Source organism: Euphorbia lathyris, chromosome 5, assembly GCF_963576675.1.
Source record: "Euphorbia lathyris chromosome 5, ddEupLath1.1, whole genome shotgun sequence".
In the NCBI taxonomy this organism is placed as follows: domain Eukaryota; kingdom Viridiplantae; phylum Streptophyta; class Magnoliopsida; order Malpighiales; family Euphorbiaceae; genus Euphorbia; species Euphorbia lathyris.
Genome location: NC_088914.1, coordinates 63,750,696 through 63,822,784, shown reverse-complemented (window position 1 = coordinate 63,822,784; position 72,089 = coordinate 63,750,696). Strand labels below are relative to the sequence as shown.

At 37.0% G+C, this 72,089-nt stretch overlaps 5 protein-coding genes across 5 annotated transcripts; 2 read left to right on the top strand and 3 right to left on the bottom strand.

Annotated features, from left to right (window-relative positions):
• Positions 1-11,661: 11,661 nt before the first annotated feature.
• On the bottom strand, positions 11,662-11,949 carry LOC136229846 (protein SKIP34). The gene has a single exon (XM_066018727.1). It carries the CDS (start codon positions 11,947-11,949, stop codon positions 11,662-11,664), a length of 288 nt encoding a protein of 95 aa, XP_065874799.1.
• A 22,048-nt stretch (positions 11,950-33,997) lies between these two features.
• Positions 33,998-38,663, top strand: LOC136230064 (protein ecdysoneless homolog). Its single transcript, XM_066019000.1, has 5 exons — positions 33,998-35,202; positions 35,622-35,960; positions 37,222-37,352; positions 37,859-38,025; positions 38,212-38,663. The coding sequence occupies exons 1-5, from the start codon at positions 34,037-34,039 to the stop codon at positions 38,407-38,409; spliced, it is 2,001 nt and encodes a 666-aa protein (XP_065875072.1). The 5' UTR covers positions 33,998-34,036; the 3' UTR covers positions 38,410-38,663.
• A 1,594-nt stretch (positions 38,664-40,257) lies between these two features.
• LOC136230065 (nicotinamidase 1) lies at positions 40,258-43,355 on the top strand. Its single transcript, XM_066019001.1, has 5 exons — positions 40,258-40,592; positions 40,674-40,857; positions 40,940-41,073; positions 41,156-41,341; positions 42,794-43,355. Exons 1-5 carry the CDS (start codon positions 40,452-40,454, stop codon positions 42,878-42,880), a joined length of 732 nt encoding a protein of 243 aa, XP_065875073.1. The 5' UTR covers positions 40,258-40,451; the 3' UTR covers positions 42,881-43,355.
• A 354-nt stretch (positions 43,356-43,709) lies between these two features.
• LOC136230063 (protein NETWORKED 2A) lies at positions 43,710-47,242 on the bottom strand. Its single transcript, XM_066018999.1, has 2 exons — positions 46,822-47,242; positions 43,710-46,475 (listed from the first exon to the last, which is right to left on the bottom strand). Exons 1-2 carry the CDS (start codon positions 46,913-46,915, stop codon positions 43,873-43,875), a joined length of 2,697 nt encoding a protein of 898 aa, XP_065875071.1. The 5' UTR covers positions 46,916-47,242; the 3' UTR covers positions 43,710-43,872.
• Positions 47,243-63,875: 16,633 nt separating this feature from the next.
• LOC136229972 (uncharacterized) lies at positions 63,876-66,517 on the bottom strand. The gene is made up of 2 exons (XM_066018859.1): positions 65,242-66,517; positions 63,876-64,216 (listed from the first exon to the last, which is right to left on the bottom strand). Exons 1-2 carry the CDS (start codon positions 65,651-65,653, stop codon positions 64,164-64,166), a joined length of 465 nt encoding a protein of 154 aa, XP_065874931.1. The 5' UTR covers positions 65,654-66,517; the 3' UTR covers positions 63,876-64,163.
• Positions 66,518-72,089: the final 5,572 nt, after the last annotated feature.

Genomic DNA, 72,089 nt, shown 5'->3' with positions numbered 1-72,089 from the left:
ATAAGCAACGGTGGTAGCAGTGAGGGCGGTTGAGGTGTCATTTTGGCGATGACTAGGGTTACATGTGAAGCTCTGATACCATATAGATTGTGAGGCAACTTAACGTTGTATTGATATAATCACAATATTTATACACAAGTCATAACATTAACCCTAGGTATGTAATTACATGAATAACCATGTACATATACAACAACAACAACAACAAAGCTTTAGTCCCGAAATGATTCAGGGTCGGCTAACATGAACCATTATATAAAACCATGAAATCAAGTCGTGTCAGTGAAACAAATTCGCTCCCTCCACTCCGTCCTATCCACTACCATATTTTCCTCAAGTCCCAGTAAACTCATATCACTCTCGATCACTCTCCTCCAAGTTTGCTTAGGTCTTCCCCTACCCCTCACCACTACATCCCTTTGCCACTCTTCGGTCCTCCTAACCGGCGCATCACACGCTCTACGTCTCACATGGCCAAACCACCTTAGTCGGTTTTCTCTCATTTTATTCTCAATAGATGTAACCCCTACTTTTACCCTAATTATTTCATTACTTACCCGGTCCTTTCTCGTATGACCACACATCCATCTCAACATACGCATCTCCGCCACCGACATCTTATGGATATTCAAACCTCTACTATTAAAAGATGAATTCAAACCTCTACTCTAAAATGTAACACTATTATTGCATGTCAAACTGATATTCCCAAAGCTAAAGAAAGGTAAAATAGTAAGACCTGAATTCCAGAAACTTACCAGTTGTGAAATTCTGAAGAGCAACAATGGTGTCAAGTTCCCATTTTCTTGGAGAGAAGCTGAGGTAACTCTGATATTATCTATGTTGGTGGACCAAACAGTGTTGCCAGAGCCATTGACAAGGCGGAGGGAATCAGATGAGAGGAACCAAGGAGAAGCAGCAGGATCAACATGGGTAGACGACCCTGCAGTTAGGACTGTTAATAACATACATTAACTTTGAAGGCTGCATTTATTGTTTTTTTTAATAGGTGAGCATTGCTCTTAGTTTGTGTAAGAAATTAGATGGTTCTACTCCAAAAATTCTCACTTGATAGCAACCATATTATTCAATTAAAAAATGATATTCCAATCAGAAAATCGGAAGACATATGTGAAAGAAGAAACCTCATATTTTCTTTAGTAGTTCTGAATGCAGAGTATATAAGTTCATCCCAAATTGTGAAGCTTAAACTTAGTGACAGTATAAAATTTCATCATTTTGCAAGTTGCTATACAAATTGCTTGATAGTTTTAGCGTTCTTTATGCATCTTCCTCTAATGGTGTACTCTTCATAGTGTTGATATCCCTTCTGATGTGGAAGCCAAATACTATAATTCACTGACAGACCCAATCGGGGCTGTATACAAGAATGTTTATGGCATAGAGATGCCCACGGATGAAGATGATTTTGCTATCGAGCATAGTTATTAAAGGCGCAAGGCGCACTAAAGCGCAAGGGGGGTCCTGGAGCCTTGGCGCAAGGCGCAATTTAAGGCGCGCGCCCGAGCGACTCCAAACGCACCAAAAAAATATTCAAAAATTCATAATACTAGTCACAAATAGTCAAATACCAATAATAAAACCATAAGCCTTTGCAAGATCTGTCTGTTCCAAAGGACTTAGCTGCCCTTAAATCTTCTACTGCTCAAGACGTTTCCCCTTTAGCTGATGTATCTCAATCCCCTTTGCTCGATAAATAGGAAATATTTGTAATTTCTTTGCACTATGACAATTCTCCTTCACTACGAATATAGTTCTAATGTATGTCTTGTTTTTTTTTTTACATTATGTTACATTTTAATAGATATGTGTTAATATACATGTGGTCAGCCTTGCATTAACATCCATATAATGCTTTCATAATTTTATGGAAAAGACGTTCCATTATATTCGACATCATAGGCGTTTTTCGATGCGCCAATGAAGGCTTTATGTTGAATTGGAACGATGTCCAGTTGATGCGCCACTAAAGGCTTTCTGTATAGATCACCTCCTCGATTGCATCTGCTTTAATCAGCCTCGCTATCTCTTCCTCAATCACCTTTTGTCTCCCAGGGCCATGGTTTTTTTTTTTCCATACAGGGGTTGCATCTTTGTCCATATTTAACTTATATGTTATAACATACGGACTTAGCACGTTTAAGATATCGTTTTCCCATGCGAAGACACTTTGACATTCGACCAACAATTTGAGGATAACTTATTTTATTTCCGGTTGTAACCCTTTGGCGACTTTTACCTTTTTATCAGTTGCTATAAACAGTAACTCTGTCTCACTTAAGGCCATTGTCATGGGTTCTTCTTCCTCCTTTTTCATCTCTTGTGGGTGAATCAACAAAGAATCCGAGTATGTCCCTTGTGCTACTTTTTTTATTTCCTTTAACCATGACTCTTCCTTTATTAGTGGTAATATATATTAACAAATGCCTAATGGAGATTAAGGCTTCAGTTTTTGAAAGGAACGGTCGGCCTAGAATGACATTGTACGCCAACTGTCCATCTATAAAAGAAAATTCTAGACCCCCCCTTCCAAGTTCAATCTTCATCTCCTAGTTCACATTCCAATACCACTTGTCCTTTGGTTTGCACCATATGCCCTGTCATGACATTGCATGAACTTTCGATATCTATCATCACTCGCTTCATATCCCATCCTTCAAGATACATAGTAATCACCAAAGCATCTGTATGAGGTGTAGCATCCCTTCCAGATGCAGGAAATGAACGATCAAGCATATCTTATAATTTGGTGTTGATTGATATTTTGGATTTTTACAAGGGGGTTCATACCCTTAGACTTTTGTCTCTTCTGATCTCCCTTCTGTTTGCCTTTTTCGCCTTCGTTGGGATTCTGAACGAATCTATCGAGCTTAGCTCTTTCAATTAGTTTTTCTATCTCTTTAGTCAATTCATAACATGCTTTTATGTCGTGGACATCAAGTCTATGAAAGCGACAATATGATATATTGTGCCTAACAAAGTTTTCTCCTGCCTTCACAGTGGAGTATTATATATCCCGTTTGTAAGGACTCTTTTGAATCCACATCAAAATTTCCCTTTTGGGAGCATTGAGGGGTGTGTACATTGGGCGTTCTCGAGTATTTCTTTTGTGCTTCTGAGATACGTCTCGAGAGACTTCTTTGCCCCTATGCTCACTTTTTCGAGTCTTTAACATCGCCTTCTATTCTCCCTTGACATCGTCCAAATCTATGAATTTTTTTGACATGTCGACCAGTTCCACTAAAGTTTCTGAACGATTCGTGGCCAAGTCTTCCCTCAGCCTTTCACAAGTTGTGTTACTAATTATCGACTCAATTGTCAGATTCATGTCAAATCGCGTAATTTGTGTACACAATTGATTGAATTTATCAATATATTCTCGTAAAGGTTGATCCTCTCTTTGTATAAGGTCGTACAATTTTCTACAGGCGATTGTTGGCAGTATGCATCCGGCAAACTTCGCCACAAAATTCTCTACTAAGTTGTTCCCATCCATCAATTGATCATGGGGCCAAGGATTGAAACTAGTTGAATGCTCGTCCTAGTAAAGTCGTTGAAAAAACCCGACAGATAATCTCTTTGTTTGTGTCACAAACATCCACAAGCTCTTTATACTGATAAATATGTTCCTATGAATTTCCCTCACTTTTGTAATAGGCTAACTGTGAAGGTTGAACCGCCGATCTTTTTCGTAGCTCAAGATTCATGAGGAGAATGGCGAATCTTTCATGGAGCTGGCTTGCTAGCCTGATAACCATGTCTCTGTAAGGTGTTTAGTACTCATATTTCCACGTCTTCATTTGTCCTCTCAATGCCAACAAGCCAGGAAATAGACTGATCCGCTCCACTTCCAGCTCTCTCTACAATCGGTTGTGATATTGTTAAGACCTCTAGCTTCGGAATCTCAACAGTTGGTGGTAGTCGTTGCCCCGTAAATGAATCAAACAGCCACAGCTCCTTTCGAATCTCGGGTCCTTCTACATGTCTTATCAGGCCATAACAGGCATCGTTTCTGTATGTCTTACCGGGGCTAAGACAAGCACCGTTGTTTCATGATGCTAGAGGATTCATCATTCATAGAGGCATATACGAGGAAAATTCCAGGAGAGAGCCTATAGTACCATATCCATCATGAAGAGAAGGTTGTGAGGTATAAGTAATAGGTTCACTTACCGTTGAGATGGGATGCAAGCTGTTAGACCATGTAGCCCACTCCTTGGTGGAAGACTCATGTACATCGAGATTCCACTAGTTTATGGTAGAGAATGAATCGAGCGAGTGCTTTCATCTTAGCTGCAAAACTTGTTAAAAGTTCAATTAATCAATCTCCTGAATGTTGACTCATGTGGGCAGTAAGAACTGCTCCTGCCTCATTTAAGAAGCTGGCTGGGGATGCATTATCCAAATTTTCCACCAGCACTTCTTCTGAAGTAGCACTTCTTCTGAAGTTGGAACCGAGGTAGTAACTGGTATTGGTATAGTCCTGTTAGGTTCCATCGTTATGAAACTCTATTTATGCAGAGTTCCACGCTCACCGCACCAATTTGATAACTACACTTCCTTTATCGATCATCCCTAGGAGGCGCCATTGGATTCAACCGGGGGCGCTCCAATGGTAAAGTTAGTATTGCATAGAAAAGTATAAGCATGTGAAAAGTACTTATGGAAGTGATAGTTAGCTTACTTGAAAAGACGTTCCCTGGAGGGTATATATATAGCTTCCTGCAACATTCTTGCCTTAATGGGACTTTAATTGAGTCGTTGCACCATTACTCATATTAATGGATCTTTATTCACCGTTTAAGTGCCATTTATTCTTTGCTAGAAGGAATAATGTACGGTTCCTTGTAACCGCACAGATGACACATGATAATGGGGATCAATTTCTCATGGCGGATCCTTCCTATGAGTCAGGATATGCATAGCCTTTGGCGTGTCTTCAAGATGGCATGTCTAACATGATAAGGTAATTAGAGGCGGATTGTACGTTTAAATCCGTCAGCCTTGTAAGCTCTTCTCGTTTCTCCTCTTCCACCTATTTGTTCCTTCACTAGCGGATGATGACATCATGTATAATTTCGAATGTTATCAATAATGTCGAGACATTTTTATTTATCATAAGAATATTATTTTGTATTTAATTGACGAATTAATATTAAGAATGGAAGAACCGGCGACGTAAGATGGTGCCGGACTGAGGGTGTACAATTGGTGATTTGTATCCTACGATTCGGTTCAATTAAGAGGAGTTTCGATGCAACTCCATTAAACTAACGCATGTGTGAATTAATCAGAGTTGAATCACAAGAATAGATACAGAATCAATTGATTCCACGATTCAGAAAATAATGAAAAAAAAATCTACAATTACGTAATAATATTTACAACTGCACTAGTTGAGGAAAACTAGGATTTGTAAGTATATACATACAAAATTGAAGATATCGACAATTACAGAGTCGATATTGATAATACAACAGATGTGAATTTCTAGCAATATCAATATTGATTTCTGTGTGTCGCTTTCTTTTACGGAAGCATCGAATATCAACTAGTTGAAATTAAACATCGATTTCTAGCAAAACAAAATTACACATTGATAAAAGAAAAACCCTAAAAATCAAGGGAAGGTGAAGTTCAGATTTTACCTTGATTTGCCTCTACAGATTCAGCATCACTGACCTCCAACCGTCTAGGTCTTCTTACGTTTCTATGTTCACATAGACACACAATTCCCAATAAAATTGGGCATAACAGAAAACCTGAATCTTAAAACTCCAATAAACAATCTTTCTTTTAACTTTTTCTTACAAAAAGTAAAGTTCCAAACCTTGTTTACCGTCTTTTGGCTGCACGTCGGACATTTGTACTGCGAGATATGCTTGGCCTTTGCTTCAGTAATCTTCACACAATTGTAGTGGAACCATTCATCATATGTGTCACAACCAATCCATGAATCAATGTCACCCTTTTCACCGCACACTCCACAAGGCGTGTTATCTTCTTCACCATCCCTCTATTCATGCAATACGTACATATGAACTGCTCCATCGAATTGGCCTCTGCACGAGTAATATTCACACATTTGCAGTGGAGCCATCTACCACATATGTCACAACGAACCCAGTTTCTACAGGGGCCTTGTGATTTACCGCACATTTCACAACTATCTCTTTTTCTGCTTACACGATCAATAAATATTGTCAATATTTCATATAAGATCAATAGAGAAAATTACAGAATAAAGAAAAGGAGAACTGCAAGAACGTCATTGTCATCAGAAAATCAGAACATGGCAATCTAATGAAGACTACTAATCAAGCAGATCATATGAATGAGATGTAATTAGTATCACGAAGATATTATTCTCCTGGTGTCAGAATTAAATTTTGAGTGAGAGAATCTTTGGGGTTGAATAATGTTACTCCGGCTTTTGAGTCTTCCGTATTTAACTGAGCGTCATTCTCGCAACCCCCACTCCCATCCCCTAAGGCAATTTCTTCCTGCCAAATATTTTCAACAAAATGATAAGCATCTTGGTATACATTTTCATTGACAAAAAAATCTAAGGCAAAACCTCAACTACGTCATTTGTTTCTACTTGATTGTCAACACCTGTATCAGCCTTATGTGTGTCATTCTTAAATCCCTCACTTAAATTCTTCCCATCTGATCATTCCCCATTCTGATCATCCTCTGATGTATTTTCTTTCTACCAAATATTTTCAACAAAATGGTAAGCATCTTGGTACTAGGAGTGAATTTTAAAGCAAAAAGACCAATAGTTTCCTCCTCTTAGTCATTCCTTAAGGTATCTGATCGTCCACCAATCCGATTATCCCCTGAAGAATTTTCTTCCTGCCAAATATTTTCAACAAAATGATAAGCATCTTGGTACTAGGATGAAAAATATTTTCATTGACAAAAAAAATCCGAGGCAAACGTCATTTGTTTCAACTGGACTCTGATTCCCATTGTTAGCAGTGAATGCTGAAACAAAAAGACCAATAGTTTAGCGGGCCAAATAAGCATTATGCCTTTTAAAAATGAAATAAATGGAAGAAAATTTGCATAAAATAAAAGAAACAAATGAAAGAAAGTTTAAACAAATCAAGTGAAAGAAAAAAAAACGAAATTACTTGGATGGCCATTCACAGGTTTGTATCTATTGTTGAGGCGACGGTTGGGGCCATTGGAGGTATATGATCCTCCCCCATTCTGATTATCCCTTGAGGCATTTTCTTCCTACCAAATATTTTCAACAAAATAATAAGCATCTTGGTACTATAAAAAAAGGGCAGCTCGGTGCACATTGGCATCCCCGTAAGGTGAGGGTTCGAGGAATATGATTTAAAATATTTTCATTGACAAAAAAAGTCTAACACAAAACCTCATGTGTGTTCGCTCCACTCAGATTCCCATTTTCAAAACCATTATCATGAGTGCCTTCTGAAACAAAAAGACTAACAGTTTAGGGGGCCAAATAAGCTTTATGCCTTTTTGTTTATTTGGCCCCCTAAATTGTTAATCTTTTTGTTTCAGAAGGCACTCATGATACTGGTTTTGAAAGTGGGAATCAGAGTGGAGCGAACACAAATGAGGTTTTGCGTTAGACTTTTTGTCAATGAAAATATTTTAAATCATATTCCCCGGACCCTCGCCTTGCGGGGATGTCAATGTGCACCAGACTACCCTTTTTTTATAGTACCAAGATGCTTATTATTTTGGTGAAAATATTTGGCAGGAAGAAAATGCTTTAGGGGATAATTAGAATGGGGGAGGATCATATACCTCCAATGGCCCCAACCGTAGCCTCAACAACGAAGACAACCCTATGAATGGCCATCCAACTAATTTGGTTTTTTTTTGCATTCACTTGATTTGTTTAAACTTTCTTCCATTTTATGTAAATTTTCTTCCATTTATTTCATTTTTAAAAGGCATAAAGCTTATTTGGACCGCTAAACTAGTGGCTTTTTTTTTGTTTCAACATTCACTGCTAACAATAGGAATCAGAGTCCAGTTGAAACAAATGACACAGTTCCAGTTTTGCCTCAGATTTTTTTTATCAATGAAAATATTTTCATCCTAGTACCAAAATACTTATTATTTTGTTGAAAATATTTGGCAGGAAGAAAATTCCTCAAGGGATAATCGGATTGGGGGACAATCAGATACCTTAAGGAATGACGAAGAGAAGGAAACTATTGGTCTTTTTGCTTTAAAATTCACTCCTAATACTAGTTTTGAAAATAAGAATCAGAGTGGAGCACTTTTTTTTCAATGAAAATATATTTCATCCTAATACCAAGATGCTTACCATTTTCTTGAAAATATTTGGTAGAAAAAAAATACCTCAGAGGATGATCAAAATGGGGAATGATCAGATGGGAAGAATCTAAATGAGGGATTTAAGAATAACACACATGAGGCTGATACTAGTGTTGACAATCAAGTAGAAACAAATGACGTAGTTGAGGTTTTGCCAAGATGCTTATCATTTTGTGGAAAATATTTGGCAGGAAGAAATTGCCTTAGGGGATGGGAGTGGGGATTGCGAGAATGACGCTCAGTTAAATAGAAAAGGCGGAAGACTCAGAAGCCTGAGTAACATTGTTCAACCCCAAAGATTCTCTCACTCAAAATTTAATTCTGACACCAGAACAAGATAATATCTCTGTGATACTAATTACATCTCATTCATATGATCTGCTTGATTAGTAGTCTTCATTAGATTGCCATGTTCTGATTTTCTGATGACAACAACTTTCTTGCAGTTCTCCTTTTCTTTATTCTGTAATTTTCTCTATTGATCTTATATGAAATATTGACAATATTTATTGATCGTGCAAGCAGGAAAAGCGATAGTTGTGAAATGTGCGGTAAATCACAAAGGCCCTGTAGAAACTGGGTTCGTTGTGACATATGTGGTAGAGGGCTCCACTGCAAATGTGTGAATATTACTCGTGCAGAGGCCAATTCGATGAAGCAGTTCGTATGTACGTATTGCAGGAAAGAGAGGGATGGAGAAGAAGATAACATGCCTTGTGGAGTGTGCGGTGAAAAGGGTGACATTGATTCATTGGTTGTGATACATATGATGAATGGTTCCACTACAATTATGTGAAGATTACTGAAACAAAAGCCAAGCATATCTCGCAGTACAAATGTCCGACGTGCAGCCAAAAGACGGTAAACAAGGTTTGGAACTTTACTTTTTGCAAGAAAAAGAAAAAGTTAAAAATAAAGCAGAACCAGTTATGCATTCTAGTTGATGAATTTGAAAAGATTGTTTATTGGAGTTTTAAGATTCAGATTTTCTGTTATGCCTAATTTTATTGGAAATTGTGTTTCTATGTGAACAAAGAAACGTAGGACGACCTAGGAGGTTGAAGGACAGTGATGTTGAATCTGTAGAAGCAAATCAAGATAAAATATGAACTTCACTTCCCCTGATTTTTAGGGGTTTTCTTTTATCAATTTGTAATTTTGTTTCGCTAGAAATCGACGTTTAATTTCAACTAGTCGATATTCGATGCTTCCGTAAAAGAAAGCAACACGGAGAAAAAACATGATTTCCTAGAAATCGATATCTGTCAATATTGATATCGCTAGAAATTCATATCTGTCATATTATCAATATCGAAAGTGTAATTGTCGATATCTTCAATTTTGTATGTATATACTTACAAATCCTAGTTTTCCTCAACCAGTGCAGTTGTAAATATTATCTTGTATATTATTTTTTTCATTATTTCCTGAATCTTGGAATCGTTGGAATCGATCGATTCAACTGATTCGGTACCAATTCTTGTGATTCAACCCCGATTAATTCACACTTACGTTAGTCTAATGGAGTTGCATCGAATCTCCTCTAAATTGAACTGAATCGAATGATATGAGTCGCCAATTGTACACCCTCAGTCTGATACCATCTTACGTCGATGGTTCTTACGTTCTTGGGATCTGCTTGTAGGTTATGGAAGGTTAATTAAATGGTTTTTTTTTTATGTAACCTTGCTTGGAAAGGAGTTTATTGGAAAGGAGTTTAAGGTGAAATGGGAATTTAAATGAGAGTTAAATAACCTCCCTCCCCTTCCCTCCCCCCTTAGGCCTTGATTGGATGGGGGGTTTAGGAGGGTAAATAAATGAAGGGAAGGGAAGGGAGAGGAAGGGGAAGGAAGGGGAAGGGAAGCACTAACCTTATCCTTGTTTGGTTGGATGGTAAGGGTTTATAAAGGTTTGTACCTTTCCCTTGTTTGGAATGGAGGGTTTATAAGGGAATGAAAAATTATAAAGTGACTAAAATGTCCCACTCAATTAATTATGTATATTAGGTACTTCCCATATAATTAAATCATATTATAAACCAGCTTTTTTTTTGGGGTTCAATGATCGAAGCTTGCTTCAATGGAAATATACATAATTACTTCTTTTTTTGCTCTAATTTTTTTGCCAATTTTACTTTTCTCGATATTCGATCTTCGATTTTCTCGTGCTGCTTGGTTTCAATTTGAAGCAGTTAGTGAGTTAACAGAAAATGCAGATTTTATACTAACATGAATGGATCTCGGTGGCCGCCGGCAGAAGAAGCGGCGGCGGTGGAGCTGTTGAAGTACAATGATTGATGGAAGCGTTGTTGTTGGGGGTAATGGGTGAAGGTGTGGGAATGTTTGGGGCCAGAATCGTAATAATGGAAGATGTGGGGGTAGTTTTGTCATTTTGAATTTGTTACAAGAATATTCGAAGAGAAGGATGTACTGTTTGTTTTTATGGGCAGCTACAGAAGCTACTTCCAATTATTTTTTAACTAATATATGAAAATAATATATACTGGACCCCACCCATTAGTATAGGTAAATTTTTAACAAGGGTAATAATGGAAAATGAAATTTGTAACCCTCCAAATTGGTGGGTTTGAAAATTGAAACAAATATACACAAATCAAACCCTTCAAAACCCTTCCCGAACCCTTCAAAACCCTTACCCTTCAAAATTTATATCCTCCAAACAAGGGTTTGTGGAAACCCTCTCAAACCCTTCCCTTACTAACACTCTCAAACCCCCCATCCAATCAAACCCTTAACGAACATTTCAAACCCCTATCCAAGCACAACCTTAGTTTAGTGCCATCCCTTTTTATCAGAATATGCTATTGTGCAACCACACAAGGCTAGAATACAAGGCATGTGTTCCTGTTCCCTATTCAGCTCATCAGTTGTTTTCGATCACAATGTATCATATGTATCTACCTGTAACAATTCTTTAATAAAACCTCAAAGGACTAGTCTAAGGAATTAATCTAATTATTGCAAATTCCATGTCACAAATCCTAATTTTAGGGGTGATTTTGAGTCTCCATCTTTCCCCAAATCCCAGCATTTGTCTAGAACCTAATCCACAACTCTTCCTTAAAGAAAGCATATCTGATCTTTCTTTGCTAAAACTGACACTATGAGTAACAGAAATTTAAATCGACCCATCCAGAATAACCGGAAATTGCCAATCCTAGATATTTGTACTTATCATTGATTGTAAATAATTTGATATGATTGTCAAACAAAGAACAACATCAGGCCGTAAATTAACAACAAAAAACGCAGGAAAAATATGAACAGGGAGTTTTATCACCGGAAGGTATTAAGCCGATACGGGTGACAAGAGGAGAGATACGTGCTGTTGCTGGTCGTGAAACCTTCGCTTAAGGTAAGACTCGAGGATCTCCATAACGGAGACGAAACGCTTCATTTCATCGAGACAGCGAGTGAGCTCCGCTTCCCTCGCTCTAGCTCGATCTAAAAGAGCCTCGGTTTGGGCTAGGCGGGCAAGAAGATGTTCCACAGCAGATGCGTAGTCGTTTTGAGACCGGCGGTTCCGTGAGGAGATTAGGTCATCAAGTGATACGGAACGTTGATGGCCGTAGCACATCGTGAAAAATGGAAATGGGGGTTTGGATTGGGATAGAGACAGACAGAGAAAGAGATGAGATGAGAAGAGATTTGGCTATCTGAGATCAAAACTTGGCTTTTAGTGAAACTAAAACAAGATGAAGATTAGACGATTGAAATGTTTCAATAGGTTAGATGATTAAGCGACTTCTTTTGTAAGGCGTCTGGTTTGATGTTATGTTTCCCAATTGCAACTCAACCCATTTAAACGCTATGTCGTGTCGCTTCGCTACCCAAATTACAAGATGTAGCATTTTGGTCATTTACAAATCATTGCTTCTGTTAATTAATTAATACTTCCTCCATATACACCAACCGCGCGTTTGGTTCTATTAGGATAGAGATATGGAGAAAGGTTGAGATATCATAAAAATATGATAGTCGATAATTATTATCAAATGTTTGGTACGTAGAATATGAATAGATATAAAATAACATTTTACTATTTTAACCTTATTTAAACTACAGAATATTAATTTGAGGAATAAGTTGGACTTTTCTATCCTATTAAAATCGCAGGAGCTTATTTCACCTCCTTATACCATCCTCCTTTTGGATATAAGATTTGAGGGATAAGACTTGTATCCCTCCTTATCTCCCTAACATATCTCTAAAACAAACATGGGATAACTCATCTAAGTTTTTTATCCATATCTCCGTATCTTTATCCCCTCTAACAAACACCCCGCAAATATTCAAGTTAGCTTCTTCTTTTTGATAAACAATTTATAAATCAATGTGGTTTTATATATTATACTAATTATTTTTTGTGTTTTCCAAAACAATTATATGGTCTCAATAAAAAAAAACAATTATATGGTTTCTAATTTTTTTTTTCCTATCAATTATTTAGTCCTTTTTAAGTCAATAGTAAAGTTAAACTCAATAATAACAAAACTACCATTTTTTATTTTGTAATGATAAAACATTTATCTTTTTATGATTTTTTTCCATACTTTTTTTTTAACAGAAGGAAGGGCCTAGGCCCCGGAAACAAACAAACCAAAAACTAATCTAGATTCTGAGCTCTCCTGAGGATGCCCGAACCAGAATTGTCTGAATTAATGATGTCCATTAAGCCTGCAGGGGGATTCTCACACTCGTGATACCCTAAACACCTTTCGCTTGCGAAATTTGCCATAAAATCCGCTGCTTTATTCCCTTCACGAAGGACATGAACAACTTTGACATCCCAATTCGAACCAATCTGTTTCCGACATTCCTCAAGAAGCCAATCATACTGATGTACCCGATACCCTTTTGTTCTGATAAGCTCCACCGTTGATTGAGAATCGAGCTCAAAAATTACCTTCTTCCACCCCTTTCTCCTGGCAAGTTCCAACCCGTAATAGAGGCCCCAAATCTTCGCCAGATCCACGGAGCAGTTACCCAACCTGCAGAAAAATCCCCCTAACCAGCTTCCGTTACTGTCCCGGGCGAGCCCGCCGCAAGTCGCGCGACCTGAAATGTTACTCCGAGCCCCATCGCAGTTGAACTTGATCCATCCCTCCGCCGGTGGCAACCACTGAACCAGACGATCCCGCGTATGCGGCGGCGCAGCACACGCGTTCCGACAGGTCCTCACCGCCTCAGCTTGCTCCGACGCGGCGCGAATAACAGTGTCAATCTTTTCCGTCAGCCCCCGACCGACGCCTTCAAACACCAATTCATTCCTCCATTTCCAAAGTAACCAGCAGCAGGTTCCAAAAACAATTGCCCAAGAAATACCATTCCACTTCCCTCTATCCTGTAAGTTACACAGCATCCACGGTTTAACCTCCCCTGAGAAGAACTCCGCCTGCCGATTCAAAGGAATGAAGAAAGTCCAGATTCTCCTTGCTTCACTACAATCCCGAAGAAGATGAATTAGATCTTCTCTAGATCCACAGATCCCGCAATCTCATCACTGCTGATATGCCTCCTGACCTGGTCGGCATTGGTAAGAACAGCCTCATGCCCCATAGTCCAGAGAAACATTTTAATTCTCTCGGTTACCTTAGCTTCCCAGATACACATCCAATCTGCAGCCGACCAACTCGTTTCAGTAGCAGCAGATTGATTGAATTGGAGCGCATAAGCCGTTTTCATCGAGAAGCTGCCTGTTTTGCTCGGTTCCCAACTCCAACTGTCCATGTTATCGTCATTACTGAACAGGACTATAGAGGCAAGATTGTGCAGCTCGTCCTGAGGAAGCACACTACGTAATCTGTCCCAGTCCCAGCCATGCCTTTCAACCCAGTAATCTGCCACATTCTGACTCATCTCCTCCTCCGACAAGGGGGCAAGAGCTTTGTCAATAAGTTTACCAGCCTGAAGCCAGTTATCTGACCAGAACCGAGTGTTCCGCCCATTTCTAACAAGATGGCAAATGCCTTTTTTCAGAATATCCGCTCCTAGGACAATTCCCTTCCAAACTGCGCTTTGCTGGTTCCGTTTTTTGAACATATCCAGCCCGCCCTTGTTCCCCCCATAAATACCTTTGAGCACTTTGGCCCAGACGCAGTCATGTTCAGTGAGCATCCTCCAGCCTAATTTCGCAATATTCGCGAGATTGGCTTCTCTGACCTGGCGAACACCGAGACCCCCTTGATCCTTAGTTTTGCATACCACCTCCCATTTAACCAGGTGAGTCTTCCTCCTACTACTCTCATTCCCCCAGATAAATCTTCTGTTAATGTTGTCCAAACGTTTGCTAACGCTTACTGGAAAGACCGAAGTTTGCATTGCATAAATGGGCAGGGCGGACAGTACTGCCTTAACCAGCGTAGTTCTCCCTGCAAGTGACAGACTCTTCTCCTTCCAACCGGTGAGGTGATTCTGAACTCTATCAATCACATAGTCAAAAGAATGTTTGTTGACCCTCTCATGAGCAAGATAAATGCCTAGATACTTTCCAAGGTTCCTGGTGCTTTTGATCCCTAGGGCCCCTGATATCCGGTTCTTAAGCTGGTCCTGAACGCCATTGGAAAAGAAACAACAGGATTTTTCAAGACTAACCTTTTGGCCCAATCCATCATAAAACAACCCCAGGATGTTTTTAATGACCTCCGCTTTCTTCACGGACGCTTCAGACATCAAGACAATATCATCGGCGAAGAAACAATGAGACAGTTTAGGCCCATTCTTTGACAGAGTGACCGAGACCCACTCCCCTGCTTCCACCGCATCCTGGATGAGGTGATTCAGCCTTTCAAGACAGAGAACAAAGAGATAAGGAGACAGTGGATCCCCTTGCCTAAGCCCCCTAGACGGCTTGAACCCATCCCCTTTCTCTCCATTCCAAAGAACATGCATGGTCGGGGTAGTAACACAGCTCATGATCACAGAAATTAGCCCTAGGGGAAGGCCAAGCCTATTCAGGGTATCTTGTAAGAAATTCCAGTTAATCCGATCATAAGCCTTTTCAAGATCAAGCTTCAAGAGCATTTGCTTCTTCTTGTTCTTCTTGCGTTGGAAGGAGAAGATAGTTTCCTGCATTAGAACCACATTATCTGAAATCTGACGACCCGGGACGAAGCTGCTCTGCATAGGACCAACCACCTCAGGTAAGATAGTTTTGAGTCTGTTCGTAATACATTTTGTGATAAGCTTGTAGCTAACATTGCATAAGCTGATTGGTCTGAATTTTGTGAGGCTGTCAGGATCCTTGACTTTTGGGATAAGAGAGATAAGGGTGCTGTTCATTCCCTCCTCGAGGACCCCGGTGTTCAGCCCACGAAGAACACACCCCATGGTGCTTGTTCCAATCGTGTCCCAGAACCGCTGAAAGAACCCTGCTTGGAACCCATCCGGCCCAGGAGCTTTCCAGGGGGCCATACTCCGGAGAGCATTCTTCACCTCTTCCATTATAAACGGTTGGTTCAGCTCTGTGTAACTCGAGCTAGTGATCTCAGGAAAACCATGAGCCGAATGGATGGGGACCCTGTTAGGCATCTCATCTGAATACAACTGGAAGAAGAAGCTATCAGCCATAGAGCGCAAAACCCGTGCATCCCAGATCCAATTACCTTCGTTACTCCGCAGCCCCATCTTCCAGTTTCGACGATTTCTAATGACCGTTGATAAATAAAAAAACTTGGTATTCCTGTCCCCCTCCTTGAGCCACTGCACACGAGATCGCTGCGCCCAGAAGAGTTCCTCCTACTTAAGGATGGTATTTAGCTCTTGCCTAACTTTATTTTCAAGCCGGAGCATCCCATTAGTGCACTGAATAGCCAACTTCTTCTGAATCCCTCCCAAATGAGCAAAAGCTCTCTTTTTGCGGTTAACAAGGTTTCCAAAATCCGTCTTGTGCCACTCTAGGAGCCTCTCCGCCAAGCTACTCAGAGCGCTTCCAAGGGGGGCCGTATCATTCCAGTGGTGGTTAATCAAATCTTTCACGGCAGTACCTTCTAGCCAGGCGTTCATAAAGAGAAAGGGGCTTTTGATACTATGAGAATTATTCAGAACATCATTCAAAATCGGAGTATGGTCATACTGTGATCTCGGTAGATTTCTCACTACTGCGGAAGGGAACCGAAGTCGCCATTCAGAGTTACACAAACCCCTGTCAAGTCTGCAGGCTACACGGGTTCTTGGGGTTGAGCCCCTGTACCAAGTAAATTTTGGCCCCTCGTACCCCAAATCCACAAGCTCAAGGTCATTAATCCAAGAGATGAAGGGATTACACCTGTTCAGCGTTCTGATCGACCCTCCCTGCTTCTCACTTCCATCCTTAATACAATTGAAATCCCCGCAAAGAAGCTAGGGACCCGTAGTGTGTCTGCTGAGCTGACAAGTATCCTCAAAGAATTTTCTTTTATGCACCAGCTGAGGTCTAACGTAAATCGCCGTCAAGTCAAAAAACTGGTCCTTCCATTCCCCTTCTTTTAACGCAACAGTACAGTGAATAAACTGATAGTTCTTCTCCTTCACATTAACTAGAACCTGGGCTTCATCCCAGAACAGCCAAACTCCTCCACTAAAACCCTCCGCTTCCACTATTTCGCATCTATTGAACCCCATCTTCCTACCCATAACCAGCGCCCGAGAACCCGGGATCCGAGTTTCAAGGAGGCCAACAATATCGGGCTTATGAACCTTTACCATGTGTCTTAAAGATCTCTGAAAATTAGTGCCACCGACACCAAAGCAGTTCCAGATGATAATCTTCATAATCAAGGAGATAACAGGAACGGGGTGCCCAAGGCAGATCAATTCAGATTCCGGCCTAGAGGCTGATCCTCCAATCTTACCGATTTACCCAAACTTTGCGCTACAGATCTCTCTCTTAGCTTCTGAATCAACCTATCATTCCCTTTGAAAACAAGCTCTTCTTGTTGCACATTAGCGTTGAGAGAACTGAGTGGTTCTCTGTGGTCCAAAGAAAACCTGGATCTCTTCCCTCTCCCAACCACAGCATCCGACGATTCATTCTCCCGAAATCCGTCAATAAACACACTACCTTCTTTTTCGATGTCCATCAAGACATTGCCCAGGGTTGCAAACTTGTTTGGGTGAATATCCAACCCTTGTCCCTTATTTTCCTTCTGTTTACTAGCAAGCTTACCCGTCCCCTTGTGTTTCTGCTTTTGGGTGATCTTGCCTCCTGTAATCTCCTTCTCACTTCTATCTGTCACCAAAGCACTGAATCCAGTGAATTTTCCTTTGCTTGTGCTTCCCTGTTCTAGACCCTGCTTCCCTCCGAATGGATTTGGATTTGCTTCATTCCCAATATCAGGTTTCCCTTTATTAGCATATCCCTGCATCGAGTTTCTGGCAGGATACTTCCGTCTAGGCACAAGCATCCAGGGGCCATACACCTCCGAACCTGCATCCTGGTTATCAATTCCGGAATCAGGCATCGCTGGGAACTCCGTGGCACGAGGTTCACCATCAGTTCTCTGCTCCGTCTCTCCCATAACCATATCGCAAGCCTCGACGGGATTCTTTACAAGGACTGCACTTTGCCAGCAACATTCAGTTCTAAGATGGCCATATATACCACAGAAGGTACAAGCCATATGGAGGCCTTCGTATTCCACCCTCTGAATTTCCCCATCTAACTCAAACTGAGCAATCAAAGGCTTCAAGAGATCTATTTCCACACATACTCTAGCAAACCGCCCTCTAGTTTTCTTGGCTGTATTCTCATCCACACGCACTGGTTTTCCAATGGTGGCAGCAATTCCCAATAACACATCCACATCATAAAATAAAAGAGGAAGTTGAGGAAAGCGTACCCAGACCATAGATTTCTCCACGCTTGCTTCAGTTGGGCTGAACGTTGCAGACCAGGTTCGGACAGTCAAATAGTGCCCCTGTATCATCCAAGGGCCATCATTAATCACGTGGATTCTATCCAGCTCGTTATCAAATTGAACCAAGTGGAAGCCCTCTCCCAAATCCATCATGCTTACTCCTGCTATTGGTTTCCAAAGCTCCATGGTTCTGCGTTGTAGAGCTACATAGCCCAGGCTCCGTCCCAGAATTTTGATGATTAGTGCATTAGCCCAGGGCACCGCTAACCTCTTTTTCAGCTCGGGATCAATTGTGACAATCGGGATCAGGGGGTCAGCAGAATTGGGGCTAATTCGGATTAGACCTTCAGCGCAGAGATCCTTTCGGGGCCGAGGGGGGATGGAATCAGAGCTAGCAGCGGCGATGTCCTTCCAGGACAGCTTTGGTGGCGGCGGGTCGGTCGCAAACGGGGGAGAGTGGCCGTCCGGAGGGACGAACACGGTGTGGCGGAAGGAGTCCGGCGAGGAAGGCCCTAGGGCAGACGCGGGTTCGGTCATCGCGATTTTTTTTTTTAATCTATAACTTATTTTTTTTCCATACTTAATCTCTCTAAATATATAGTATTTGATTTAATATTTTTTTATAGAAGTTTAATTTAGCCGTGAAATTTTGTTTCATTAAAAAATAATAAAAATACTTTAAAAATTATAAAATTAAAAATATAACTATATAAAATTATAAATATCAACTTTTTTTATCTTTAATAAATTTTATGCATAAAATAAAAATAAATATGATTTTGAAAAAATTATCAAGATTTTTAATAATATTAAATATTAGTTTTAAAGATTTTATATTAAATAATAAATAAAATGTGAATAAAAAATTATATATATGTATAAATATAAAAATGTTAGTGTATATATATATATATATGAGAGGGAGGAAAAGCTGTGCGATAAAACGCAAGGCGATGGAGGCGATTGCGTTGGCGATGCCGAGCCTGTGAACGCGTCTCCTCTTTGCAGTGTAGGAGTGTCGATGGCGTTTGCTTCTGTCTGGCGGTCGGCGCTATTCTCTAATCCCCGGTGAGTTCGTTTCTCTCCTTCAATTCCGTGTGTCAATCGGCGGCGGTTTAGATTTACTTCAGCGTAATATTGCTTGTGGGTTCCCCTTTTGGATTGGTTGATTGTTATTATGGTTATTGGATTGATTGATAGTGGTTGATTGTTGTTCTTTATCTTTTGCGTATTTTTGCTTGTGGGTTCCCATTTTGGATTGGTTGAGTGCTGTTGGGGTTATTCCTTTTGGATTAATTGGTAGTGGTTGTGGTTATTCCTGTGTAATTCCGTGAATTGTGTGATTTACAACTTGGTAAGGAATATCAGAGGTGCAATCCCGATGGCGAAGATTTAATTCTTCAGTCATGTGCTCGTCTTCATCTCAGGCGGCCGGCTCTGCGCCGTTCGCCATTGCCCACCTGTGCGATCGGAGGTCCTTCTCTCGTCTTGCGTCTTATGTCCCTACCTTGCATCCGCAATCGAAGCCTATTGCTCCACCAACTTTTGCGGCGGCTGTGAAGGGTTCACTCCATAAAACGGTGATCCCTGCTCCGTCCCAGCCGGTCATCTCTGAAGAAGGGGGATTTATGGCGGTCAAAATTCCTCAGGCTATTTACGAGGAACGAATTAAGTCTGTCCAGCACTCTGTCATTGGTCGTGTTACAATGAACAAAGGAGATCGTCCCTGGAGACACGCTGATCTTAAGCAGAAGCTGAACCAAGTCTGGAAACGAGACCTAGATTGGAAAATGATATCCCTTGGGAAAGGATTCTATCAGATAGTTATGCCTGATGAAGGAGCCCTTCAGTCTATTTGGGGACATGGAGCAATTTCGCTGAAGCCCGGAATCATCAGATTCTCGCCTTGGACCCCAGGGTTCAATCCAGAGTTGCACAAATCCACTTCTGCGCAGGTATGGGTTCGTATTTACAATCTACCTTGGGAATTTTGGGATACCAGGATCATTGCCAGTATTGCTAGAGCTATAAGGGTTCCTATCAGATTTGATCAGAATACAGTTAGTGGTGAATTTGGGCATTATGCCAGAGTTCTTATTGATGTTGAGCTGTCTCGTGAGGTGCAATCTAAGCTCAGGATTGATACGGATAATCATAAGCAGTGGGTCTATGTGGAATATGAGAATCTACCAGCGCTCTGTGGTACTTGTTCCTCTATTGGGCACTTGTCGGCTCAATGTCGTCGTAATACTGATGTTAAACAGTAGGTTCCAATTAGTAAGAAACAGAGGAATGATCATGGTAAGGATTGGCGAAAAGCTCCTAATGCAAAGATTATCGAAGAGAATCAGAAAGAGAATGAAGCTTCGCAACATGTAGAGAGATCTTGTGACAAAGAACAGCAGGTAAACGCCCTGCAGTTGGTTCTACATAATTATGAAACTCGAATGAATGATGCAACTGGAGATAGGGCTGAGCCTAAGTCTTGGGATGATTCTAGTGAAGGTCTCAGCCGATCTGATTCGGATTCTGAGGGAATTGCGGTGAAGGTGCCAGCGGCTATACCAAAAGAGGTAAATTTCCTTTCTGAATCTCATGAATGGACACAACACTTGATTAGATAAAAAAATAGAGAGTCTTGTAATAGGAATGACTTTGCTGTTGAGAGTAGTGACTGGATCACAATGAGAAAGAAGCCTAAAGCTAAATCTACTGAATCTCGGTTGAAAGGGCGAGTTAAATCTCCCATCAAATATCCATGAAGATTTTGTACTGGAACTGTAGGGGTATCCAGAATCAGGGTACCCAAAGGGCTTTAAAACTGATGTGCAATACTAATCATCCTGATTTGGTGTGTTTATCAGAGCCTATGGTTGATTTTGATAGAATTTCTTCTCGCTTCTGGAACGCCCTAGGGCTGCAACTCATCTCTCAAAATGATTGCAATTCAATTTGGCTTTTTTGTAAGATTGGTCTGAGTGGTCACTGTCACACTCTTCTTAATCATGAGCAACATATCACGGTTAAGTTCAGACTGCAGACTAATGAATTTCAGATTTCCTTTGTTTATGGGCATAACAGTTCTAGCATGCGCCGTTTGCTTTAGGATTCAGTTTTAGATATTGGGGAGAGTAATAAAAGAATTGTTCTGGGAGATTTTAATGCTGTGAGGGGTGCGCATGAGAAAACTGGCAGAAGTCCTTCTGAAAGCAGCTGTAGAGATTTTAGAGAATTCATTCGGAATGGAGAATTGACTGAAGTGGAAAACACAGGTATGCAATTTACTTGGTCAAATGGTAGAATGGGTGATGCACATGTTGAATGCAGGCTGGACAGGGATTTTGTCAATGACAATGTTATTGATAGTTGGGACAGAATTCATTGCTCGGTTCTTCCTCGAAGCAAATCTGATCATTGCCCGATCCTGCTTTCTTGTGCTTCCGACATGGCTCGAAAGGGAAGATTTAAATTCCTCTCTATGTGGACCACTCACAGCTCTCTGCACAAACTGATCCAGGATCATTGGATCTCCTGCGCTATCTCTCTTCCACCTGCTCAGCTTCTCTGTCACAAACTTAAGACTCTTCGTCCTAAGCTTAGGGCATGGAATATTGAAGTTTTTGGCCATCTTGACAGTAATATCACTGCTGCTCTTGACAAACTGAGAGAGGTCCAATCCGATATCTCTAGGGATGGCTTAAATGATTCCCGCTTTGCTCAGGAAGCGGAGGCTCAACAAGACCTTGATTTACAGCTTATCAGGCAAGAGATGCTTCTCAGAGACAAAAGCAGAGAAAAATGGCTTAGGGCAGGAGACAGAAATTCGACCTTCTTCCACCGGTCGTCTAAAATTAGGAAGGTTCAATCCTCTCTGGATAGTCTCCTAATCAATAATACTATGGTTAGTGATGAGAATGAGATATCTCAGCATGTGGTTAATTACTATGAGTCTCTTTTCTCCGGTAACTTAAGATTTGTTGATTATGATGCAGTTAACTCAGTCATTCCCCGTAGTGTGACTGATTCGGACAATGAGCCTCTTCTGAAGAGACCTTCTGATGATGAGATCCGAAATGCAGTATTCAAAATGAATAGGGACAGCTCGCCGGGGCCTGATGGTTTTGGTGGTATGTTTTATCAGCATTATTGGGATATTGTGGGATCTGATGTGTGTAGGATGGTGCTCAACTTCTTTGACTCTGGTTACATGCTTCCGGGCATGAATTCTAGCATCATTGCTCTCATTCCCAAGGTAGAAGGAGCTAATGAAATCCAGCAATTCAGACCTGTTGCTATGGGGAACTTCAATTACAAAATCATTTCCAGGATTCTCTCTGACAGGCTGGCTCCTATTGCTTCTAAAATTATCTCTAACAACCAGTTCGGCTTCATCTCAGGCAGAAGTATTCATCACTGCATAGCCGCGGCTTTAGAGGGTATCAACATGCTTAAAAAAGTGCTTTGGCGGAAGCATGGCTCTAAAAATTGATATCAGAAAAGCTTTCGACACTTTAGACTGGAACTTCCTGTTAGCTGTTCTAGATTCTTTTGGCTTTTCACTGAGGTTCAGAAACTGGATTCTGGAAATTCTTAGATCGGCTAGAATTTCAATTGATGTAGGAGGTGGAATTAAAGGATTCTTCAGCTGTTCTTGTGGTGTCAGGCAAGGGGACCCGCTCTCCTCCACGCTTTTTGGGCTCGCTGAGGATTTTCTTGGCAGATGGATTAGCAAATTGGATGCTGAAGGTAAATTTGATCCTATGAATTACACTCAGGATGTTGGTTTTCCCTCTCATCTTCTATATGCAGATGACATGATGCTACTCTGCCGAGCCACTATGAAAAATATGAGATGCATTAGAGATTTTTTCGCCCTTTATGAAGCTATTTCTGGACAAGCTGTCAATTGGGATAAATCACAGGCTATCTTCGGCAACTATATCTCTTCCACTCGCAGAAACCGGCTCTCTGGTATCCTGGGTATTAGGGTAGCTTCACTTCCATTTAATTATCTCGGAGTGCCTTTGTTTCAGGGGGCCCCTAGGTCCAGATACCTACAACCTCTAATTGACAGATTTCTCAGCAAATTCAGTTTATGGAAGGGACAATCCCTATCATTTGCTGGCCGTCTCACGCTCATTAAGTCTTCCTTGACTGGTGCACTGGTGCACTCATTCCTAATTTACAAATGGCCCTGTGCTCTCATTGCTCGAGTCAATAAGGCTGTTCGCAACTTTCTCTGGACCGGGGACAGAGATAGAAGGAAGCTCATCACTGTTCCTTGGAATATCTGCTGTCAGCAAGCAGGCTTTGGTGGATTAGGTATTAAGGACTTTCAACTTTTCAACTCTTCCTTGATTGCAAAATTTAGTTGGGATCTATTGCAGGGTCAGAGCTTCATCACCACGCTGCTCCGACGTCGTTTCCTAGAAAACTCAGGGTTGGCGAAAAAATACATTGCAAATTCCTCTATCTGGACCTCTTCGAGATTGATTTTTGAAACTATCAGGAATAAGACTATTTGGTGGTTTGAGGAAAATTCTAAACTGAACTTCTGGACTGATCGATGGATCGTCCCTTCTGTTGCAGATCAGTTGGGTATTCCGGAAAAATTGCAGGCTAATCTCTTCAATCCTATCCATGAGTACAGATTGAATGGAAATTGGGCCAATTTACAGGGCCTACCGGATCAGATTCAGAATAATATTAGAGAGATTGAGGTTTTTGGGGAGTCTGACAGTTGTGTATGGCAGCCGTTTGACACAGGGATGCTTTCTGTTAAAAGCTTTTATCTCGAACTTCAGCCGGGGACCCCTGTGAACTGGTGCAATTTCTTGTGGAATTCGTTTGTGCCTCCTAGGCGGGCAGCGACCTGTTGGATGTTATTACACGGCAAGATGGCGGTGCAAGCACAGCTGCAGCATCGTGGGTTCTCGCTAGCTCAGCGATGTGAGCTTTGCCGTGCTAATGGTGAATCCATCGAGCACCTGTTCATTAATTGCAGGGTGGCCACAGACTTGTGGATGATGGTCTGCAATATCCACGGGGTTAGCCGCTGTCCTGGTTCTGGTTTCATCGAGTTCTTCAACGGGCTAAAAGCTGTGCGCGTGAGCAAGAGCTTGAGGAAAGGTTGGATTTTCTCGGTTATTACCTGCATCTGGTTCATTTGGTTCATCCGCAACAGGGCCGTATTTGATAACGAACTCCCTTCAATCCAAAACTATCGACGTTCTTTGCTGCACTTTATCAGTGAGGGAGCTACTGCCGCTACTGCCCGCACTCGACCTCCGCCCGAGCCGGATTTTGCAATAGTCCGTTGGATCCTGCCACCGACTAACTGGATAAAGGTAAACACTAACGAGGCTTCGAGTTCAAATGGCAGCGCCATGGTAGGAGGGATTTTTAGGAATTATAGAGGTTTCGTGAGGGGATGCTTTGCGTTTCCTATTCATAACTCGCCTGCACATATTGCTGAGCTGAAGGCTATTATCTATACTGTTAGCGCTGCCTGGGAAAGAAACTGGAGGAACCTTTGGATTGAATCTGACTCATCGTATGCCGTGAATCTCCTTAATACTTACTCAAGTGGTGTTCCTTGGATAATAAAGAAAGACTGGCATTCCTGCTTAGCAAGACTTTCTGGCATGAATTGGAAAGCCACGCACATTTTTAGAGAAGGTAACCATGCTGCTGATAGGTTGGCTGCAATGGGGCAATCGGCTGACTCTTCTCTCTGGTGGCACTCTGCGCCGCATTTTTGTCAGGCTTTTGTTTTTGATGATTTGTGTAACGTAGCTCACATTAGATTTCTGTAACTTTCTTTTTTCTTTTTTCTGTCTCTTTCTCCATCTTCTGTACTTTTTCCTTTATTAATAATATTCGGGTTGTTGGCTGTGCTGGAGGTGCCAACATAGTTGGGATGTCTGGCCTGCCTTCGCGTCCCAACCTTTCATTCAATATATATATATATATATATATATACTACAAATTTAATACAAATGTGTTTGATTAAATTTTGAAAAATAAAAGATAAATTTTTTACTTATATAATTAAAGGTATTTTTGTACTTTAATGTACAAAAATAAAAAGAAGAACTAAGATCTTAAAGTATATGTGTGAACTGATTAGTGTGTTAGGTAAAAATATAAGGAGTAATTAATTATTTATCATTTTTTAGGAGAAAAATGCATGTATCTTAGGTAGGTGAAAAAGGAAGAAGTACAATAAGCAAAAGTAAAGAATAAAACTTTACACAAGTACAAACTAAAGTCGATACAAGATCTAAAACTTTACACAAACACAAACTAAACTCATTACAAGATCCACCAACAAATGGAAATGACTACAAAGAGTAAAGAAAACCATAAAATGTATAAAAAAATACAAAACAACAATAAAACATATACTTCTCGTACATCCAAATCTGTAGAAAAGCATCTGCAATCCAAATTTCATCATTTAGGTCATTTCGAACATTTGGATCTGATCTTTTCTTTTATCGCAACCATAGAGATTTATTGATCCACGAATAAAATAAATCGCTCGCTCTTGCTGAATCTGTAAAAAGTATAAATGATGGAATAATATTTTAAAAAATATTTTACGTATAAATGATGGAATAATATTTTAAAAAATATTTTACAGACAAATTTTATCACATATTCATCTTTATATATCCATACTTCAATATAATAACTAGCTTTACACCCGTGCAATCCACGAGATTTTTTTTTCTTCGGATTTTAATCAATGTAGCCATTTGTGGAAATTATCCTATAAAATTTTTAGGGGTGTTTGGTTGCTCCTTTTCAGACATATATTTAGCTTTTCACTTTAAAAGGGAGAGTTTTTTTGTGTTTGGTTTGAGAGCTTCAATTTTCCTTTTACAACTAAAAAATTAGTATTTCAGGAAAGCAGAGAATCTCTGCTTTTTGAAAAAACAACATTTACCAACAACAAACATCAAACAGCAACAACAAACCGTAGATAAAACAAACGGACCCTTGTATTGAAGTGATGTAATTAATTACAGAATTGAAAATAAAATCTAAAACTTTATCACCTATTTCTAATATATAGTTTGAAACACTATTATATAATTTAAAATAAATGTATATTAGTGACAAATAACTTTTGAAAAGAATTTAGGTGGAGAGTAATTTAACTTTTATACAAATAAACTAAAGTTTTAAAATCTAAATAATATAAGAGGTTAACATTAAAAAAAAATCCATATGGTTTAACCAATTTGCAGATATATATCTGTGGTTTTTTTTTTTTTGGTAAAACAGAGTATTGAGGTTTTTTTCCATTTACAAATCAAGGATTTTAGATTGACATTGTCAATTTGATAGTAACTCATAATTGACTTCACAATAGAAAATTTCAGAAATTAAATTTGTTTAGTATGATATTTATCATAGAACTACGTTTTTTATATTTCAAAATTACCGTTTTTTAAACTTTCTCTCTAAAAGGTATTGTCTCTTCACAAAAAAAAAGTATTGTCCACCCTAAATAATTGGTACACTCCATTTGATATTATGTCCCTTTGAGATTTAAATAATTGTAAAATACAGCAAACATCCACCTATATTAATCTACTCATTCATCCATTTTACATAAAATCTTAAATGATATAATCCACCTCTTCCTCGTTAAGTTGAGTCTTAAATCAAAGCATCTGTCTATAAGTCTTGATTTAAATCATCCGCTAAGGTGTTATGGAGCAAAGTGTTAAAAAAAGAAGAATGGAAATAGACTCCAAATCATAATGAGGAAAAGGATTTCCCTGAGCATAATCTTGATTTGGACTCCAAATCATAATAACTGAAATTAAATGGCTAATGATAGACTCTTACAACCATAATAAGCTTTATGGGCGACGGAGAAAGACAAGGCCTCCCAATATCTCGCACAATTGAATCAATCCTCTACAAATTCACTGCTCTAGAAGATGCTAAATGCACTATTTTAGATATAATAGAGGTTTAAAGTTTGAAGTGCATGAGCTTTAATAACAATTCAATTAAAATTTACATTATAAATATAATTTCCTCTGAACAAAAGTGCAAGAAATTTCAAAAATCATAGGATGATCAAATAATGGTTATAGATGTCACAACCATTAGCCAGAAGCGAATAGGTGAACTCCGGCAGTTGTTTTCTCCGTAAGGATTTTTCTTTTCAAATGTGACATAGTTAAAAATGCACATAGATTTGAACCAAAAAGAATAAATTCTTTGAGTAGCCAACATAGGAACGCTGCACAAAGAGATGCATATATATGGTTTTGAAAAGAAACACTATTCGTAAGAATTCCAGTAGAGCACGATAGAAATGAACAGAAATCCATTGGAGCACGACAGCTATGAACACAAAAAGATGGAGATAATCCTCTCTATATCAACCACGGATAATTCTTTCCATAACGTCAAAATTCTAGCTTTTATTCTCCAATTTTTTCTAATCATATTAAAATTCAGATATGAAATCATATTTCGGTGACATGTTTGCCTATATTAAAAAATAATAATCATCTTTTTATAATATGGAATGAGTAGATACAATAATATAAAATTCGGATATAATATGAAAACATGAGATATGAAAAAAATGAGAACAGATTGAGTATATAAATCTCGAATTGGTATAAAGATATATACTCTTGAATTAATATAAAGATTCAAGATTTCGTATTTGATGTTTCTATAGCACAGGCAAACCATCCACCCATCCATGGAATATGCATTTGCTGTTTTTTTTCCAGTCTTTACACAATTAACCATCGCTTTCAATAACATCCATAAGGTATCTTTATGTACTGATAATGATCCAAATTTCTTATTAGTCTTCCTTTCCTTGCTGCAAATATATGTGCACAAATACAAAGAAAAAGAATAAAAACAAAAAATAAAAATAGAAGAGTTCTAAATGCTCGATTACCTTGGAAATCTACCTAGAACACACGTACTGTATACAAAAGATAAAAAAGAAAACTAACAACATCTATCTTATATATAGGAAATAATATGGAGGTAGTTCTAGTTGTTTAAAATACAATTAAGTTTGAAACTTTTGAAACTCTTGAAACTTTAAATTGATTCCACCTCTTCGACTATACAGCACACACGTATCTATCCCATTAGTCCTTTAACTTTTATCTGCAATAAAAAAATTAAAGTACATGTCAAAATTAATTATTATAGAGATTAAGAACCACTATATGGTCTTTTTTTTTTTTAAAAAAACAACTTATATTTAAAAGTACAAAGATATACTGTACATATAAGTATTATCACTATCTTCAAAAAAATAGTGAAGATAAGAATGGAAAGATAAGGACTCTTGAAATAAAAAGCATAATACTTATTTGGTTGCTAAACTATAAAAATCATCAATTAAAATCTCAAACTATCAAAATCATTAATCAAGTTCATGAACTAACTAAAAATTATCAATTGAGTTTCTATTCTAAATAAAAATCATCAATTGAGATCTTATAAAATATCATTCGATTGAAACTCTTCTTTAAATCCATTTTGAAACAATACCGATATTATTATAGTCTATATCAAATATCACAGTTTTTTTTATTTTCGGATAGAAACTCAATTGCTAATTTTACTTAATTCAAGAATCTAATTGATTTTACTTAATTCAAGGACTAATTGCAAGCTAAGAATTTGATGCTTCTCCGAGAGACCACTACAAAATTAGCCTGCTAAAATAGGTTGTCTCTTAATTCAAGCAAATTTCAGGAATTCTCAGCTCAAAATTCAACCGTATAAACTGTTCATTAATTAGGGGGGATAACATTGTGGGAAGGGATTTTTTTTTTAAATGACGTGGAGAGGGATTCATGGTAATGGATTTTGGGAAGGTTTTATCGGAAACCAAAATAAGCTTTTGAGTTAATTGATTAACTTTATTTAATATAATAATAAGTTAAAGCAGGCGGGTATATGGGGAAATGGTGAAAATTAAAAATTCTATCATATTGACACGTGGTTTCCTACTCTCCCAGGCTGCCACGTAATATTAGAGATTTAATATGGTGCTGCCATCTGTTATTTTTGTTTCCACACTTTATATATATATATAATAGATTAGTGCTTAATTTATAGTTGGTGAATAAATTTGATCAATGTACCTTTTTCTTTTTTACTTAAAGTTTTAGTATAAAAATAGACTTGCTCACTTCCAATATCAAAATAAATCACAGACCTCGATGAAATTTTGTTTGAAGGAGAAATCAAACATCAAACCTAACCAGCAAAAGTATCAACTCCTTACCACTCGAGTCTATATTCATTAGCATCAATGTACCTTAAATAAACATACTAAGAAATTAAAAATTAACTATAAAATAAAGTAACTGGACATATAATTTGGTGTATATATATAATTAGTGAAAAATAAATATTATTAAAGTGATTGTCTTCTTGGAAGTTTTAGTTTCATGTTCCTATAAGACAGAGACGACCGAATTCTGACGGATGACTCTTCGACGCTTAAGTCAATTTTAATTCTAAGAAAGCTAATCGTAGTAGCTAGAGTAACGGATATTACAATGTAATATGTAAGGTGTGCCTTTTTGAAGGAGTAAGAACGTTTTATATAGGAAAGAGTCATATTTGAATAAGAACAAATTAACTATGTTCTATTTAGGAAAGAATTATAATAAGAGGTTAGTAGTTATCCACGCTCACTTAAGTCTTCAAATTAGGGTAGGAATGAGATATCCTTGTAAGAAAGGAATGAACTTTTAGAAGGACAATTGAGATATCTGATCTAATGAAAAGGATCCAATTAAAAGTCATCTAAGACGAATCTCAAATATTCACATTCATCATGAGAAGCCCTTCCATAAGCATAGTCTAGTCTTTTAATATTAGTAGGGATCTTTGCGGTTCTCAAGAAATCTCTCTTTCTTCGAGAAAGTTCTTCATTCTCTCGAAGTATGACACATGTTTTGTCATTTATTCAGAGAATATGAACCATTTTCATTTTACTTTAAATAAGCGATCAAAAGATTATTTAATCACTTTCGTATTGCATTTTTTATTGTTCATCTTCTTCACAAACGAGACCTTACTCTTTTGTAAGTTTTATTTCCTTCTTTTGTTACATTCTTACAAAGAATGTCGCATGAATCTCAATCCTGCAAAGACACTGCTACCCTCTTCGGGGGGGAATCTAAAAACCATTCTTCATTTATTGATGACCAATTTTAAGAATTAGTGAATGGAGTTAGATAAATTTGATAAAACAAAACTGCCTTCTTACGTGCCCATGATTCCCTAAGAAACTGCGTCAAGAGTATATTAAGAAACCGCACTATACATGAGTCCATATTTTATTCTCCTTGATGTTCCGTTTGTCCCACAGTTCAAATATAACCTCATATTTAGCAACAAACTAACCCACAATCCAAATATCCAAATGTTGTTTACTCTCTAACTTGTGTGATCTATGATATAATACATCACAGGAGGATAGGATATACTAGCCTAGTTGGGGGTCTCTATCAACTTAAAGAACCACAATTTGGCCATTCTTCCATAACCCATTCAGTCCAAGTTCATCACACCTTTCCCCTTTGGCACTTAAGACTTGGACACCCCTCACTATAAAAAAAAACTTCATTTTTACAGTCTTTATTCCCTTCAATTTTCCTAAATTGTAAAGGCCATGTGATGTATGTCATTTCTCTAAACAAAAGAAGTTGAGTTTTCCAATTAGTACCACCCATTCATAGTGTATTTTTTTGATATGATTCACGTTGACATATGAGGTCCTATCAAACATTATATCAATGGAATTCATTATTTTCTTACTATAGTAGATGATTGTAGCGGATTTGTTTGGTTACATTTGATGCATAACAAATCAGAAGCTAGTGATGCACTTATTTCTTTCTGTGCTTATGTTTCTAATCATTATAACACAAATGTGAAAGCCATTAGATCTGATAATGGCCAAGAATTCAACATGCCTTCATTTTATTCTACACATGGTATTATCCATCAACTAACTTGCCCTGAAACACCACAATAAAATGGTGTTGTTAAGAGAAAATACAAATATATCCTAAATGTTGCAAGAGAACTTTTAATGAAAAGCAATCTACCTAATGCATATTGGCCAGAGGCCATATCCCACGTTGTTTACCTTATTAACAGATTAAAAAAATCATTTCAAACAATATTTCCTACATACTTCTCCACAAAACTAAACCCGATTGACATAACTTGAAGGTATTTGGCATAACTTGAAGGTATTTGGTTGTTTGTGCTTTGCTTCTCCTCTTGAGAGGTACAAAACAAAGCTCACACCTAGAGCTATAAAGTGTGCTTTCTTGGGATTCAAATCTGGTGTAAAGGGTTACAAAGTTCTAAACTTACAATCCAATACAATTTGCTTATATAGACATGTTCAGTTTTATGAGGATATCTTTCCATTCTCAATGCCATCTTTTGAACACCCAACACCCTTAACATTAAATATTGAGACTCCTGATCCTTTCTAGATTTAGATCAAGATGATCTTGAACCCCCAAATACACAACCTACCATATTACCACCTCATCACTCACCACACATATCATCCAGTACACCTCAACCACAATTCACAGATCCTCCAAACAAAAGCATATCCCATCTTCTCTTCATGATTATTATTATCATGAAATCAACCCCATTGCCCAAAACATAAAAGATTCATATCATATCTCACACTTCATATCCTATGACCAACTTTTGTCCCCTAAATGCATATTTTCCCTTAAGCTTATGGCACATTCATAACCCTAATCCTATAAAGAAGCAATTCAATACCCACATTGGCAGGAAGCTATAAAAGTCGAGTTTGGGGCTTTGAAAACAAACAATACATGGACTCTTACCCATTTACCATCAAATAAAATCACAATTGGTTGCAGATGGATTTTCAAAATCAAACACAAAGTTGGCAATTCAATCGACATATATAAGGCCATATTGGTGGCCAATGGTTTCTCACAGCAACTGGGAATTGATTTCATTGACACTTTTGCACCTGTAGCGAAGATCTCTACCATCATATTGTTGTTAGCATTATCAGCTCAATTCAATTGTCACCTTGATCAAATGGACATCACAAATGCCTATTTAAACGGTGATCTCAATGGGGATGTTTACATGAAGATTCCAAATGGTTTTCAAACACATCCATCTCCTCCAAACCTTGTTTATAAGCTACATAAATATTTATATGGGTTACGCTAGGCTGATATGCAGTGGCATATTAAACTTAGAGAGGCATTACTGTAGTTTGGTCTTCAACATAGTCAAGCAGATCATTCTTTATTCATATATTCTTTAGGAGATTCTTTTCTGGCCGTTATAGTTTATGTAGACGATTTGTTTCTAGCTAGTAACTGTAGAATTACTCTAAATAAGGTAAAATCTCACCTCAACAACAACTTTAAACTCAGAGACTTTAGACCACTACAAAATTTTCTTGGTTTTGAGATTGCTCGTAACAGCAACAGATTACATTTTTGCCAACGAAAATATGACATTCAAATGTTAGAAACCTTCAACTTCCATAATGTTAAACATGTTGATACCCCAACAGTTCCCAACTTTAAATCTGATCCATGAGCCACCCTTCTTGATGATATTACAAGCTATAAGCAGCTCATTGGCAAATTATTGTATCTAACCCATTCCAGACCCAAGCTTTCTTACCTTGTTAATCACCTATCCCAACACCTATCTTGTCCATCTACTGATGATCTTTAAAGGGCCCATATGATACTGCGATATATAAAAGAATCCCCAGGACAAGGTCTTTACTTCCCTTCAAACAAGCCAAACTCCAAGCTTTTTCTGATTCCGAGTGGGCAACTTGTCCAGAGACCAGGAAACCTTTCACTGGTTTTTGCATATTTTTAGGGTTTGCTCTTATCTCATGGAAATCCAAGAAACAAATTACCGTTTCTCGCAGTTCATCACAAGCTGAATATAGAGCCTTAGCTCATTGTACTTGTGAGATACATTGGGTTCTCTACTTACTCACGAACCTTCTTATCTCTTATCATGGTCCCATCTCTCTCTCTCTCTTATGTGATAACCAGGATGTTGTTCATATTGCTCAGAATCCCGTCTTCTATGAGTGCGTAGAATATATTGAAATTGACGGTCACTTAGTCCGATAAAAACTTATGCAATAAAACATTCATTTCCTTTTACGCTTAGAAAATCAACTTGCTCATTTGTTTATTAAACTACAACATGGTCCTCCACTCCAATTATTTATATCCAAACTTGGACTTCTAAATATCTATAAGTCTAGCTTGAGGGGTTGATAGAAACGAGCTCACTGTGATTTTTCTTATTAATATTGCTTTTAGCTTTATATTTGGTTAAAGGGGTGACTGGCACATCATACATGTGCTACTAATCAGCTTGTTTCAATGACAAGCTAAACGACTTGACGTTGATTCAAATATGTTAAGGGGGTGTTTGGTTGCTATTTTTTCGATCCTCAGTTTGCCTTTTCACTTTGAAAATGAGAGTTTTAGGTGTTTGATTAGATACTTCCTGTTTGCCTTTTGTAGTTGAAAAATAGTTTTTTAAAAGCAGAAAATCTATGCTTTTCGGAAAAGCATCATTTTCAAACAGCAAACAACAAACTGTAACAGGAAACGACAAACAGCAACGGCAAAAGGCAGGCAAAACGAACGGGCCCTAACTAGCTCAAGCCCTCTCCAAGGTTCAGCCGTCATATGCAAGCAGCTATAATTAACTGGCCAGTGGCCACCACCGGCTGCGACCAAACTCATGGCGACACCGTCAGACCGAGACCCTTTCACCTCAGTATTTGCCGATACTCACTCCCGCGTACCAGAAGATACCGTTTTTTTCGCAATATTCCCTGATTCTTCCCTCTCCAATTCCTTCTCTTCTTCTTCTACTCCATCCCTTTCCCTCCAATCTCTTCATCTTCAAATCCTTCAATTCATTTCTCCTTACACTTCCTCTTATATTTGGCAACATGACCCTTTCTCTCTATCTATCTCCTCTTTCTCCTCCCCTTCCTGCCTCTGTTCCTCCAACTCTTCTATCCCCCACCTCCACGGCAAGCTCCGTTTCGGCGACAATATTGAGGATGAATGGTTCGTCGTCTTTCTCCTCTTCCTTATCTCCCGCCAATTCCCTTCCCTCTCTATTCGCGTATGGGATAACGACGGCGAGTTCCTCCTCATTGAAGCCGCTTTTCATCTTCCTCGCTGGATTGACCCCGAAAACAGTGCTAACCGCGTCTTCATTCGCCGTGGCGATCTTCATCTCGTCCCCCAAAGCCGCTTAGCTAACCCTACCTTAATCGACTCATTGAAATTTTTGATTTACTACGAAGAGGAGTCACGAGCTACGGAGGCTATTCAGAAAGCGGTGAAACACCGGATTTCGCAGTATCCAGAGAGAGCGAGACAAAATACGCATCAGGTTCGGGTTAGGGTTCCGGTATCAGTGGCGCAAGTTCTCAAGCACGAACCATGCTTAGTATCTTTGGCAGTTGAGGGGTTCTACGATAGAGATATTGATACGATGAAGTACGCAGCGAAAATGGAGAAGTTTTTAAGTAAAGGAAGAGAGGAGGAACTGGTCTCGTTGGGCGTTAAGATGTCTAGGGCCATGTATGCGCAATTAATGCAGCAGAACTTTCAGGCACCCAAGTGCTATCCTATGCCAAGTAGAGGGGATGATATGAGAGCGTATTTGGAGGCAGAGTCGGGAATGAAGATTGCTTGTGGGTTCGAGATGATGTATCAGTTAAGGAGGAAAGAAGGCGAGGAAGGGAAAGGGAGTACGTGGAATAAGTACAAGGAAACTTTGGAGACGAGTGGGTACTTCGAAGGATTGTTGCCGGGCTCAAAGGAGTACAAGAGGTTGCTGGAGAAAGCTGAGGAGTATTATAGAAACAGTGCTCTGTTTACAAAGACCAGGTAGTTTCTAATATGCTTTCTAGTTTATGCATTTTTTTTTTCTTTCCGTGAGTGTTAGGATCAAAATGATATCTACTGGTATTTCTTCCTGATTTGGAGAAGGACATGCTTGTTTTGTGGAGGTAAATGGGGGATAGGAATTTATGTGGAGAAGCAGACCCTTAGGGATCATGTTGCATTGTGCTTTTAGATTTTGCTTTGCTGGAATTGAGATTCTGCAAATTTGAACTCAAATCACCTGTTATGAGCCATTGCTATGCTTCTACCATCTTGCAAATTACTGTTTCAAGGGCTATGAATCCAGTTTTTCTTTGAGGGTATAAATGCAATGATACAAATTTAGGCTGTTTTCATAACATATGCTTGTCTACCTCTTAATAATCACTGTTTTAATTGTAATTAACATGCTATAATTGCAGTGAGATGATGAGTGCTCCCGTGAGACGAATTGATGAGATACTTGCTACACCACATTCGGCTGATGATTTTCAGAATCAGGAGATTCCTCCTTCTGATGATGATTCTTGGCTTTACAATGGAGAGAATGAGTTGAATACTGCTCTTCAGGAGAGACAAAAAGAGATGGATATGTATAATGCTAAATCGAAGAAGAAACAGAAGTCCAAAGAGCAGCAGGATGCTGGTCCTTCATCTGATGCTGACTTTGCTGATTTTGATCTTGGTCATATTGCAAAAACCATGCAGGCGTTTGTGGAGAAGGTGTCCAGCTACAAAGGAGCAGAAGTTCCAGAAGACAGGTTTGTGCATAACCATGATTGCTGTTAATTTGATCTCCTTTAACAATTTAGTTGTATTTGTTAATGTTCAGTTGTGTTTCTCTGGTGAGTACTGCCACACTGGCAAGATTGGTTGAACCAGGTGGATTAATTTGACTTGAGTTCAATGCTTAGATGTGGTGAAATAGCTTCAAGTCTAGGCTGCCCTAGTTTGGGCTTTATATGATTGTGGTCCCACTTTGCTAAGTAGAGATATTAATTTGGTTGAGCATTGATATTTTGTTCTCATACTGCTTTTCATGGTTGCTTAAACTTTATTGTACTTGACGGTTTAAACATGGTGTTTAATTTGAAAATCCTCGTTTTTCTGTTTTTACTTATAAGCTTGAGCTTTTAGGTTGAATGGATTCAGAACTTTGGAGCCAATGGTTTAGAATTCAAATATTAGCTCCCCCTATGTATTTAGTAAAATTTTAGCACAAGATATAAGGATGTGTAAGATCTTTTTAGATGTATAAAACCAGATCATGGTAGAGACTTGAAATCTCTTTTTAGACACTCACCTGAAAGGTTTTGTTTTGAGATGGTTGACATCTTAATATTAATCTTTGGGATTAGGGACATTAGTCACACAGGTGGTTCATGTGATTGAACCATTGTGCGAATTGTTTCTAAACCGTGTATGTTAAAGGGAATGCTATTCATGAGGTGATGTATTCTCTTGACAATCAGAGCAATACCTTGTCAGCTTGCCATATCTATAGCCTATAATTTTGTATTATATAATTTTGGTTGGGATTTTTTAAGATGCTGCAATGCAAGGAACACAAATTATAATGTGCATCATGTACTATAGTTCTGATGAATGTGCGTGAGATGCAACTAGCTAAAAATGGCGTTATTTGATTAGTTAGCAGAGATGTGTCTGGTTTTTAGTTGGTTATTCCCTGATCATTTTGTTGAATGGTGATAGTTGATAAGAGCTGTGACACTTCTTTAACCATGATGGTATTCTATTAAAAACCATTCTGATTTAATATCCTCCTCTAGTAGATTTGGCTAGAGTGTTCTTAGAAGCAGATGCCAACTTTTTTTTTTATTTTTAAGATAACTTTTTGCTCTCTCCTTGTTGCGTCTGGTCCTCATGCAATGGATTCAGATAGATTCTTGAATGACTGGATATGTCAACATTTTTATCCCATTTGCATATTCTTTTTCTATAGAAATTAGTGCCAGTGCGCAAGCAACTGATTCAGATTTGTACTTCCTGATTTTCTTAAAGGAACCTGGAAGTAGATATCGATGTGGACCGTTTTCTAAAAGACATGGAGTCGGTGATGAAGACTCGTGATCCTCAAGATAATACCAGTGATGGTGATACCGAAGAAACATCATCATCTGACATGGATTTTGGTAAGTTCCTATTTTTCTATTTTACTGGGTGCAGTATTGTTTGGATTTTGAGTTCTGAATCTCTTTTGTTCTTGTTTGGTTGGTGATTAAGTCTCAATTGTACCTGTGGACTTTGGTTCTTTGTTTATGCATCTTTCCATCCTTTCCTGTACAATTGTGATAAGACTAAGATTCATAATCTACACACACATGTGTAAACGCACGTCCTCCGTGTGTCAGTCACTCACATATGTACACGTTTGCTAGTCTCTTTCTCTTCCATAACAGACACATCTATGACGGAGGTAAGGATAATATTTTTGGGGTTAATTACCTGAAGCTCATTAGCAAATAATAACTGGTTGAGTTAAAAAATCTAAGATTTGCAGTCTTGTCGGTTATAAAATTGTTTGTTTACAGTCTTTGTTGCTGGTCTTTAGAAACATGTGGCTATGCTTACCATGAATAAAAATTACAGGCTCCTTAGCACATTGTTGTTCTTATATTAACATAACCAATGTTGGCAGACGAATCTGAAGATGGAGGTGATATCATGGAACCCTTTGAGGAGAATGAGGAGGGAGAGGAGACTTTCATGCATACTTATTCAAACGCTTTAAATGAGGAGCTGAAGAACACCACTCTCCAAAAGAGCTTCGTTCGTGCAAATGAGCAGGCCTCCAACAAGAAAGAGGTAGTCCACTCATCTTTGCATCTACAGATACTGTAATGCGTTATATTTTCAACTTGACTTGAGCTTCAAATTGAAAATTTTGGGCTGTGTTCCCCAATTCCCGTTGCATGTACGAGTATATTTTATTTTTGTTGGTCTCAAAATTTTGGTTGTAGCATTTAATTTGACTTGATGAAAATTGTGTAGGGAACATCAAATGACATGGATGAAGAGTTTACGCCAGTGGATGTTGATGTGAACCTGGTGAAGAGTCTTCTAGATTCCTTTTCTTCCCAACAAGGAGAAGCTGGTCCTGCTTCCAATCTGCTTGGGCTGATGGGTCTCCAACTCCCACCAGATGACAAAGGCAAAAGCAAAGGCAAAGGCAAAGGAAGCTCTAATTAATCTCTGTAGTGCTTGTGCAATTTGTATGTGCAAATTTCCAGCGAGTCCACATGATGTAAATACCGGCCTTATCAGATTGTCTACTGAGTTTTTTGCTATGTAGTTGAGCGATGCTTTTGCTTAGTTAAATTTAGTTGTGGTCCAGGGCAACTTTGGCCTCTTGGATTCATTCTTGCTTTCTAGAAGGCGTTGAATTTGCTACTACTAATTTGAGGAACCAAATGAGTATAGTTTTCATGTTTAGTGTGATGATATTAAGGGACTGTTGGCTATCTGCTGTTGAAAAAAACTGTTTTTTTTTTTTTTTAAAAAGCTGCGATTCTGTTTTTGTAAAATGCCACATTTCATCTATAAAAACTAAACACTTAAAACTCTGGTTTTTAAAGTAAAAAGGCAAATAGAAGATGAAAAGTAAGTAACCGAATACCCTAAATAGTTTCTAAACTTCAACTGTTTTTGAAATTCATTTCCCCTTCCTCTAAGGGTTGTCAGATAATATGCCCATCCAGCTTGGATCCGGCTATTTCTCCGTATATGTGAGATTCATGATAGGATTTGAATATTCTTAGGATCAATTTTTTTTTATATAAATATTAGATGCTTTTGAAAGTATAAGAATTGTATTTTTTTTTTTTGTCAAATAAATCTTTTTTTTTAATAAATGGAGGAAAAATGAAGAAAAAACAAAAAAAAAAAATCTTTTTAATAACAAATGGAGAAGAAAAAGCAATATAGGCCAAATTACTAGTATCCAAAGGGTGAATATTTATATTACGCAGCGTACCTTCCCAAATTAATGAATCACGCGGGGCCTATCGAATCTGAACTGAGCAATAGAGTTAAATAAAAATATTAGAATATGTATAAAAATAGCATACCCATGGAATCTGAGTTCGCAATTTCCATTCATGGAATCAAATAAGGCTGAATTCAGAAATCTGACTTGGAATATTACTATATGATTAAGCTGTTTAAAAAAATATATGATTTATTTTTGTGGGAAATATGACATCATTTGTGATTGTACCTCTTAATAGCAAAATATACATTTTTAAGTATAAAACAAACAAATACATTCTAAAAATGATGTATTCATAATAATTAAGGTAGCTAACTTGAAGACTCAACTTAATGATTTATGAATAAACAATGAATTAGTTATCTTTATAATATAACAGGATATATTACACCCATGACCACTGAACTTTATTCATTTTCACGGTCTCGCCACTAAACTTCAAAACGTATACTTTTTAACATTATGACAACTAAATATGAACCAACACCTCAAAATGACCGTTGACAACTTTAAAATGGTAATATCTACGAATATTGTTTAGAAACATATTTACCACGAAGTCATGTATTTTATTTTTCAAAATCATAATTTTTGAAGTTTTCTATCCCATAACCAAACAATACCTAAATGATCTCAAAACCAAGTTGAAGAATTAAAATTTCTTAAAATATTAACAATTCTTGAAATTTTTTATTTTGATGTCATCAACCATCATTTTGAAACATTAATTAAATTTTAGTAATTATAATATTAGAACGGTAATTTTTAATTAGTTATTGACTGACCAAATGAATTTGGTTAGTGATCATTAGATCTTGTTAAATTTAAATCTTACTATGATTTTAATTTATATCGTAAGATTCTAATTAATCAAGATAATCAAGTGTCAAACAATGTAAAGTTAAATGATTTCTCTTATGTCATGTGTTTTAATTTAGCAACCATACGTTGAAAATCAGTAAAGTTTGGTAGGTATGAATGTAATTTAGGCTAATATAATATAGTACCCGTTTTGTTTGTTTTCTCCTTTTTAGGTGGATTTGTCATTTGAGCAAATCAGCTTTCTCTGTTCAACGCCTATTTCTGATACTCATTCTTATGCTGTCTTCCCATTATTTGAATTTTCCCCTCTATAATAAGAACTACACTGGTTGACTTGGTTACCAGCATTTGACCACGCTCTTTCTTTCTCTCTCAATTTCTTCAATACCCAGAAACCAGAAACACACACAGAAGATATACCATGGTATCTGAATCAATTGATTTGTTGAAGCAGGAGCTCCCTCTACAACAAGATTCTTTTCTTATTAATGGTCATCTTAACATTGGCCTTGTCCTCGTCGATCTTGTTAATGGATTCTGCACTGTCGGCGCTGGCAATTTGGTATTTTCTTCTTCTCTTTCTTTGCATATGTATGGTTTGATTCAAAATTCTTAAAAAAATTTATATCTTTTGATCCACAAGGCCCCAAAGCAGCCGGACAAGCAAATATCGACGATGGTTGAGGAGTCGGTGAGGCTTGCCAGAGCATTTTGTGATAAGAATTGGCCTGTTTTAGCCTTTCTTGATACCCATCATCCTGATATTCCTGAGCATCCTTACCCGCCTCATTGTATTGCTGGAACTGATGAGGCAAGACTTGTTCCAGGTTTAGTACTCTGCTTTTCTACTGCTGAATTTAGTGTTTTGAGATTCTGTTATCTCATTTTTATTGGTTTTATAATATGTAGAATTGCAATGGTTGGAAGAGGAACCTAATGTGGTATTGAAGTGCAAGGATTGCATTGATGGGTTTGTGGGTTCAATTGAGAAAGATGGTTCCAATGTGTTTATTGATTGGGTCAAAGATAATAAAATCAAAATTGTGAGTATTTCTGTTCATAGACTGTCTCTAGTGCTCTTTGTTTGGTTTTCATGTCTAATGTAATGTGGTTTTGTTATTCAAGGTATTGGTGGTAGGGATATGTACAGATATATGTGTGCTGGATTTTGTGAGTTCAACTTTATCTGCCAGAAATAGGGGGATTCTTGCTCCTTTAGAGGAAGTCATTGTCTATTCTAAAGCTTGTGCAACCTTTGACTTTCCAGTTCATGTTGCCGTAAATATCAAAGATGCTGTTGCACATCCCCAGGTACTTTCAGTTGTTTCTTCATTGTTTGCTGAATCCATCCATCTTTTTGCCTCAATATATGTGTATGAACTGATGCAGTCAAATTATTTGCAACATAAATGTCAAATACTGTCTGCATTTAGACGGAACAAGGCATTATTGTCAGAGATTAATATAAGATATATAATTGGGCTTTAACTATCAGCTTGCTTTTAGTTAAATTGGTTCCATCACATGGTATCAGAGCTGCTTGGACCAAACGGTTGAGGGTTCGAGTCCTGGTAACCTCATTAATTTGTGGAATTAAAAGCACATGGCGGCGGGATGGGCCTGTGTTGTGCACGCTGCAAGCCTAAGGGGCATTTGCGTGTGGGTGTGTGTCAGAGATTAATATAAGATATATGATTGTGCTTTAACTATCAGTTTGAGCTGTTGGTTAAATCGGTTCCATGACAATTGTTCGTTATAAAAAAAAAGTTGTTCAAGTATAGATTTGCCTACCCTATGTTTTATCTGTTTAGAAGTGGTTCTTTTTGCCTAAATTTTAGTTGATAATGAAAGCTATCCATTAACATGTGGACTTAAATATGAACTGGTCCTTGGATATTGATTGAATTTGCATCAAACCGAAATATGGTTCTAAAAGGGACTTTTCGTTTTTTTTTTTTTTTTGTTTCTGTTGTGTGTCTTCTATTGTTTCATTGTACGGAGTTGGATTAGCTAACAGGCCTTTTCATTCCTAAGTTACATAGAAGAGTAATGGGTTATAAATTTGCAAAGCTTATCACCGTAGAGCAAGTATCATCTGTTTATTATCATGTTTCTTGTTTTCAAGCAACTGCTTATAGCAGCACAGATGTTTGGCTGTACATAAATATACTATTTTTTTTTTGCTCGATATATAACAGTAACTGATAGCAATATTCAGGGGAAAAAGACAAGTGACTTTCCGAGTACCATAAGCCTCATGACTCTTTCCTTCACAAAATTGTTTTATATCCCCTGACTCTCTTTTCTTTCTTCTGATCCACTCATATTTGGAGGGCTTACCTGAAATAATGTGACTAGATCATGTTCCAATTCAATTGGTGTGTTGCTCAAATCTTTTAATTTTTAAATAAAAGCTCCTGGGCATGGTTGAGCCTGAACATAAGGATTTGATTTAAAGAACCAACTGGAAATACAATTAATACTGTAAATGATGTTGTTAGGTTGGTTGTTAATGGAGAATAGGGTGTTGCAGCTGAATTGGAAAAGAGATGCAAATATTGGTTGGTTACTTTAAGAGTGCTATGAATGAATTAAAACATGAGAGAAATAATTCTTTTGATTTGTATGATGGTTTTTCTTACATAACTGGCTTCTTTAGTAGCCAAGTGTTTCTGTTAATTTCTAACAGTGGCATGAACATACATACATACTAGAGGGATTTGTTTTTTATGTTTTATTTTATTTGCTTTTGCTTCATTCCAGGAGCTGATGCATCACATAGGGCTTTACATAGCAAAGGGAAGGGGAGCTAAGGTGGTGTCGGAGGTATCTTTCAGTGAACTACAATAGCCTATCAAGAGGCCTGGCTGTGATGGTTTCTCATAAGAGGGAGATGTAAATCTGATGCTTTTGTTTATATGGTGGATCAAGGATTAATGTAGATACTATAGGGTGCTTTGGTGAAATGTAATTGAGAATATCCAGTATAAGAATTCTCACATATTACTTAGTAACACATAGTAGCACAAAAATTCATTCTATGCTGTAAGTTCTACGATCGAGAGTAACTTGGTTGTGATTTTTCCCCCCCTGTAAATGCATTTTTCGCGTGAGCATACATAGCCTACTGAATTTTCTAAACGAAGCAAAGAAAACAGTTTCCGTTGCTGTATTAGAGTCATTTGAGCTTTTCTTATATCATTCACAACTTTGATAGTTATCCTTCAAAATTTTGGACTAGAGAGGGGCAGAGGATTATGTTTTTTTGTTATCCTTTTCAGACATTCGCTATATAATAAGCTAACAGTATTGATGTTTCAGACTAGCTTAGTTTCAACTTGTATGATTCATAAACGTGTATGGTATTTCGAGACGGATGATTCCATCCATCACGCAGTGAAACGATCTTATCAAATATTGATGTATTGACCCAGTTATCCATGTAGACATTGCCTGCCTCATGTAACAGGTTAGTCCTTCGATAAAGGGAAGAAGCATTGTAAGAAAAAATTTCAATGTTCTTATTTTCTGCAGCAATATTGATCCTCGTGATTTGCATCTTCAGATTCAATGTCTAATGTATGTAAATCTTGACAAAAATATGTTACAGTAGAACCAATTACAGGTCTTGAAGTGTAAAAATAGGGAAAAAGAGTAAGGATCATTTAGCAGAAAGATGTGAATAAATAATATCAAACCATGGCATTCAAAAATTCTGAACAATCCTGATGTATTTGTTACCTGTAAACATCTAGAAAGTAAGAAAAACATTCCCCGCCAACAGGAAATACTAGAACAAAAAAAGAGAAAAAGGGTGCAGCTCATCAGCAAGCAGAATCAATCTACAAACTTACTCCTGATTTAAACCCATTATATTTCTTTTGCAGAGGGGTGACACACGAGAAGAAGGAATGCTTCTGCTTCTTGGGTTTGATACCGAAGATGAATGAGCGCAAAGGAATACGAGATCGGCTGTCTGAATGTTGAAGTTGGATATTGGGTTGGTCCTTTGAGCCAGAAAGCTTGTATTCTTCGCCCAACTTCGCCAAAGTTCTCTCAACTTCTAACTGGAGTGTCGTGACATGATCTAAGCCAGCCTGCAGTTCATCGGCCACTTTGTTATTCTCTTGCTTCATGTTCAAAATCTCACCTTGGAATTTTGCTGCATTGTAGCTTGTAAACTTGATGTCGTCATCCTCAGCACTCTCCTTCAATGCAGCTGTTATTTCTTCTTGAATATCGCACAACGATGAGAATCTGCTCTTCACTTCATCTTTCAATTGCACTCCTGTTTCTAGCCACATTGATAATTCTGTATGTATCTCGCTAAGATGAGCATATAGTGGTTTTGCATCTGATTTAAGAGCACTTTTTGCATCATGGTTACTACTATCTTGCTTTTTTGAATCAGTGCTACCCTCTTGCTTCTTTTGTTTTTCCTCGAGTTTTGACAATTCAGACTGTAAATCTTTTATTTCAGTTTCAAACTTCTGTATTTGATGGAATGTAGAGCTGAACCTTAACCAGAAATCTAAATTCTCCTCTAGCACTTCATCAATGCCTGTCCGGAATTTTTGTTCAACTAGTGAGATTTCTGGCAGCTCCATCGAAAACAATCTATCATCTGCTTCTGTAAAGGATTCTGTCTCAGATTCATTCTCATCCCCGGTTCCTGCTTGAAGAAGACCTAGTTTACTTCGCAACACTTTAATCAGTTCATCCTTCTTCGCATTAGCACTTCTTAGCTCTCTTAACTGTATTGTTATATCGAAGAGGCCATCCCCGTTTTTCTGTGCTGCATCTAGGAGCTCCTTCTTGGCATCCTTGTAATTTCGAAGAACTGTAGTATACTCATCCAGTAAAAACTTTTCTCTATCTTTCATACCTACGGTGTACAAGTGCTTCCAGTCAGGCTCACCTTCTTTGTCATCATCGCTTGCCTTTTCCTTATGCGAAGAGTCCGAAACTTCAACGCCTTCAATCTGCTCTTGTTGTTTCACAGTTTGTGATTCATCAAGATTAGATTCATTGTCTTTCAGCGACGTATCAGAATCCTTAATCTCCGGTTGCAGCTTTGAATTCTGCAATTCTTGAATGCTTTCAACAGTTCTGACCTCTGCATCCACTTCAACAGAAGCATTAGGCTCCTCATCTGGCTTCACATTATGCAGTTTCTCGTTAAGCTGATCGAGATCTTGATGTGCTTCACTAAAATGCATTTGGAGACTCTTATTCTGGCCTTCAACAGTTTGGTCTAGCTCCTGAAGTCCAATTAACTTTTCCTCCATTTCTCTCAGCTTTTCTCGTAAATCTTTTTTCCCATTGATAAGTGTTGCCTTATCACCTTCGAGGATTCCGATTTTTGTTTGAAGATCATCTGTTTCTGTTCTCATTCTCTGTATAAGAGCTGTCTGTACTGAAACTGAAGCTTCTAAGTTAATGACCTTGTTCACAACCTCATCAATTTGCTCTGCAAATTCTGTCACAGATAAAGATGAAGGTCCAGCACTAATGTGTTCCCTAATCTTTTCACGCAACAACTCCATATCCTTTCTTTCTTGAGTGATGGTTTCCGGTTCTTGGTCTGAGTTTTTCAACTCTCCTGCTGCGCCTTTACCACCAACTGGATTTTTGTGATCGATCTTTTCATCTAAAATTTCTTCCTTGAGTGAATTCAGCTTCTCTCGAGCATCATCGATCCTTTCATGCTCCACTTTAGCTTCTTCTACAGATTTCTCGTGTTTTTTCTCCAACTGAGACAAAGTATCATGGCACGATTTCAGGGCTGCTGAAGCCATCACAGTGCGAGCTTCACTATCTTCAATAACAGTGCCTGCACCGAATTCATCTTGCAAAACACAAACCTTCTCCTGCATTGCTGTGATTTCCTTATCAATCTCCCAATACTTGGCTAGCTGACCCTCGTAAGAACTCTTAAGAAACTCCTTCTCAGTTTGCAAAGCCAGAATATTTCTCTGCAGCTTGTCGATTTCATGAAGTCCTTCGGAGCTGCTCAAACCGGACTTAGCAACTGGATGAGCAATAGGTACTTTCATGGACATCCTAGATTGTAATTTCTTATTAGCCGGCGTGAAAGCTTTCTTCACTTCTCTTGGAGCCTTCGTTGGGACTTTGGGAATATTAGCTTTTGAAGGCTCTGAAGCCTTTCTAGGGAAGCGACGGCTTGAGGCTTCTTCTTCGTCGTCATCTTCCATAGCAAACTGTACTTGTTCAGGGAAAACAGAAGCAATGGTGTTGTTAGCATTTTGTAGCTCAGTTGAAATGTGATCATAACGTTCAGCTAGAGCGCGGTATGCTCGATAAGATTCTTCGACGAAACTAATAAGTTCAGGCCTTTTCTTGTAGTACATTTCTGCCCTCCTGGCAAAAGAGTCTCCATCCTCTTCTATCAGTTTCAGGACATATTGGACCTTCTCTTCCATATCTGTCAATTCACAATACAAATTACTTTTAGCAGTTTCCTAAATTGCAGAAAATAACAATCCTGGAACAATTGTTCTCAATGATTCAATTTCAACATGTTTCTACCACTTTCATGTTAAATTGATCATTGAAACATCCAGATCTTAGGTGAATAAATCCCCAAAACTACTAAACCAAATAAAAAATTTCATTCAAGTTTCTGTCACAGATTGAATGAATCAAAATTGATTTGGAATACAAAGAAAATTTGCTCATTGTTATAAATCTAAACACATATAGGAAACAGAAAGGGATACGGACACGAAACGCTGAAACGCTAGTAGATAAGATGAAGAAAGGGAAGTTACCTTGAAGGTTTTGATCCATCCATTTAGATTGCTTGGTTCTGATGTGGCTAGCCCACCACCATGAATAAGCATTGCTTGCTGCTCTCTGCAACATTTTCTTTTGATGATTCCTTCTTTCTTTCTGTTTCTCTCTATATCAGAAGAAACATCTAGTTTTATTTGCATAGGCCTTAATACATGTAATCCTCTAAAGACTTAAGTATGAAAGTCATGCAAACAAACACCTCCTTAATTCCTTTTTTTTTTATTTGATTAAAAGAGTAATAAAATAATTAAAATTTGTAAGAAACAGAAAGTCTTTTGTGCATTAAAGAAAGGAATGTGAATGTGTGTGTATGATTTTAAGACATTCTAATTATAGGATCATGGATGAGAGTTATTTTCGCCTGATTTTTCTAATCATTCCTTACCCTATTCAATTTAATTAAATAGGTTTCCATTCACATTTATTGTTTTTTTTATAAAATAAAATCAAAATTTAGTAATATTTTTTCAAATAAAAAAAGGGAGAGAAGCTAGCATGATGTATTGCCTTTCCAGGGTGTTATGGGCACCTACTTTATTTTTGCTTTAAAAACTTACTTTATTAATTCTGGAAATAATAAGGAATAAAAGTTGATTAAGCAACCTGTCACTCTGTCAATTAATTATACTTTACAAAAATTAATATGTAAACCTTTATAGTGCTTTTTATTTTAATAAAAGTTCATTTCTTTTCAATTAATCAAACAATTTTCCAAAAGTACAACAAAAGATTTAGGAGAAACAATTGCTAACAATTATCTCTGTATTTTAGCCAATGTTAGTCAAAACTAGAGAGGCCGGGTCGATCGGAATCGATTCAGAGAACTATAAAATATTGCATTATTCAAAATTGGTAAAAATCTATCCATTCGGGTAGTTTAACCAGTGATCCATTAATCCAGTACGAGTTTACGGGTTGGAATTGGTTTAATTTTTAAGCTTTTAGTATTTTTTTTTTAAAAATAAATGACAAAAGTTATTAAATTGATATTAAACGTCGGTTTTGATTACATTGACCTTAATGACTGTACACTATTTGATCATTTACCATTAGATATTAGTTTTCGTAATTGGTAGGAACAACCATGTTCCCATGAACCTTAATGATCAAGTAAAATTTGGTCATTCACCGGTAGATCTAGACTTATTAGAATTCTAATATGGAGATTCAAAGCATACTAAAGTTTAGATTTAATAAGTCTACATCCAATGATGAATGACCAAATTCACTTAGTCATTAAGGCCGGTGTAAACATTGTTGCAAAAGCAAATCATGAGAAAGAGACAATTTTTGATGGATAATAACCTAAATACAATACTTTTCTTTTACGTATAATATACATAATAACTCCATTTTCAAGGGAATTTTTTTTAGATCTAAAGGATATAACACCAAAATCCCCAAAACAACATTGTCCTTCTACACCATCAATCTAGGTAGATCGAATTTTTTTAGGTATTTATTGAGAAGATAAATATGTTTTCATGAGGAAAAATCCAAATTACCTGGTTCTAAGGTCCATCAACCTCATTTTAACCATGATCTGCTTTAGTTTGACACACAACAAGGTTGATCAGTCTTATCGTATAAGAGGTAGTTGATGACATGTCGCATGTTTATGATACACCAACTGTATTTTAATTCAAATTCTAGTAGGTAGGGCCAATCGGCTTTAGAAGCAAAAAAATAGAGCCAATCGGCCCTAAGGGATACAGTATAACTTTAACTCCCATTTTCTCAGCATTTGACTTTGGCATTCGGAAATAGAAATTTATGGAATCAAATCTACAACTTAATAGAGTCCAGAAAAATTCGTGCTCACATTAGAGACAAAATTAGCAAGGTCTATTCCACACAGTTGAAAGAAATACAAAACCACTTGATTCTAATACATAATGATGTTTGTAACTTAAAGTTTCTATAAACTAGGGAGATAATATACATTTTATCACCTTCATTGATGATGGCACAAAATATTATTATGTAGATATACTTAAAAGCAAGGACGAAAATTTATTCAATTTTGTTCTCTATACTCAAGAACTAGAAAATTTCAGATAGTAGGAAGCGATCGTGGTGGTGAATACGTTAAACTATTTGATGATTTTTTTTCTACCAACATGAAATTATTCAAGCACCACCTTATTCTCCTGAATCCAATATAGTAGCAAAGTGTAAGAATTGTACATTAAGGAAATAATGAATGCGATGATAAATAGTTCTAGGTTGCCACAAAACATGTGGGGGAAAACTGTTTTATCAACTAATCACATTTTAAATAAAGTTTCACATAAAAAAAACAAGACAAGACTCCATCCAACTTATAGAAAGTAAGGAAATCTTCATATAACTACTTGAATACGCGGGGATGTCTTGCTAAAGACATGGTTCTATTGATATTTTTCTTTTGATGACATCTCTAACTCCAGTCTTGGGGACATCACGTTGTATTAGAATAATGTACTTTTTGCTCTGTAAACCACTCCCCTCGATGACCATTGGAAGAGGCCTGCTAATAGTCGTCTCTTTGATTGGGGAATGATAAAGGTGTCTTATGCCTTTTGCCGACACATTCTCTTAATTTCTCACTATTGTGTTATCATTTCTCCTCTTGGGTGGCTTCTTTATGTTGAAACACCTTTCTACATGATTTTGATTTGACAAAATTATTTAAGTTAATCCATGATTAAGACAATTAAATTTAAATGCTTTGATTTAATTGTACTAATGTGGTTGGTCAATGTTGAGTATAATTATAAATGAGAACAGAAATAAAAAGTACGACAAAATGAAGTCAGCATGAGGCACAGAAGCTGAGTAGAACACAACTCAGCATCATAAAAGAAAAGTCCTCTTCAGAACAAACACTTGAAGACGAAGCTGACCAAAGAAGCTGAGTGGAACACAACTCAGCATCATAGAAGAAAAGTCTTCTTCAGAACAAACACTTGAAGACGAAGCTGGCCGAAGAACCTGAGTAGAACGTGACTCAGCCTCGACAGAGACAAAGATCGAAGGAAACGTCTATTAGAGTCAAGATGAGTGTTCATCAGGACAGCGCCAATGATCCGTTTACTAAAAGACAAGATCCGACAGAGATCTGCGCCAATTCAGAAGCTTTGGAATTACGCATGGAGACAGTTTCGAGACGCATGGGTCAACTGGTCTCTGGCTAAAAGACGAAACTGGCGCTAGAAGACGAACCTGGCGGAAGAAGACAAGCCTGACGCTTGCTAAATTCAGACGGCAGGATTGGCCTGCAAAACTGTATGCTGACCAGTGGATGACGCAAGAAGATCGATTGAATTCAACGGATACATCCGAATTCAAATGATTGCTGCCTCAGAATTCACTATAAAAGGACAAGTTCATCTCTTGGATCCTTGGCCGAAAATATAAAAGAGAAAAGCATACATACAAGCACATACAAACAAGAAAAAGCAAATACTTACACCCAAATCCTATTTCTGTGTAAAAGTCTAGATCGAATTTGTATTCATCTAAAGTGTTCTTCATCTAGAAAGAACAAATCTATATCAATTGTAAAAGTTGAGAGAGTGGTGCTGAGTACTCGGTTTTAGTACTCAGTGGTAGAGAAAATCTGAGTGTTTGGTTATAGCGCTCAGTAGGGGTTGAATAGACGAATAGATGAAGGTACTCTTGCATACTCAATTGCTTGTAAATGGTTTATGCTCTACCTTTAAAGAGCTCAGTATTGGATTGAAAAATCCCGAAAGGATTCTGGGGACTGGACGTAGGCGGTGAGGCTGAACCAGGATAAGTCTGCTGAGTAATTTCTAACTCTTTCTCTCAATATATATATGTATGTGTTGCTTGCTTAAATTACTCAGGATATAAAGTGTATAAGCTAACACTGAGTAATCAGAGTGCTGAGTTGGAAGCTGACCTAAGTGTTAATTCCCAACTCACAAGTAAAACGGGTCTAGTCAGCCTCTGACTAAAGCTGTCTTACATCTCTCTCGGCCGTACTGACCAAAACTGAGTTAAGTAGTTTAAAGGAATTGATTAATTCAGCATAATTAAGCGAAAAAGTTACATTAGTTCCTAACCCCCCCTTGGAACTAATTACACGGGACCAACACTTTATTGTGCTTATCTTTTCGTCAGACATAACTTTGATTGAGAGCCATCAATTCTCCAAAGGTACATGGGGATCAATGTAGCACTTTTACCTTAGCAATTCACATGTTGTTCCTTTTGCAAGGACATCGATAGCCACCTTCAAATTCATACACTTCACCTAAGAGGCCATTTGGTGAAAACTAGCTAGGTACTCTTGGAGGGTTCTGTTCGCTGATGTAGGACATCATTTAAGTCAGAAATAATCCTCATGGTTCTGGCAGTGCCCACAAACCTAGCTATAAATAAGTCTTTGAGACGTTCAAATGAATCAATAGAATCTGCTTTCCGCTTGCAGTACCATTCATACCCAAAATTTCCACTAAAGCGGTTGGGAAAACTTTGCACATAACATAACTATCTTTGGAATAAAAATATATCATACGCAGAAAGGTAGCGCAACGTTTATTTGGATCATTTTCCACATTATTGAACTAATTATTTAGAGTGTGTCCAGTTAAGCATTTAAAACAAAAACAAATAACATAAAATAAATACTCTACAAAGCAAACCATAAAATAAATTAACTACAAGTTAAATTAGATTTAAAAAGAAAAAAATAATGCAACTGCGATGCTGCTACTTTTCTGGATGCTGATAAAATTAGTATGAGAGCGGTGTTGCGGAGTTCAGATGGCACTTTTATGGCTTGCTACAGTGCTTGGAATGATGGTTATATAGCTGCTGCTACATCTGAGGCTATTGCATTGCGCCAAGCGATTATATGGATATTTTCACTCAATTGCAGCAATGTTATCTTTGAATGTGATGTCAAGCGAGTTGTGAACGTTGTCAATACTCATAAAGATGATCTATCCGATTTTGGAACCATTATAAGAAATTGTCAATTTCTTCTTTCTAACAGAACTGATTGTTCGGTGTCGTTCTCGTTTAGTGAATGAGGTTGCACATGTCATTGCACGACATGCCCTTTCTAATGCTAACAAGTTTTCCTGTTTTACTATTCCTATTTGGCTATCAGCCGCTGTTTGTAAGGATTGTTTCATGTCTTTTTTAATATAATCCGCGTACTTGTTTCAAAAAAAAAATTTAATAATAATAATAATACTTTACCATAAGTAAAAGTTAAATTAGATTTAGAAAAAAATAAAAAAAATAATATTTTGCCTTGCGGCAAAGATGCCTTATCCAATTCCATTGGAGCTGGATTTTCCAAAGGCTCTCTATTTAGAGAGCCTTTGGAGTTGACCTGAGCCTCGTATCATATGGTTCTCTCCGTGTCATACTCTAAATATTTATAATGCAATATTTATTTTTTTTTTGAATAAAAGAATGGTATTATTAACTTGAATCGAAAAGAATAACATCGCTAAGGAACGGTGGTGGACATGCCCACTCACCCCAATCAGACCTAGAACTGACAGCTTTTGCTAAAGAATGGGCTGCCAGATTCGCTGATCGCTTAATAAAAGAGATTGAAACAGAGTTCAAATCTCGTAAAATAGAACAACAATCCTGAATGATATCTGATAAATAGGAAAAATTAACCTCTTGTTGCTGGATAGCTGTGACAACGTTAAAGCAATCGGACTGGATGGAGACATTGGTCAGATTGAGATGCTTGATCCAGCTTAATGCTTCCCGTATAGCCATCGCCTCAGCCATCGTTGGATCGGTAATATCGGATAGTCCTGCTTTCCTGGCCCTGATACAGTTCCCGTTATGGTCCCGAATGAGCATTCCAACCGAGCTGTACGCCGCTTCAAGGTGGACGCCTGCGTCCACGTTACAGATCAGAAAACCATGAGCTGGTTTTTTCCATTTACCTGCGTTTATACCCGGGTCTGGAAGGGATGTTCTTTGCTGAACTCGTGCCTCTTTCCACGCCCTTTCATCTGTTATTGCTGCGTGCAGAACCGAACTAGGTAAACTGTACTTCTTATCCCAAACCACCTGATTACGATATTTCCATATGTGCCATATTATGACTGCTATTGAGGAAATTAAAGAATATGATGAGTTCAGCAGCCCCGTAAACCAAGTGCCAAAATTCGCTACTTGTTCCATTCGATTATCTGCAAAAAAAGAGACCCCAAATCTGTTTGGCAAAAATACAAGTCACAAAAATATGACTTTCATCTTCACCGGAAATGTTGCAAATCGGACACCTATTTAGAAGAGAGCTGTGTCGCCTAGCCAGATTAGTCAATGTAGGTAAGCAACTCGAAAAAATTCTCCATAGGCAATTCTTCACCTTCGGGGCAACCTGTAATTTCCATATTAAAGACCAATTTATCGAAGAGCTGGTTGTAGACAAGGTTGTAGTTGGTTTGGCCGCAAGGTAGTATCCGCTTTTAACTGTATAAGATCCGTTTCGTGTATGTTGCCACATCCAAGAATCGGTCCGACCAGGTCGACGGAATGGAATTGCTAGTATCAATCGTATGTCCCTCTCGTTGAATATCGAATTAATCATATCAATATTCCAAGTTCCGTCTTGTTCTATGATATCACTGACCAACTCCACCTGATTGACGCTGGGAGGATCACTTGTTGGCCACGGATCTGATTCATCGGGAAGCCAAGGACTACTCCAGATTTTAATTGTTTGGCCTGAACCCACCTTGCAGCGTAGACCTTCCCGTAGCAACCCCACTCCTGAAAGGATGCTTCGCCAAATAAAGGATGGGTTGTGCCCCAGATTAGCTTCTAGAAGCTCCCCATTTGGAAAGTATCGTGCTTTGAGAACCCGTGCCATTAATGAACCCGAATCCTGAATAATCCTCCATCCTTGCTTTGCCAACAGAGCCAAGTTAAAGTGAGAGATATTACGAAAACCCATACCTCCTTCGGATTTTGGAAAGCACAACTTCTCCCATTGTTTCCAGTGAATACCAGTCGGTGAGGTTCCGGATGATCTCCACCAAAAGCGGTTCAATAGTTTATTCACCTCTTCGTAAAAATCTTTAGGCATAAGAAATATACTCATTAAATATGTAGGGATTGATTGTAATACCGATTTAATGAGGACTTCTTTTCCGGCTCTAGACATAAACTTTTCTTTCCAGCTGTTAATCCGATTCCAGATTCTATCTTTTAAGGCTCTAAACACTTGCATCTTGCTTCTCCCGATGTCAATTGGCGCCGCCAAATAGTTATCCAATGAGTGTACTTCGTTAACCTGGATTAAGTTAGCAACTTCGGTTCTAGCAGGGATGATTGTATTGGCGCTGAAGAAGATTGCTGATTTCTGGAGATTTATTAATTGTCCAGAGGCCTTTTCATAACTGATCAGACAATTTTTGATGCACTGGGCTTCTGCTTGAGTAGCTTTGAAGAATAACAGACTGTCGTCTGCAAAAAAGAGGTGAGAGATCTTGGGGGCTGTTCTAGCTACTTTAAATCCATGCAACTTGCCTTCCCTCTCCTTAGCTGACAGTAACGCTGACAAACCTTTTGCACATATTAGAAATAAAAATGGGGATAGTGGATCACCTTGGCGCAGACCTCTTTGAGGAATGATTGGGCCAATTTCGCGGTTGTCCTGTAGGATTGAATATGAAACCGAAGTTACACATAGCATGATCCATTGGATCCAAGTAGATGAGAATCCCAGTTTTTTCAGCATATTGTTGAGAAAACCCCATTCAATTCTGTCATAGGCCTTACTCATATCGAGTTTGAGAGCGGCAGTCCCAACCTTTCCATGACGAAGACCCTTCATCTTATGGATTATCTCGTAAGCTACTACCACATTATCAGTTATCGATCTACTGGATAAAAAAGCACTCTGACTGACAGATATGACATCTGGAAGTACCTGTTTAAGTCGGTTTGCCAACATTTTGGAGAGGATCTTGAATAGCACATTGCACAGTGCGATCGGTCTCAGATCTGATACTAGCTCAACGTTTCTCTTCTTTGGGATCAGCACTATTAAGGTGTCATTCAAGTGTGGTGGTAATTGGTTTTGACTGAGAATAGATAGACAAATTGAACTAACATCCGACCCCACAATATCCCAGAACTGCTGATAGAAGGAGGGATTAAAACCGTCAGGCCCGGGGCTTTTATCAGGGTGCATAGAGAAACATGCCTGCTTGACATCGTCGGGTGTGAATGGTCGTGAGAGAGTCTCAATATGATCTATTGTAATTCGGGCCTGGACACATTCCATGATATCAATATCGTTAACCCCTGTACTGGTAAAAATATTTTCAAAATAGCCAATCAGTAATTCTTCCAAGCCGTTGCCCCTTGATACCTGATTCCCCTGATCATCCTTCAACGATGAAAAATTATTCTTCTGACGACGTTCCGTTGCGTAAGCGTGAAAGTACCTTGAATTCGAGTCGCCATCTCTGAGCCAGAACAATTTGGCCCTTTGTTTCCAGAAATCCTCTTGCTGTTTCAAGATCCTAGAGTAAGCTGATGAAGCTTTATTAAACTGTTCAACCCCATAACTATCTCGACAACCTTTATATTTACCCATTAGAGTTCTCATAGAAGCCAGTGATTTTTTGAAATTGGATTCCAAAGTGGAGCTCCAATCCCGCAGCGCTGAGGAGCAATTAGAGATTTTCTCTGATATAGAACAGTTGATCCCCGAATTCCAGGCCTTTGATACCACTGTAGCACACTGACCCTCCTGAAGCCAAGCATTCTCGAAACGAAAACGACGGCTTGGATGTCTTCGAATCCAAATCTGAATTTCCATAAGAAGGGCTGAATGATCAGATGCAGTTGTTACCAAATTATGAAGTTTTGATGTTGCAAAGACCGATTTCCACCTCATATTTACTAATGCCCTGTCCAGCCTTTCCTCTATCCATCTGTCCGTACCTCTACCCGACTCCCATGTAAACGGATGACCACTCATCCCGACTGAAAATAACTCACAATCTTCAATTGCTGATTTGAAACCGTCAATTAGCCAGCTCGGTTGCCGTCTTCCTCCTCTTTTTTCTTCAATAGACAAAATATCGTTAAAGTCTCTGATGCAACACCACGCAATGTCATCTTGGTTTTTGAGGGATCGCAGCAAATCCCAAGATGCACGACGCTTTTGTCTCTCTGAGTAACCGTAAAAACCTGTAATTCTGCAAGTTGCTAGCTGCGAAAACGAAACTGTAGCATTGATGAAGTTGGATGAGGAAGATATAATGTTAACTGCTATAGAATCTTTCCAAAGAAGTGCCAACCCCCCTCCATGACCAACTCCACTAACCACGTAACATCCCGAGAAACCCAACTTCCGACTCACTTTCAAGACCTTATCTTCCTGTATCATAGTTTCCATTAGAAAAAGAACCACGGGCTTATGAATCTTAACAATGTCCATTAGGACATTAACTGTTCGTGGATTGCCCAACCCACGACAGTTCCAGCTGAGGAGACTCATTGTTCCTGGCGGGCCTGGAAACCAGGTCCCGCTCCCTCTTCGTTTTTTGAGAAGTTTAATCCATCTACCTCCATCTCTCCCTCCTCCCTCCTTGGCCGTTTCGGATCATGAATGACTCATTTGTTCTCCTTCCCCACAGTTTTGTATTTTACCACCACTAGGCTCTCTGTTTTTGGATTAGAAAAAGTCTCTCTGTTGTTGAATTCCTCCATCCCTGACTCCCGTAACCATTCTCTACCCACTTGACTTCCTCCATGGCGTAGCACCACTCTTAAACAGCTTCCGTATTGTCGTTCAACAGGATTATCTGGATTGTCGAAGAGCAGTTCACAGAATTTATCTGAATGCCCGATCACTCCACAATAGAAACAGAAGCTTGGTAGGCGTTCGTATCGGAACGTTACCCAAAACCACTCCCCTCCACTGCGTTTCAGTTTCTGGCCTCGTTTAATTGGTTTCTGAACATCCATAGCCACTTTAATCCGCAAATAGTTACGCCGGAATCCTGTAAAGTTGTTAGGATCCGCCTCAATGAATTGCCCTATATAATCTCCCAGAATTCTGCATATTGTAGCTGTCTGAAATCCTACCGGCAAATCCGATATCTGAACCCATATTATAAGATTAGTAAGATCAACCTGTAGTGCTTGTTCTGTAATCTCGAGCCTCTTGATGATAAGGACATTCTGGTTGAATGTCCACGGTCCATCGTTTAATACCCGCAGTATATCCAATTCGTGGTAAAATTGGAATAGATACCGGCCCTCCCTGTCCGTTTCAGTCACAGTAACCCCTTTCACTGGTCTCTAAATAGAGGCAAGAGTGCCTTTCATGCTATCAAAGTGGATGGTTTTTGCTATCAGAAACTGACCTATTAAGAACAGAGAAGGCTGCGATTCGTCCACCGGAACTTCCTCCGCCGTCAAGACCAGGCCTTCGTCCCCTTCATCCTCGAGCCGCATCCTGGCGTAAGCGTCCAAAATCCCCTTGCCTTTGTCCATGATTTGCGAAAAGATGACCTGCAGTTTTGTGTGTGATCGACGCAGGGAAGGAAAGCCAATTGATTATGGAGAGAAATCAATTTGAACAGAGTGAATCGGAACCCTAGAAAAGGAAAGAAAACTCCTCAGGTGAGAAGACGGAACACAACTCCAATAGGAGAGACTTTGCTACGGTTAGTGCTTAATGCAATATTTATTTGGAATAGGTAAATACCATTGAATATTATGTTTATATGAGAATTTTTTTTTTTTTTTTTGAAAGCTCGTATGAGAAAATTGTTAAACAACTTTAGAAATATAAAGATGTGGCCTATTGCTATAGTTTTATATTTCTTTTAAAAATGCAGAGAGAATGGAGAATGGTGTGAATCTGCAAAGGAATTTGAAGAAGAAAAACATTAATCAAAATTATGGCTTATTTCAATTTTTATCCTTGTTTCAAATATCTTACTTTTAAGAATCAAGTATTGGGAAGTCTTAGTTTAAACACCTACTTATATATGTGTCATAGATTAATATTAAATTTACTATTCGTCGTTCAATGGGTTCCATGACAACCCTCATTAATTGATGGAATTAAACACATGGGCTGTAGTGAATACAGGATTGCTCGGTTGGGAGACCGATTTTACACGTGGTATCTAATAGAAAAAATTCGGATTTAGAGATGACCTAATTGGTGAAAAAAGTTAGAAATTTAGATTTAAAAAAGGCCTAACAGGCAAAAAAAAAAAAGAAATTTAGTTAATTTTTTTGGAAACAGAGTACCGGAATCAGTGGGACCGAAACTACTCGTGGCCATGGTGGTTCCGAGGCTGGAGGGGCCCGGCCCCCTGTCTCCGCCCCTGCACATGACGGGATGGGTTTGTGTTGCACGCAAATGCTCCATGTGTTTTTAATTCCACAAATTAATGAAGTTGTCAGGACTCGAACCCTCTACCATTTAATCCAAGAGGCTCCAATATTATATCATGGAACAAATTGAACTAAAAGTTCGAGCTAATAGTTAAAGCTCAATTATAGATTTTATAATCTCAAACACTGATTCAATTGAAGTTTTTGGTATTCCCTGCAAAAGGAACAACATTAAAAATACAGTAAAACTATAAAATTGAAGTTGCACTTTATAAAAATGGTAAAGAGTATAATTACACTTTTCCAAATATGTTAAAAATAATTGAATTGCAGTATGCATATATGTAACTAATAATAATAACTACACTTCCCCCCTCAAAAAAAAAAATAATAATAATAACTACACTTTTTTTTTTCCTTTTTGTCCTTAAACTTTTGATGTTTAGTCGGTAGAGAAGTTGATTATGTTCAATTTGATCCACATTTTAAAAAAAAAAAAAAAATTTGCGCACAATGCACTTATATTATGTTCAATTTGATCCGCATGATAACTCGGGAGTTAGATCAAACCAATGAAATTAAAAGTTGAGACACAACTTTGCTTGCTGGAAAAGTTAATTTGAAAAATGTGGGCTGGACAAAGGGCATGGGCCAATAAATAATAGTTCACATTTGCAAAGTCATAAAATAGAACAAAAGAAAGAGATATGGATTAAAATGCTTAATTGCCATCCATATAAAGTTGGATCAAATACATGAATATCATAATTAACTGTAAAATTATAATTAAGTCATATCATTAAATTTAATTTTTGATATGTCATTATTCTCTATATGTTATGATTTTACACCATAATTTAAAAAATCTAGACTTCAATTCATAAATCATAAACCGTAAAAAAATATATTCTAGACTTCTAATTTATAAATTCTAATTCTTAAATTATATTAAAAGTACTGATTTTACTAATTTGATATAATAAAAAATTATGACTTGATATAGTTATAAATAGTTTTTGAAAGATGAATTTCTGTGTAATTTTCCCTATAAAGTTTGCCATCCATTTTGTAAAGCTATGTCTTACGTCTTAGTTTACAATTCTATTTATTAATGAGTAGTTGTTCGAATTTATAATTAAAATGCTTAATTGCCATCCATACAAAGTTTCGACTAACCAATTAAGATTGACTTGTTGTTTAAATTACTAATTCAAGTTCGAGTTTTAGTGTAAACAACAAATTTTAATTCAGAAATGAGTCATCTAAAAAATATTTAAACAATCTCGATCTGATTAATCCGATCTAAATCTATTCACATATCTGAGTACTGATGCGTCCAGATCCATGTCTCTGAACCCAGTTTGGACAAAAAAAATTCATATTTGTGCCTAATTCCGCTAAAGCCTGCATTTTTCTTGGACAATCTTAGGATTTATAAAATAGCATGAGCGAATTGAGACCGGTCTGACCTATTAATATAAAGTATTAAATTTATATATTTATTTTAAGTATATTTTTTTATATAGAAATTATATTTTTTTAAGTAGACTTATATGGACAAAGTTTAGGATTTGCTTTTGAACCCAACACCCCTATATTAATGGTAGTTGTACTAAGCTTAGATTAAATATTATATACATGGCAGAGCTAGCCCGGTGTTGGAGGAGCTTAGATTAAATATTATATACATAAGGGTAATGTAACCGATTTGAAAACTTGCAAGCATGGATTTATATATTGTACAACTTGTATTTAAACGATTTTTGAAGTCAATAAATGGGGTAATTTACAAAAGTGATGCCTAATAAATGGGGTAATTTACAAAGTCACACTTTTAAATTCTCTAAATCGTTTTCTTTTGAAGTCAATAACATTAACAATTTTTGATGGAATGCTTGAAGTAATATATCGCACAAACTACAGATTCTTACCAAGTTTTTAAACTACAAATATAGTTTTTTTTTATACCTTACTGAGTATAGTTGTTGAATGTTTCATTCTATACAAATTGATGAAAAAAAAAGGCCTAATACATAAATAACCCCCGTCCAAATGTTGCAACTGCCCCCTCCAACTTTCAATCATAACAACTTACCCCTCAAACTTGTCCAATTGTAACAACTTACCTCTTAAACTTGTCCAATTGTAAAACACAACCCCAAATTGCTGACATGAACTGCAATTGAAAAAACACGTGAAATGCAAAATCTGCAATGCTCGTGGAGTATGATAATCAGATCTTTGGCGTGATACGAATCCGGGGAAACTTTTTTACGGTTGCTTCAAATACGGGGTAAAAAAATTCCTAATTTGGGGTTATGTTTTACAATCGGACAAGTTTAAGGGGTAAGTTGTTACAATTGAAAGTTGAGGGGGGCAGTTGCAACATTTGGACAAGTTCAGGGGGTTATTTATGTATTAGGCCAAAAAAAATTGATTTTATTTGGTTTTTTAATAAAAAAAATTAAATATTAAAGAAATAAAGTATAAAAACTAAGATGGAAGCTATGTTTAATTTATTTTTGACGCATAGAAAACACCCTCTATTAAATAGTTAATTTTCTCCTTTGTCGATTATAAATTATAATTTTAAGTTGTTGTAGATACGTGTTTATTGTATGAGGTGGCTCTGGTTTTTTAATAAAAAAAATATCCAATTATTTTCTTTCCATCTCTGTATTGGGAAAAAAAAAATGAAAAATAGTTAATTATTTCCATTTACAATCAAAATAGATTGTGATAATTAAAATCATGTAGTAATTTCTATTAAATTAAATGTAATTCAGTTTAACCCAATCCAACATAACTTCTTTGCTATGCGCCAACTAAGATATCAAGGCTTATATTTAGCAAGAATGTTAACCAAAATAATTGAATTGAGATTTTGTAATTCGGTTTAACCCAATTCAATTGAATTGTTTCATTTATTTGTAACTTCTTTTTTTTTCAAAGATGGCATGTATTTTATACAGTTAGTGTCCGTTTGTTTCCATTTTTCGGAACTACTTTTTGCTTTTCAATACTAAATATGAGATAAAAAAATGTTTGGTAAAATTCTGAAATAACTATTTTTTGCAGAAAAAATAATTAATATTCACTATCTATCAGCAAACAAAAACATCTGAAACAAACAGATCCTTAGTAAAAAAGAGAATTCCACCAACACTGTTTGTCATCTTATCATATCAATATTTAAGTCAGCAAATCAATAAGTCATGTCGATAAAAAAAAAAAAAATTTATTTATCACATCAATAAAGTCAACAAGTCAAAGTGTTACACTATCAAAATCAATGTGTCACATTGTCGCTAATCTTTTTTTTTTTTGTTAACGGTATAATGCATATTCCTTATTTTGCAAAAAGAAAAAATATTATATTTCCCTACCTCTTTATCTTGTGAGAAGAAGGATTGTCGGCTCTTATAAATAAAGCTGAAAGTGGAGGAGTGTTGCATGGATGTAAAGTGAGTATGTATTCTCCTAGTGTCTCTCATCTCTTATTCGTTGATGATAGTCTCTTTTTCTTCAAGGCCAGTGTAGAAGAGGGGAGAGCTATGAAAGAGGTTTTGAGTTTTTATGAAAAAGTCTCTGAACAATCAGTCAATCTACCCTATTTAGTACAAATGTCTGCGTGACGATCCAAAAGGAGATCAAAGGGATTTTTGGGTCACAACCACATTAAATATTAGAAGATATCTCGGGATGCCGCCATTAATAGGATAAAAAAAGAAGTCAGTATTTAGTTACTTGGGAGATAGGATATGTTGATGACTATTTAACTAGGAGGGTAAACTTCTGTCTCATGAAGTGTTCCTTAAAGCAATTGCATAGGCTATCATGTCCTCTTGTATGAGTATTTTTCTCCTCCCAACGTCGTTTTGTGACGAACTCTAGAAAACGATGAACTCGTTCTGGTGGGGTTCAAAAGAGGACAAACGCAAATTCATTGGGTTTCCTGGAATAAATTGTGTCCGATGAAGGATTGTGGAGGCTTAAGGTTCAGACAGTTGGAACCATTTAATCTTGCCTTGCTTGATAAGCAAGCGTGGAATCTAGTCTCTGATGGTAATGCTCTTGCGGATAAAATTCTCAAAGCTAAATATTTCCGAGAGGGGAGTTTTTGGAGGACAAATTTGGTTAATAATCCTAGCCTAGTCTAGAGGAGTATATCTGAGTCTATGACTATGAAGGGTGTAGGTGGAGGATTGGAGCAGGTACTTCTATAAGTGTCTGGAATAGCCCACGGATCTCAAACAATAACAACTTCAAGTCGACGACGGTGCATGCCTCGGATAGAGAAGAACTGAGAGTGCCGCACATACGGTTGAACAATCAGGACAAGTGGAATGTTTCTCTTCTCGAGGAACTTTTCGACCCTCCGGACATGAGTAATATCCTAACTCTCCCAATGGGTAATAGGAACTCGGAGGACAAAATGATGTGTCATTTCGAAAAATGAAGGTGTTACTCGGTTAGATCGGGGTATCATATTGCATTTTGACTATTGTTTGGGCCTAATGCAACAATCCCTATAGGGGAATGGACGGTTATGTGGAAATTAAACACCCCCTAAAGATTAAAAAAAAAGTTATATATAACATATGTGCAATGAGTTCTTACCAAATCGATAATGTGTTGGAATGGTGATTTGGTCCCTGCCAAAATTGTTGTCGCACGCAACATGTAGTTCCTGCATGAATAGCAGAGTAGTTGCACCCTATGGATGAAAACGGGAAATTAGACTATTGTGTCTAGTGGAAATTGTTGGTCATTACTAGTTGCGGGAGAGCGAAGGTTAATATAGATACGGTGATTGATTTAATAGGGGCAAAGAGTAGGATTGAGTATTATGTGTCGAGATTCGTTAGGGGAGAGTTACTGCATGCAAAACACAAGTTCTTACTTAGTCTGCCCTATTAGCAGAGGCAATCAGGTTGCAAGAAGCATTATGTCGGATTCTGTGGAAAGGATTACAAATGTATGCATTGAAGCATTTTGGATTCTATGGTAAGGGATTACAACTGTCTACATTGAAACAGGTGCAAAAAGGAGCAACGGATGACTTTTTCTCTAAGACTTAAAATATCTCAAAATTTGGGCATATTATGGATACTCATCGGAAGGTTGCTAGAAGTTACACAAGCTTTCGTCTCTATTTTATTCCTCGTTCAGCTAATATGGTTGTAGAGCAGACGTGCTAGCTAGACTCTCTTTTACTGTATTTAAGCCCTCCATTTGGTACTCAAACCCCGGGTTGTATTGTATTAGATCTTTGGTTATTTCTCATGTAAGTTTAACCTATTCTAATTAACGTATTTCCTTTCTGGTTAAAAAAAATTAAATCCCATGAATTTTATTTATACTTTTACCTTTCCACACATGCGGTTTACTTGTTTCATCATCCAGGTTAAAAGAACTATGGCTAAGATAGTTGGTCAGGATCATAGAGAAAAGTAGTTAGTCTCCTTCCGAGAATCTTCCGGTATGGAATGAACTTATAATCATGGAATCAACTCGATTATCAGATTATAGATTTTTTTTTCTATCGATTAAGATTTTGTGCATAGAAGGTTTTACAGACTAAAAATTATGTGCATAGAAAGGCTTTAGCAGTAAAATGAAGGTGTAATTGGTGATATATAAAGAAAGAAAGACGATAAGAAAAGAGACGTAAGAGTAATGAGTTGTGATTGTCATAATTAATGATAGATCCAGTCCAAGAAATACATCAATTAATTAATTAATTAAATGTAAACAAACGTCCAACATAATATTTGATAATTGATGTGCCTGGTCTTGTTTTCATGTGGATATCCAACTTGACAACTCAATTATACATAGTTGGATGAGGGATCATACTTGTAGCCGATTTTGTTGAATTGAAACCAAATGAACAGCTTCTTCTTCATCTTTCACAATTATTTACATATTCACAGCAGTAACTCCATTCATTTCTTCATCAGTTGAGAAATTCTCCAGAGAAGAAAGCCACCTCCATACACTTGTTTCCTCCTGCATTTTCATTTACTCTTCCATTTTAATCTCTCTAACAATTACCACATTCAATGCAATACTTAACAGCATTCAATTCAATCAATTTGGCTCCTGTAGTTATTCATTTCATGCATCTACTTATCTAAAATTGGTGCAGATAATGCCAAACTTCTTACCAGACAAGTTGACATCTATTGAATGGGATTGCAAAGTTGATACAAGAATGATCCCTATTGAACATCTACAGAATGGGATCATTTTACAACAGAAAAAGAATGCAAATTGTAAAGCAAGGTTTAACTAACTGTTCTTGCCATACAAAACACAAATCTTCCAATTCTTTCAATTTATGGGAATTTTCACTTCCTCACAACACAATTAATGCATTTTACATCTTTTCTCATATGTCCTTCACAACCATACTTGTAAATGGAACCTAAGAACACTCCAAACAAACAAGGCTCTGAATATATGACACCCCTGAACTTGGTTGTTTGTCCCCTAAACTTTTAAGGTGTCTCCTTGGATTGGACTCTAAACTTGCTTAGAATGACTTATTTATTAGCCTCCTAAACTTGCTTAAATTGACATATTCGCCTCCTAAAATGGTTATAATGATACATTAGCTCCCTAAACTTGCTTAAATCGACATATTCGCCTCCTGAAATGGTTATAATGATACACTAGCTCCTTAAACGTCTTTGAAGTGATACATGTTTTAACTTGTCCAAACATCTCCTTGTTATCACTTGGATTTAGGAGTTTTAAACAAGTTCAAGGGTAGGGAGACAACCTCAAAGTTCATAGACTAATGAGGCCAATCAGTTTTCTAAGTGTTATCTAAACTGTAGCATATTCGTACTTAATTAGCAATCCAAATGATCATGAAAGACAATAAGAGTTCAGGAAAATAATTCAAACAAAATAAAGACAAAAACAGTTCCCATGATATATCTATACTCCAATAAGCAATAATAATAACCAAACAAGCACAAAATCAAAGACATTTTAGGCAACAAACAAGAAGAAAGATGAAAAGTTACCAGAAGAGAACTCATTTGGCATATTCTTAATAGCACTTAAAAGCTGATTGTTTGAGTTCTCCAGCAACTCCTTGCATCCAGACCTATAACAAGGAACCAGAACAGCAAACCCATCATCACTCTCATCATCATTTCTGAAACCGATTCCATGAGGCTCCACCCATCCTATGGACCATTCTGGACCATCGGATTCTGATGCAGCATCAAATTGCTTATCACCTCTCCTCTCTTCCTTACTCTGCAATTTCTTCTTTGATGAGCTTAATTTCTTTCTAGGCAACTTAATGGAATCATGATCTCTAAATCCAGAACTCCAATCAGCTGATGAACTCAAAGAAGACCCATTTGAAACTGAGTTTTTCTCCTTCCCACTCCATAACCACAATGAAAAACGGGTCAAAGAAACTGCCATTTTCTGATCTTCAAAGTAGCTCTTGCCTTTTTTGCAGGCTAACAAGTGATCATTTGCATTTTGATTCAACTTTCAGGGAAGATAACGTTTTAACCCAACAAATATCTCACAATTATGTCAATTCAGAAACGCTATATCTAAATCACAATCAATGAAACGAATTCTAGAAATTTCTCCAATCTAGCCAACAAAACACCGGTCTACTCTCTCTTTTATCCAAGCAAACTCACCATATCAGAAACCCCCAAATTTAGTTAAAATTCGGTATCCAGCAAAAAAAATCCGTCGCGAGATAAACCCAAAATATATATATCCGTTAAAAGCACAAAACTTTCTGTTATCCCAAACACAAAATCGAGATTAAAAACAGCAACCTTTATATTAAATCCAAAAAGAATAAGAAATTTTTTATTTGTTTTTTTCAAAATGAGCCAGGAACACAAACACAAAATCGAGAATTTCCGTGATCTGAGAGGATCGAAAAGTTTTACGAGAAAATTACCAAAAGCTTGGGAAATCTTTTGCCGATTAAAGAAGGAAAATTAACCTGAAAGATAATTTTTTCCGGCGGAGAGAGATGAAGTAACAACGAAATTTTTTAACCCAAAATTTAGAAAAAAAATGAAAAAATGAAGAACCCTAAGACTATCTATCTCTCTTGAGGCTCCATTAATCAACCCCACCTCACAATCTGTGATTTCTCTCTCTAGTGTGAAACTAACTGAGAGAGCTGTGTCTTCTTCCAAATATATAATATCGTCGAAGGAAAGATGATCAGGGGAGATCGAACGGGTGAGATGAATTAAAATGAAGTTTGGAAGTAGTAGCTAGCTTGTGGAGTTTGGATTGAAGTGTTATACTGGTAAATATAAACCGTTGATCTGGTGAAAATTGGCGATTGTGTAGCGTTCCAAATTAGGTGGCGTGGTGGCTATGTATCCAATCATGGCGTGTCTGTGCGGTTCAAGTTAGTGACACGTGTAAAATCAGGTTATTTTTTTAGTAGTAAATGTAAATGTAAATGTAATTCGAAATTCCCAAGTCCAAACAAACAAGGAATCAAATTGATATGGTTTGATGATTGTAATTTGCAAGATAACAACTACTACTATAATTTTAATTAATTATTATAATTGGAACATTTCTCTATCTTCATGCCGCGCAACAATGATTTCGTTTATTTATGGGTAAAGTTTAAAGAATTAAAAAGAAAACAATAACGGTGGTTGTTTGACGGATTTGTAAATGTAATTTTCTAGTTTAACAACTTGTAAATATTAACTTTTGGTTTTTAATTTGTAGTTTAGTTAGAATGAAAATGAAATGAATTCAGTGTTCAACAAATATTTGTATACAGTAAAACCTCTCTAAATTAATAATATCGAGATTATGAAATTTTATTAATTTATAAATGTTATTAATTTATCGAGTATAAAATTAGTGATCTAGTTTAAGGACCTGTTTGTTTCGACTGCTTCTGTTTGCTGTTTGATGTTGTTGTTAGCTGTTTGCTGGTTGCTGGTTGCTGTTACGGATAAGTAATATATATTAGTTGATTTTTCTCTAAAAAGCAGCTGTTTCGAATTTTTACCAAACGTTTTTTTTATCTCCTGTTTAGACTTGAAAGGCAAAAGGTAATTCCGAAAAATGGAAACAAACGGACACCAAGTCGGGATCAGAAGAAATTATTATTTTAAAGAGATTATTAATTTATGAAAGTTTGACTGCAGTTAATTTCTAATCATTTCCTACATACATAGTAGTAATTTATAAAACCAATCTTATTTTTTATGAAAATAAAACCAATCTTTTTTTTTGTTTTTTGTGAGTAAGTGTATCCACCGCCGACAGTCGTGACTATTCACTTTCGCAAATGGTTTGCACCTTTATGGATGATAAAACCAATCTTTTTAATTACTTTTTAAATCGCTATCTTTTAATGACAATTTTTAACAAAATGTTTTAAATTTACAAAATTGCATAAACAACAAATATGTATTTATAAGTTTTTAAAACAAAAAAAAAACAACTATATTTCTTTTACCATTTATCTATTTAGTTATATAAATATTAATACTATCCATCAGTGTTGTATGATTTTGTTTAAAGGCCTAATACACAAATAACCCTGAACTTGTTCAAAAATTATAACTGCCCCCTCAATTGTAACAATATATCCCTCAAACTTGTTCAATTGTAAAACATAACCCCAAATTACTGACATGGACTGCAATTAAAAAAACACGTGAAATACAAAAGCTGCAATGCTCGTGGAGTGTGATAATCAGATCTTTGGCGTGATACGAATTCGGAAAAACGTTTTTACGGTTGCTTCAAATACAGGGTAAAAAAATTCCCAATTTGGAGTTATGTTTTACAATTGGACAAGTTTAAGGGGTAAATTGTTACAATTGAAAGTTGGAGGGGACAATTGCAATATTTGGACAAGTTCAGGAGATTATTTGTGTATTAAGCCTTTTTTAAATAGTTCTTTTACGTGCTACTTCATCCAATGGTCAGAACCACCATGATCATGAGTAGTTTTCATGGAACCGTTTTAACCAACAGCTGAAACTGATAGTTAAAGCTTGTAGAGTGTACAATGAGTAGTTCTCATGAAACCGTTTTAACCAACAGCTCAAACTGATATTTAAGGCTTACAGCGTGTGCAACATAGGCTCATCCCGCCATGTGTTTTTAATTCCACAAATTAATGAGGTTGACAGGACTCGAACCCTCAACCGTTTGGTCCTAGAGGCTCCGATACCATGTCATGGAACCAATTGAACTAAAAGCTCAAGTTTATTAAGGCTCAATCATAGATCTTATGTTAATCTCTGGTACCGGCCTCATAGCTCAGTAAAATTTGAGGTTGTGGTGGTTTTGGTTTCCTGTCTCCAAGAAATTTTCATTGATATTGAATTAGCACATCCATAATTGGTCCGCGCCCTCTTAGGCCTTTTTTGAATCCAAAATTCTAATTTTTTGAGCCTGTTAGACCATCTTTAAATTTAAATTTCTAAATTTTGTAGTCTGTTAGATGATAGGGATAAAACGTATCTCTAACTCTAAAGAACAAGTGAACTCTATCGTATCAAGTAGTAAATGTTTCAAAGAACAGTATCGATCCCACAGAGACTAATATCTAATGCCTTATTCGTACTTGAATTCTATTACCTAAGGATTGAATTAAACATGTTAAGTCGGTAACCTTAATTCTTTCAAAGAATGAGAGAATGACGAGGCCATCCGTTCAGAATATCCAAGTCCGAACAGTGATGACTCAACATAATTAGTTCGGCTCCCGTCTTTCAAAGTTGTTTTGGTCAATCTGAGAGAAGATTCTTCGGTACCCTCTCTTCAGTTTCCTCTTCTAAATTGTAATCATAACGGGGCGAACAACAACCTGTTATAATTACATCGTTACTAATGACATTTTTCCTATCAGTATAAAAAAACTTTCCTCTAAAAAGACCCGCATTCGAGGATGCAATCCTCTAAAGTGTAGAGAGTTCTCAAATAACTTTCCTTTGGAAGGATCGTATTCGAGAATATGCTCCTTTTAAAAATTTCTCAAATAGCTTCCCTCTTAAAGAATATTTCCTTTCGAAGAAAATACCATAATAGTTAACGAAGTACCGATATATATTCATTTCAACCAACCAATCACCATAATAAAACGCATGGTTTGATTAGGAAATTACAAATCCATTCCAAACTTAAAAAACAACGGTAAGAATATAATAACTACATTCTAAAAAGTTAACACAATCCAAACAACATAAAAGAAATAAAAAAGTCGAAAAACATAAATGTGAGTGTCATATCATAGAGTATTTTTGGAGGTTTCAGATGTTTCATAGGCTTAGAATCTCCTTATCTTAAAAGTGATCTATTATTCCTTTAAACTTGCTTACAATGATTTATTGACCCGTTGCATAAAGTAATGTAAATTTCAGTTCGTCCAAATCCTTTCATATTCTGCCAAATGAATTTAAAAGGTTAGTTATACCAATTTAGGCTAACAAGACACTTCATAAGTTGAGAACATCAATCAAATTTTTTTACCAAATTCAATAGTGCCTAATATATTAAGCCATTATTATTATATTATTGATAGTAGTATATTATTTTTGTAATAGCTAATCAAAATTTAAAACTAGCACATTAATTTGTAGAACTTGCAATTTTCAAAATATATATATATTTGAGCACTCATATCCTATCATATCAAGGTGAAATGAAACAAAGAGAGACCTTAATTAATGGGTAGAGTCATAAAGAAAAAACCACATTAATATGGAAATAGAAAGATAGAGACAACTACAAACATTGTTATCATATGAATGAATTCCCATCAACTTCTAATTTCTTTGGCCAACGCAACTTATATAGATTCCGGCCATTTCCCCCTTCTCGGAGGACACAATTAGTATTTTAATTTATATTTAATTTCTCTTTTCTTTTCTCTCTATACTATTAATCAGAACCTAATTCCATATTTGAGTGGATGAAACTTTATCAATTTATCATTTTTTTAATCCTTAAAGACTCTAACTCCCCACATAATTTTATTTATTTAAGAAATAAACGAATTTCTAAGCAATTATAGTTGGTTGGGGAGAAATTATATAGTACGCCTGGCATATATAAGCAATATGACGTGGTATGTCAAGCCACTAAAATCAGGACACTTGTTATTAAAAACAAAAAAAAAAAAATTAAATCTAATATTTACTTCTTACATCCCACGTGACTTCTTCTTCCTCTTATGAAGGTACCTAGAAACAGATGTTTTTGGTGGTCTTTTATCTCTCTCCATCCTCTTATGCATCTACCCAGAAATAGATGTCTTTCCTGGTCTTTTATCTCTCCATAACATCACCACCTGCAACCTTTCTTTTCCATTGTTCTCTTTCGCCGGGCAACCGCTGTTGATTCGTTCGTCACCTGCCGACAGTCACAACTTCTTTGTTCTGGTGTTCAAGATCAGGACAATGTGTTTTGTGGATACGTTTTAGCCGAATCAATTTGGAAAAAAGTGGATTTCATTCTAAGATTGACAAAATTTCTGGAAATTATATCTCTCCTTAGATTGTTCGGATTCTATACAAATTAAATCCCAAATATGTTGACAAATCCCTCATTCTACTCTCCTCGATTTGGTTTGCTTGAGACAAAGTAAATTGCTAATGATTTATGGAAATATATTCCAATTATATTTATCAAAGCTTGTTGATGTCAGTAGAAAGAAAAACTCATCAGAAGAACAAGAAGCTAAAAAAACCTAAAAAAGTATGGCCAATCAGTTTTTCATGCTTTAGTATTGTAAGTTTCTCAAATGGGTATATGGGTTTGTTCTTAATTTAGGAAGTATATTTGCAAAATTTCAACAGTGATGAAGCCAACAAGAAAGGAGAATGAGCTAACAGATGAGAGAAAAAAATTCAATGCATAAAAAAACCAAGAACAGTAGAACGAAAAAGTAAAACACCATTGCAGGAAAAGAAGGCACAGAAAAAGGAAAGGGAAAGCACGAATCAAATATGAAAATAATAATTAAAATCAAAATAAACCTTTTCTTTTTATTTTTACAGATGTCCTGATTTTAGTGGCTTGACATACCACATCATATTCCTTATGTGGTATGCCAGGCGTACTATATAATTTCTCTTGGTTGGGTAGCAAAAATCCAACGAAATGGATAAATATTAATTAAACATATTCAAAGACAAATAATTTAAGAAAAAACCAAATCAAATCAAATTGATTCAATTCAATTCCATTCGGTTAAAGTCATGAGCATCCAAATACTTTTTTTTGTCTTCCTTTTTAGCTTTTTCTTTTCTTTTCATAGTTAATTATATGACTAATAAATTGATCTTATTAGCAGATACAACGAATATAAATTATTCTACTTGTTTTTCAGAAACTAATATGATACCTGATGGGTTAGGCTATATTTATTTTGTTTTTAATAAAGTAAGTCTTACTTTATTTTTTCCACAATTGGATGGTGATAAACTTTGACAAAGTAATTTCATCCAATGATAGAAAAAAGAAAGTAAAACTTACTTTGTCAAAAACAAAGTAAGCATAGAATACACTACTATACATACATTTCATAAGGTAAAAGCATAAAAATATTCTCAAATGTTAGTAACCAATAACAATTTTATTTTTAATGTTTAAAATTTGTATACTTTTATGACAACAAAGAGCAATTATACCTCTAAAATTGGTAACTTGTGTTAATTTGAAAAATAAAGTCAAACTATGTTTTTAGTAATGAATTTTATCATCTACACTTCATATTTGTATCATTTTATCACTCATTAGTAATATATTACAAATTACAAATATATGAATATGCGTGAAAATATAAAAAATAAAAAACAAAATATTAAAAAATTATACAGTACGAATTAAACCAATA

What these genes read in the sequence shown, in the direction of transcription:
- LOC136230063 (XM_066018999.1), bottom strand. Translation starts at nt 46,915, where the DNA reads ATGTTGCAGAGAGCAGCAAGCAATGCTTATTCATGGTGGTGGGCTAGC. An exon ending in GATGGATCAAAACCTTCAAG is followed by an intron (nt 46,476 to 46,821) that starts GTAACTTCCCTT and finishes GTGAATTGACAG; the next exon opens with ATATGGAAGAGAAGGTCCAA.
- LOC136230064 (XM_066019000.1), top strand. Translation starts at nt 34,037, where the DNA reads ATGGCGACACCGTCAGACCGAGACCCTTTCACCTCAGTATTTGCCGAT. An exon ending in GCAGAAGTTCCAGAAGACAG is followed by an intron (nt 35,961 to 37,221) that starts GTTTGTGCATAA and finishes ATTTTCTTAAAG; the next exon opens with GAACCTGGAAGTAGATATCG. An exon ending in ATCATCTGACATGGATTTTG is followed by an intron (nt 37,353 to 37,858) that starts GTAAGTTCCTAT and finishes CAATGTTGGCAG; the next exon opens with ACGAATCTGAAGATGGAGGT.
- LOC136230065 (XM_066019001.1), top strand. Translation starts at nt 40,452, where the DNA reads ATGGTATCTGAATCAATTGATTTGTTGAAGCAGGAGCTCCCTCTACAA. An exon ending in AAGATAATAAAATCAAAATT is followed by an intron (nt 41,074 to 41,155) that starts GTGAGTATTTCT and finishes TTGTTATTCAAG; the next exon opens with GTATTGGTGGTAGGGATATG. An exon ending in ATGCTGTTGCACATCCCCAG is followed by an intron (nt 41,342 to 42,793) that starts GTACTTTCAGTT and finishes GCTTCATTCCAG; the next exon opens with GAGCTGATGCATCACATAGG.
- LOC136229972 (XM_066018859.1), bottom strand. Translation starts at nt 65,653, where the DNA reads ATGGCAGTTTCTTTGACCCGTTTTTCATTGTGGTTATGGAGTGGGAAG. An exon ending in GCCAAATGAGTTCTCTTCTG is followed by an intron (nt 64,217 to 65,241) that starts GTAACTTTTCAT and finishes ATGAAAATGCAG; the next exon opens with GAGGAAACAAGTGTATGGAG.
- LOC136229846 (XM_066018727.1), bottom strand. Translation starts at nt 11,949, where the DNA reads ATGTGCTACGGCCATCAACGTTCCGTATCACTTGATGACCTAATCTCC.